The sequence below is a fragment of the Metopolophium dirhodum genome, chromosome 5 (assembly GCF_019925205.1).
Source record: "Metopolophium dirhodum isolate CAU chromosome 5, ASM1992520v1, whole genome shotgun sequence".
NCBI lineage: Eukaryota > Metazoa > Arthropoda > Insecta > Hemiptera > Aphididae > Metopolophium > Metopolophium dirhodum.
Window position 1 is genome coordinate 31,055,966 of NC_083564.1, and position 57,409 is coordinate 31,113,374.

The window sequence follows — 57,409 nt, forward strand, 5'->3', positions numbered from 1 at the left end:
CTAATTTTTAGAAAAATGTCAATTGTTAAAACGTTTAAATAAGTAAAGTGGTTAATTTTTTGCATTTTCTTAAAATATCAATTTTTTTTCGGAGTAAATTAGTTCTAAACGTAAAAACATTTTTTAAAATATTCTTTTCGGGAATTTTCAGACATAAGAAAATCTTAAATTATAATGTATAATCCATATCATTTTCATATTTTTTTTCATACGTTTGACTATTATACATTTTTTATTTTTCATTTGTCGGGTCTTTCTGTTACACCCTGTATATAATATGTATATGTGATTTCGTACGCGATGCCCGACGGTTTTTAATTAGACACATGTACCATGGTGCAGTCTTCAGAGTGCAAGGGGTGAGGGTAGGCGTGAGGATCCTCTCATCTGGTTTATGGGTTTTTTAACAATATTATTGAGGCCTAGGTATTAATTGAATATCAGGTGCGTGTTTTCTCTCACACCGAAAATTCACCCGACAGTAATATAATATTATTATGTTCTGAATAGGTACACGAATAATGATGTATTATATAATATATAGCTATATTATATTATTTGTACGAATCCGTTTGTATTCATATTTTTTATACCAGTATTGCTGCCACATCTCCCCCACATATAATCGCGTTCACCCGAGATGGTTATCATATCGACCATGTTACAGCTACATATTATATTATGTATAAGTACCTATATATACCAAGTCACGTGTCTTTTATCCATCACACGTCTGCATTCTGCACCGACATTTTCGGTAGCCAGCTATTTTTATGAATGCGCGACAGAAAGTCGTCCTAGGATGAAGTCGAAATAATATGTGCTTAGAGGTTACTAAAAATGTACAACTATATACCTAATATACCAACAGGTTTGTTTTCTAAATACATTCGTTTGACTCATCATACTGTTTTCCTTAATTTGCTCCATAATAATATTATATTAAATAATCACTGTTATATTAATTAGAATTGAAATAGATTTTCCATAAACTAGACATTTTCTTCGACATAATCTACAAATTTACTAGTTTTAATTTTTATATTTTTCTCATTGGACGATACAGCTATACATATACCAAAAATAAATTTTTTTTTGATGAAATGTGATCAAAGGTCATCAATATATCATAGAAATACAAAGCGTTATATAAATTGTGACAACATTTTATTGGTCTCCCTGGTCCAGCTATTACCATAACCTGGAACTGTATCCACCTGGTTGCACACGGCTTGACTTCTTTTGTTCTGGAGTTGGTTCTGATTGAGCAGAAACATGCTGAGCTGGTGTAGCTGTTACCTTAGGAGCTTCATAGCCTTCTCCAGTCACAGGATTACCATCAGGTTTATCAGAGTTTCCGTTGGCTGTAACTGTACCATTACTATGTTTTGGTGTTTGACCACCCAAAATAATAGAGCTTTGGAGATTCTTCTGATTTGTACCACGTTTATGTGGATTACCTTCATCACATGATGTCATTCCAAAAATGTCACTACTTCCACCACCTGGTGGTTTCAAGACTTTTTTTTTTCCACATCCTATATGGTCCAATTCAATGTGTCTGTAGGATGCATAAGTAGCCATAGTTCAGTTAATGAGAGAGTTGAAAAGAACACAAGAAACACGTCAAACCAGGAATACTGACAATGCACGACAATGTACGACCTAGTTATACTAAAAACGAAATTGTATTTTAACGTTTTATTTAAAAATTATATGACTGCTTCCAACGTTATCATTATTATTTATTATTTGAGTAGGTATCGAGGGTCTAGATTCCAAACAGTCAAAGACGATATAATATTGTTTTTTTTTATTAAATTTAACTTAATACGAAGATAGCAAGTAATCGATTCATAATATTTCATATATTAAGTAATATAACATTGAATGAAATTTTATTTTCTATTTTTTCGATTAATTGTGGCATTTATTCAATTTTTTTAGACTACAATAGCCTTTAAAAATTAAAACTATCTCTTTTTACATTAGTACTCAGGTTATTTATTTTTATTTTAGTCAAGATTTGTTTCTAATACTTTTAAAACTATTGTTATGTCATGAACTCGTCAATATATTGGTGAATTAAATTTATCAATATTGAAGTTTTATGCTAAAACAGAAAAATCTTATTGTTGATCTATTTTTATGATTTTAATTTTTTTATATAATATAATATTAATAATTGTAAAGCTATAAAATTCGTATTTTCCTACATATAAATATAATATAATCGTCTAATAGTAATATATATTAATACGTATTCAATATCAAGAAGTTGCTGAAAGACTTATAAGTTATAACGAATAACTTATATAAATAAACATTAAATATAATATACTTTTCGAATTTAGGCGTATACCTTTTAGTTTTTATTATACACTCTCGTGTATTTACTACCCTTTTTAACCCGAGATGTTATATTATAATGTGCAATTAATTATTACGTGTATTCTATTTTTATTGTACGGTTAATGTATTTTTGTAAATTATAATCATTATATATACATAAAAAAAACATTAAGGACATAAATCTTTACTGATGGGTATAATAACATAGCGTACAACGAAACAGTGGTTTAGTTAACAAGACATGGAATCCTGACCACACCGTGTTTTTCGATCGAACCAAGGGTAGAATTTTAACTGGAAAGTAGTAAGTACTACCCATGTTACTTTAAATTCCTTTGCGTTCCGTAGCGATCGGCCAACAACACTAAGCAAAATGGTCTTATATATGATTTGTTTTTAGGGTTTATCAACATTCCAAAACCTGTTTTGGAAGATACGATCCCTTACGATTATTACGAAACGGTATGGAATTATATATAATATTACTTTCGTAACTCTACAACTGCTGCAGTCGATTTTATATTAGTTTATATTTTATAAAAGATTAAAAAACATGATAATATTATATTGCAATTTGCCAGTGTGGTTACCTCTATAAGCGCTTAAATAATCGAATTGTTAAAATATTAATGGCCAGATAAATAAATTTGAAAATATAATGTGTTATATAGGATTACCTACATATATGTGCTCAGTTATAATCTTAATTTTAGGTTTCTTACACGGACTGAGATTAATCTTAGTCCGTAGTTTCTGAAAACCTTAGGTACCTATATCTCCGTTGTGTCCATTCGTTTTGTGTTTCCTGCAATACCTACCTACATAGTTACGATTGTTGATATTAAGATACCTCATTAGTGGTAATTAGTATTTATTGTCCGTAGTTACTCAATATAAACAATTGTAGGTATATGAAATTATTACGTTGTTCGTCGAATTAATACGTTTAAAAAACTGGAATTTAGCATACTTACAGAGTAAAAGGTTTCCTAACTTGTTGATTTTATTTCACACGTATAGCAATCAAAAAACGTAAGACAATATGTTATAATTTTAATGCCGTCCATATATCTATATATTATTATCTATATAAATTCTAGTCATATATTATGTAGTAAAATACTAGTATAATTATATATTTTGGTAAACGTTTATTGACCTATTTAGAAAATCGTATTCGTAAAAGATTGTTTCGTTTAAGTCGTCTAAAATAAAATATATTTCTATTATTATGTTTTTTTTTATGCGTGTGTTGTGTGTATGCCCGTCTTTTTCTGTGTATGTATGTCGTATTATACTCGTATGTGCGTCTGTCAAAGAAACTAAACGGAAGAGTCTCGTTAGATCAAGGAAACTGTGCAAATCGACTGGATCGTGTCGCCCACGATTTCTTTAACATTTTTTTCGGTCATATCCGTTTCATTTGTACACGCGTGTACACAAATTGAAAACTAAAAAGCAATGGGACAGAACAGACACGTTTTGAAAGAAAAAATTGAATTATTGCATTCTCGTTTTTAGTTTTTCTATTCTGTAATAATAGTTTTAAAAAAAAAAACTAAACATAATTACATAACGATATTTATAGTTTAGGCACCTAATGGAAATTACATAAAGGAACCTTTTATTGTTTACCGTACTAGGGGTGTTCCAAGTATCGCGTTATTATAATAATGGTAATATTATACTCTAAATACGAAAACATAATACATAATATGCTGTTGACATAGTAATTTTTGTAAAGTCCTTAAAAATATATATAATTACAAACTCGAATAATTGTTTTTTTATGTATTGCGCCTCGATCATTGCAAAAGGCGTCGTTATTATAATAGTATACTGCTCAAAAATATTATTTTTATTAATTGTTTCGTGACAAAACATTTTTCGAAATCCAATAATGCGATTGATCAAATATATTACATTAAATGGCTTATTAATCCAGTTCCCTCAACAATCGTTTATTTATCTTTGTTTTTGGTTTTCTATAATTATTTAATAGTCATCCTTGCAACGATTACACTATACGCGTGGCGTATGGCGAAGAAAAACACCTTTTCTCTGGGCTTGGGCTGTCAGTCAAAAACAAAGAGCCCCCGCGTTTATTTTAATACTCCCTGCGGTCTTTTGACAATTCGCCAAAGGTCTTTTACCGTGCGTGCATGCGTTCGTTTATTATTGACATTTTGTCACCGCGAGGTCTATAAAAGAAAACGTCTCGTGATTGACAAGCTCAAGTCGAGTTCGGGCCGCGCATGTATATACCAGACGTTTTAATGACCAACAACTAAGCCACTCGTCAATGTGATTAATGGAAGTCTTATATTATGTAGATATGATTATAAAAAAGGTTTTACGTGTGTTAAACTTCAGTTGGTGTCCGGAAAAACGGCACATGACATGTTTATCAGCTGAAGTTATTAACCAATACATAAAAATACTATAAACGATCGCGGTGTGTATTATAATATTATATAGACGCACATTATTATTGTGAACTCACGACGCAACTATTGAGCACTAAATCATAAACGAAAATAAACCACTATAAAATTAAATAATTTAAGCTCTAGTTTACTGCTCGGCGCTATTATATTATAACACCGTATACAAACTATTTACCCGTCACTGCAGACTTCGTTTCTCGGAGGAGCTACAAAAGCGTAGGGTAGGTATATATAATATTATAAAATATGCTATTTTCGTTTTATTACGTTTTATTATAAAGTATTATTATTATTATTATTATTTTAAAAGTTATGAAACAAACGATACGGTCGTAAACCGTATAAGAAATACGATTAAAAAAAATTTAATAAAAAAAAATACAGTGCTCACGTGCGCAGTCCCGCTTTTGGTCTTATCGTACACTATATAAAATGTGAGTTTATAATTTAGGGTTCCACATTTTGTATAAGACATATAGGGCCCCAAAAGACTAATTGGTCGCGCCACAGTAGTATACGCCAGCTATATATCATTTTATAATATTATAGTACGCGGTTGTTTTGTACGTCCATCTGTATACGTACAGGATAAGTAATAACAATAAAAAAAAAATTTAAAACAACATCCGACGTGAGGAAGCGTATTTTTTCCTCCGCTACGACTCCGGGTAAACGACCCTCTCTCGGTGGCGGCGTCGTCCGGAAAGATGTAGCGGCGGTGGCGGTAAGTCGTTTCCGTTTTGTCCGTCGGGTTTTCGCATCACGAAACTATATACACACAACAATAATATTGTATTCTACAAACAATGAGCGAATAGCGTTGGCCGAAACCGCGCTATACCGTAGGTCACACACACACACACACACACAAACACACGTTATACCTGGTGTATACATGATGCGTATATTCAAATCCACCGGGTGAGGAAGAAAGAGAACGAATAATAACAAATAAATATGGAGAAAAAAAAATCGTATATCATCTATCTGTAAGTACGTTTGCCGCCGCCGACGACGACCACCGCGTTTTGAATTTTGATAACCGGGTGCACTTCCTGCCATTGTGCCCGTGCCACCGCCACCGCAACCGACTTACTGTGAACGTATATACACACTCACACACACACACACACACACACACACACACACACACTCATATGCGTTCAAGATTCACGGCCATGTGCCGCCGTTGTACAGTCGACCGTTGAATCTGGACGACTGCAGCACAGGGCCCCGAGTTTGAATACACAACTAACGCGCAAGTCGGAAAGGTGTATAAAAACACGTACGCGCGTCGTAATATTATATAGGCATAGACGATATTATTATATATAATAAGACTCACACATAAGCGTGCGCTGACTGCAGTGCTGCAGCTGCCGGTTTCAGGTTGAGCACGAGATCAACCCCCTCCCCCCCCCCCACTCCGTCAACACGTTTTATAAACAAACTTTTTTTTTTTATTCTAGTCAACCCGAAACCACCAGCAGCTCTATTTGTACAAATACATTCTTATTTGTATATGTACGTCTCACTATATATATTATGTATGAAATCAAATATTATTCTTACGATATAATACATAACGATATACCTACCACGGATAAAGATCAAGGTATTACAAAAGAGCAGGCTGGTGGTAGACTAAAGCTACAAAATGTTCGCCTCTATCATAAGTCACAAAAATATAAATAAAATAACCGGTGAAAAATATGATAAACGGTTATAAAATTACTATGGGCGTATTGTATCTTTTTATTTGAAAATTGGCCAACGTAAACAAGGGATACAACTTATATATAACAGAACAATATCCACTCCGCCTTTAATCCACTCGTGAATGTACCTATTTATTAAATAACACCAATAATTGGGAAATTTTTACAGAAATTAAATAAGTAATTTTAAATAATACATCAATGAAAACAGTTTTGAATTAAAATGGATAATACGCACGTCGCACACTTTGAAAATAACAGTCGTATTGTATTGGCGGCTACAAACTGAATTACGTATTTATGGTAGACTTGTTTGCCTAACGCCCATGCGCTCTTGCATTTAGCCGATCGATGGGGGGTGATTGTAACCCTAGTTGGAGACATGTTAAAATGGAGCAACAAAGTGGTTGGGAGTATCGGGAAACTCAGAAACGTTCACAGGATCTAGCAGATATATTATAATATTATATCTACGTTAGGCGATCGTTCGAAAAATATCCAAAGCACTCTCAATATTACATTGGTAACTATAATCGCTCCAAAATGATAAAAGAATTATTTTAGTCCGATTACCTAAATTAAAGTGAATAATATTTTCGATTTTTATTATTCCAAATAGGTATAACGCTCATTTTTTCAATTATTAAGATATCTAATTGGATTTTTTCATACTAAATTAAATATCATATCATTATATAATGTATAGGTACCTACTTATTACTAGCTCATTAGAGTAATAACTTGAATACCCATATTATATTGTATGATGATAATTTAGGTATAAATGTATACTGCACATATAAGTAACTAAAATATCAATATTAGGTAGGTATATCGACCTCCTCAATAATTATTGGTATCCGTCGGGGGCACATGTGTGCTGGTCAATGAGGACTGTTTTTTTTTTGTGTGTTTGTTCAAACTGCACTCTCTCGGTCACCCCTCCTCCCTCGTTCCCACCAAAGCAAACTACTTTACATAACTAAATAACTTATATTGAACAAATCGTTTTTAAAAATAACAGTTAATATGCACATACAGTGTTCAAATCCTGGTCAAACACTTAAACGAATTTTATCTTGGGTGTGCTTTACTTCCTTTGCTTTATATATTCATATAGTAACTAAAGTGGTATAGAACCCCTCATGAACGGTCTTGGTATATTTATAAGTTCTCCCCGATGTTTCGACAACTGATTTGTCGGCACATTTGGGCATCTGAAAAAATATCGAAAGCAATACCTTGGCCGAATCACATGTACGAAAAGTTCTAAGAGTAGAGATAATAATATATTATTTAAATAATAAACAGTGAACCAGTGAAGCACGCAGACATTATTATTTTAAACTTTAAACGGACAGTCTTTTCTATGTGATAAATAGAATAATTAATTTTCATAAAAACTATTATAAATAATATGCTCAATTGTTATATAGGTACCGGGAATTTCGGTATAATATTTAAACCCTAACAGTATTAGTACGAGGCTTTAAACGAAATTCTTTTGAGTGGGTCAATAAGAATGCGAGACCTACAGAAGTCGAGTTAAAAAACCAATAAGTATTGTGCTTGTGCTGACTGCTGACTGGTACCATACTACACAATATCATAACGTATATTATTATTATTAAAGTTATTGCTATCCGTAGAGTGATTGAAATTGCAAACATACGTCCAAATCTGGCATAAGTCCAATTGGCAAATCTATACGTGACATACATACATCAAAATAATATGAATGAATTTATGCAGCTGAAACAAAGCGATAACAAGCATTGGCAATATTAGAAGATATAATTGGTAATAAGTAATAAAAATGTATACTCCTTATTTTTCTAACTATATTGGTCGATTAATATAATAGTACCTAGGTATTTAATTTGAAACAAGTACATAATATATTAAATATAGATACAATAATATATGTATAATGTATAGTATTCATATGGGTATATGTACAATTATCTGTTTTATTATTGGTACACTGTACACGTGATGCATTAGAGCTTGAAGTATTATATTATTACCCATACATAATATTGAAAATATATAAAATAAAATATAATTAGTCATAAATGGCTAGTGAATACTGATTATTAAATAAATTACACGAATTAAATAACTTAAATTAAATAATTCAAGTCAAAACGAAAAACTAAACTTTTGGTTATACAGCACGGAGAACTAGAGTTGGACATATGATTTGCTCAGATAATCATCTGTTAAGTTAAAGTAATTAGTAAACATTTATTTTAAGATTTATAAATAAACAAAATTATTATCAGCATATAAGTTAATATATAACTGTAATTGAATACATTGTATAAAATAGTGAGTAGGTAGGTACCTCCCAACTGTTTTTCTTACCATAATTGCATATTTAAATAACTGCATTCGACTTGGCAGTGAATAATAATAATACTAACCAACAACAAAACAATATTTAAAAAAGGAAGATGAATCAATCAGCCATTATAACCTTAATCCTTACTCAACAACAATTGTATTATTTTAAACCGTGTAGTATTGTTTACCCCACACACACGCGCACCGACCAAAATGAATATTACACACCATTTCCGCTAGTGTTTTTTTTATTCTAACGTGTTGTAATATTATATATTATACAATAAAGACACATATTTGTATAATTTCATTTTGTAAATAAGTCATAAAATACAAAATATTTACAATCGTCTGTTTATTTGTCAAACCCAGTCAGCAGGCGCCGTATACGACAACGTAAAACGAGTGTTCGGTATTATTATTGTGTTGTATAAATAAAGTGTGTATGCCTATTGCCTATTGCCTGCTGCCTAGTATTTTGTTTCTATATAATTATTTTACTTTGAAATATTAACAATGAAACAATAAGAAAAAATTGTTCATAGCACGTGCAATCGTAAAAATATGTACATGATGGGCTAGTACCTTATGCTGACAAAATACGTCGGATCACCCGAAGTGGAATAATTATGCATATAGATGGATAATATTATTATTATAACATAAATTATATCATATTATATTTTCGATGTTAGTGTATAAGCCATTATAAAGTATACTTAATGAAAATACATTTTAATTTTAAGGAGTTTAGGGACCACTTACACAATTAATACCTGCCAATTGGAAGGCAATTAGTACCAGATCATTTTCGTTTACGATAAAATTAAGAGTACGTCGGGAGACAATTCGTATTTAGTTGAGAGGCATTTAGCTTACAAATTATGGATTAATAGTATAGAATCCTATACATATATAATAATTTAATAGTATCATACATTTTATAACATTTATAGGTACCGGCTCCAGGGGCTCCAGGGGGATTCTAGGGGCCGCCCCTTCCCCCAAGTTGTATTTCTAAACAATTTTATACTGTTAACATTTTCCGAAAATTATGACTTGGCCCCCTATAACCATGTCGCTCAAACCGCCACTACCGGCTACCTACCTGTAATCTGTAGTGCACGATTAACTTTAATAGAAGTTTATTATTTCAAAACGTTCCAAGTATCTTTGTTTAAGCCATACCCTTACTATCTTTATATTTTCAAAAACAAAAAAAATAAAATAAAAATATGTCATCTAAAAAATTATGTAAATAACTAATAAGCAACAAAACAACAAATTAAATATATTGTTAACTGGATATTATTTAGAGACAGATCGTAATTTTATACTTTTGTGATAAATTAGGATAAATATTTTTAATGAATGTTTAATATTAAATATAAGTAATATGTATTATTTATTGATTACTCATAATAATTCAAATTTTTTATTATATTTACAATTTTAGTATTCTATACCTAATATTGCACTATATTATAATACACAATACACTTTTTTTTTAACATTATGAAACTCTGCAGCCTACAGGTACAAAGAGTTATTCCTATAACCCGCTTAAAAATAGTTCAAATAATAGGAGGCGAGCTGAGCTGATTAAAATTAACTTGACATTAAACAAATTCGTAAAATAAACAAATAAAAAAACTGTTATTTTGGCAATGTTGATTGAAACGGAAATGATTTTTTTCTAACTTTATTTTTGTCTAGCTATTAGTTTCTTTTTTTTATAGAATCGTATACGAAACACGCACTTGTACGTGCACAAACACACATGTACTATTGTACCTATATACATTACCTACGTATAAATATATAATATTACTTAATATAAATCTAAAAATATGTGTATATACTATATACACACTGTGTGTAGAGTATAAATAAAAATACAGTTATGGCGTTGTAATAATAAAATATGAATAAGATAACGAATCAAAAATTGTTTATCAACAATCACATAAATCGTATTATATTATTGTCCACTTACTTCCAGAAAGTACATGAAAACACTACAATTTTAGAAGTATCAGTTCGATTAACACACTATTTGGGATTATAGAACTTAGGTCAAAGGAGGGCCATCCTGGTCTATCCCCCAAAAGGAGTTCCACCCATATCAACAACGTATGAGAACGGTCATGCGCCCAGTGACGTGGCAAACTTCATTAACGTATGAGGCTCAATAATTTATATTAGTAATTATAAATACTTACATAAATAATTACGTATTTACTTAAATAGTAACTGAGAATGATTGTCTTAGTCTTAGTGTGTACTTAATAAATTATTTACTATACTATGTGAAATGCCCCTAGTCTCCAGGACACCCACCACCCTTTAAGCTGAGGCACGTGCCTCAAATAAAGTCCTTCGTCAAATTCTGAGTCCTCAAAGAGGCGCCGTCGCTAGAGGTTATAACAAAAAAAATTTTTTATTTTTTTATTTTATTGGATTTGTTGAGAAATTATATTAGTGATAACTGATAAGTGATAACCTGTATCTTTCTTATAATATCTCTTACATTTCTAAACGTATTTCTATATATATATATATATATATGTATAATGTGTTTTATTATATTGTCATAAAAAAGGCTAAACTCTAAAATTGTAATTTGTTTTATTTGATTATAAATGTTGACTTTTTTTATAAGAATAAATGTAGTGGTAATGGTAAAATAAAAGTGTTCTCTAAATTAGTGGAAGTATAAATTCAATAGGTAAGGGGAAAATATACATTTTGGGTTATCACTTTTACAGGGCTTGAAACCGATTGAAGAAATTTCGGTTTCGGTTTCGATTTTGAAAATCAGTTTTCAATTTTTTTTCGGTTTCGGTTTTGGATTCAATATCGGTTTCCAATTTTTTCCGATATTGTTAATGATTTTGTTTTTGGTTTCAGTTTTTAAACGGTTTATACCGGTTTCTAAAATCGGTTTCAAGGCCTGGACTATTTACGTTCAATCTTAGTTTATTAATTTTTTTTTGAATTACCGGATCGAGCATTTGAATCACCTGTTGTGTAAAGTAAGCTTTCCAAAATGTCAAAATACGAAGATTTTCAATAAAAATACCGTTTTTTAAATTATATTTTCGGTTTCGGTTTTATAATGATTTATACCCGTTTCAGGCCCTGCACTTTTAACGGAGAGAAAAAGGAAATTGTAAATAAGAGGGGGCTTAAAAGTTTTTGTGACAGTGAGTAAAAGGAAACTGAGAAAAAAGAGGCGCCAAAATGTGTGAACCTAGGGCGCTAAAATCGTAAATACGCCTCTGCATGCACCATGCAATCGACTTCCTCTAATCCTTATAAATATCGATGAGCTTATTACCTATTACCTATGGGCTATAACTTATAAGTACTGCATTATATTGCCGTTTTCGCACATAAACTCCGAACAATGGACATCAATCGCATCTATGGTATAGACTAATAATCTTACCTTTAAATTGTATAAGAGATTGTTCTCTCATGTTGATATTGCTTTAAGAATATTATTATACACTCCAGTATTAGTAACTTTTCAACTGAGATATCGTTTTCAGCCCAAGAGTCATAAAATCATACTTAAGGTCAAACATAGGCGAATAAAGACTGCTTGCAATAGCAACTATGAACATAAAGGCTAATGTCACTACAACAATAAACTATAATGGTGTCATTCAAAAATTAGCTCAAGACCGTGTACGACGAAAAATATAAAAGTATTTTTTTTAAATATTTTTTGTTGAAGTATAGGTTATTGAAGTATAGGTATTAATGATTATTTTCAATATATTTATATTTATTATCTATAAAATATAATCAATATTAAATGTATATTTCTCTAGGGGAGGAGGGCGCTAGTAAAATGTTGCCTCAGGACGCTTAATTTATAAATGCACCACTGGAGTTGAGTATTTCCGTACTTATATAAATAATTGGTGTAAAAAGGATGCATATAAAAAAATCTAATTTTGCATTTTTTTGAGAAAACAATTTTAAAATAAATTCTAATATTAACAATTACTGCAAATATTATGTAGAAAAATAAAGTAACCATAGTTTGTTTTAGGGGGCTAAAATCCCGCTATTTATAGATTTCGAGAGGACTCATAGGTCACCCTCAATAATACCCCCAGCCGATTTCCGCCTAGGTATATACTGTACACTAAAGGCGGCATGGGGGGTCATGAGGGGGTTGTTGCCTCCCCCCCAACAATTAGAGCCAATTGCCGCCTATTTTATACACACTCGCATAAATAGGTTTAATATATAATGGTACCTATATACTAACATGTTACCTACGGTCGTACAATAGATTTATGTGCGAGTGTGTGTGTCGTATATTATAATATAATACGCTCGTATATCCGGCACTGTTGACAAGTATTATTCTTTTGTGAGCGCGTGTAACGAATTTATCGTGTTATTTTTGGCGATCAAAGTATAATATAATATATCGTCACGTCAACCCGCGCTGCAGATCCAGAAGAACGCGGAGATGTATATTATGCCACATGCACACATACAGCAGAGAGACACACAACACACACATAGGGATGGTTATAGCTGAGGTACTTATTATATGATATTGTATTTTATATCGGGCGGCGCGATGGCTGCAATGCTACTGACGAAAAGGAAACCATCACGTGTCCCAGGCAGTATAATATAATATGACGTGTATTATCACATATTCTTCGAAACAAACGACACGTGGTGGAATCGTATAATAATCGTAATGATAATAATAACAATAATTAAAATTGTAACAAGACTGTAAAGGATATGGTACCGGAGTGGCGGAGTATATCCGGTATGCGCGTACGACAAATCGTGTTAAGCAATGCGTAATACACATACGCGCTATTTATATTTTATAATATATAGATATACATTATACATGGATAATAATAATATTATAATATATTATGCGTGTATATTGTGATCGTTTTCTGATCGCGTTTGAAGAATAGATATGGGTCATTACGCGCTACACGATCGCTTTAGGATATTTTAAGCCGCAATAAATTAATATAGTGCGATAATATATTTTACTGTCGTCTATATTTATAAAACAGACGAGTTGTAAATTGTAATGGAAACATTTTTTTAAAGGCGTAACGATAAATCTATGATCATCTGCATATATACATATTATTCTTCAAATTTTCCCTTCTAGGTACTAGAACATGACTGATATATACGACACTAAAATAATAATGCGCGATGATTTATTTACTTTATTAATATTTTAATATTATGTTAATAAATTCAATATATTGTGCGTAATATACTTGACTGTAACGATTTTAACAAAATCAAAACTACACGAGCAACGCAATCAAATCAAATATAAAACCAATTATACCTAGCTGCGTAATCTGTATAAAAAAATCTTACCTCCTTTTCATATAGGTAAGATATGTATAAACTCTGTAAAGCCTTTAAAGGTTTAAGCTTAACTACGGAACAACCCCGTTTTTGACATGATTATTTTTTTAACAAACGTGGACGCGACGCGTAAAAATGTAACACCCATAAATCTTGTTTACTGGATTCCTTCGTATTTCAGCGATCAATCGATTTCGGTAGGTGCATTTTCCTGTACCTAACCATTTAATAGTTTATTAAAACATTGGATTACAAAATTAAAAATAATTTACCACCCAACTAACATAAATAAGTAGGTAGGACGGGATCGATTTTTGGAGTGCTATACGAGTTCCTAGTTTATAATTTAGTTGGCATTGGCATACCTATACACAAGGGGTTTTTTCGGGTTAATGTCAACAGCTTTTGATTTCAAGGGCATGTTAAGGTTTTGCTTTGGGAAGGGGGATATGATTTTATCCAGTAGCTCCACCTTTAAAGAGGCCTTAAGTTCGGACTACAAAAACGTTTGCATATTATTAATCCCCCCCCCCCCCCAGTAATAATTTTGTGCATTAGTATGTACTATCCCCCGTCTAAGTAAAAATAGTTGGAGTAAGCAAAGAAAAAAGAAAAATAGTAGAGGAGCTCCGCCCGCCCCCCCCCCCCCCCCTATTCGAGCACTGCTGATCGCAATGTAATTTCCAAAATATTTAGATTAATTTTAAGCTATTTACACCACAATCCTCTTAACACCATTTTAAAAGTTCTAATTTAATAAATAAGATTGGCTAACATGCTATCTCAGCTCAGTTTTTCATCATACCTACTGAATTGAATACATCCATTACAGCAACCTATTCAATGAAAATGTACACTTGAATCATACATGCAGGCATATAGCAGAACAACTTCATCAGTTTTATAATATTTAGATATTTATTTTAAGCAATAGGTACATTTAGTACATACTATCTATAGAGTATTGAAAGTGGACAAGGGAATAATTGCCTAAATACTATCCATAGTCCATACTTTAATTAATATTTCAAAAGCATTACAGTTCATATTACAGAATATATAATAGGTAATCATATAGGTAATTGTAGATAACTATTCATGCTCCGTGCAAGTATATAACATAACATTGTACTTGAAATATTTATATACCTCAGAAATTAATTTTGGAAATAATATACTAAGTATTCTTAATAATTATTATGCTACAATTGTTTAGGAGAAGATATTATTATGATTGAAAATACACGGTTAAAACAAAATCCACAGATAAAAAAGTTTATTAATGCAAAATGGTCATGGTTTGATGTAATTTCTGTTATTTGTAATTTTAACAGTAAATATACAAATAAATTAATGTTTTCCAACTAATTAGTTTTTTGATTTATTCATATGACGTATACCTAATAAATTATGAAAAACTTAACTATTAATAACTTTAAGTATTTATAAATAAAAAAAATAAAAAACATCTCATCTGATTGAGCATAACAAAAAACTAAAAATATTCAGTCCATATTTCATCAATGTAATACAAAAGGGGTTTCTAAAAATTATTTTATGAAGAAAACACCATATAAAAATAACTAAGTATTATAAGGTCAAACATTAACATTTAAAGAACTAGTCAATTTTATCTTTTCTTTTTGTAAACCTTAAAATATTTAAATCAATAAAATAATAATATAGAAAATAGATTACTTTTCTATCTTTATGCGACTATTTACAATGAATACTGTATTGTATTATTGTAGCAAAACACCGATCTGGGTAATAAACAAGTCACCTCCAAGTCACTGAAAACCTAAAAATAATTACATAATGAGTGAATTTCTGAAATAAAATATACCATATTATTATAAATTAGGTATATAGATACAACATACGTGAAGGAGGGGTGTTTGTAGCAAGCACTTCAGAACCATCATGCACGCTTATGTTGTTTGATGAACTTGCTTCCATGTAATTTGTGTCATTATAATTGAGAAAATCCCAAATTAGTATAGTGCCATCTCTTGAGCAACTAACAACTTGGAAGTCATCAAATTTTAGATCATACACTGCATCTGTGTGCATCTGCAAGATAAAAATTATTTAATTTCCTCAATGTTTCAATAATAAAAAAAAAATGGGTAAGTGGATGTCTCTCTGCTGTACAGTATGTTACAAGTGGGTCACTGTAATGGATGGTATTAAATTTGAATTCAATGACATAATATCATTGTATAAGAAAAATGATTATGAGCGAAAACGGTCAGTAAGCCTATGATATTACTAAGTATACTTTATATATTATAAACTATTTACATGGAACCTTGTTATAAATTCTCAATCATTAGCTAAAAATTTGAACGTTTTATACATTTTTAACTACAAAATAATAATTAAATTTTAAATTTGATACATTTTGTCAAAATGTGAACTTTAAATCCTTATAAAAAAATATTATGCCTATGTATTTTTTATATTATTCAACTGCTATTGTAACAATATATCAGGAGCCTTACATTCAATTTTAACGCTTTTTACCCAACAAATAAATTATTATTGATGTTTATAGAAAAAAAAACTAAAAAAAATCGAAAACTGACTATGTCCGTAAACAGCTTAAAAACAGTCAAAATATTTTCAAAACTTTTTGGTGTATAGAAAATGAAAAATATAAACATTTAGTAAAATTGTCATATATCTACAGTTATTCGTTTTTAACTAACAATAAAATAACAAAACCACTATATGAGAAATCGAGTGAATATCCAATATTGTAAAAATATTAACTTCAAACGCTCATAAAAATTTAATTTGACTTCCTTGTGAACATTTTTTTTTTAGGTATGAAAACATATGAAAAATCTTGTATAACATTTTCAAATCTTAGATTTAAAAAGATCAATTTTTATGAATTCTTGACTCAAAATAATTTGCTTATTTTCATGATTTTTCCGTATTTTGTCAAGATTTAAACTATAAATGCTTATAAAAATAACTGTGACTAAGGATTTTTAATATTTTTCAAATATCATTGTAACAATATAGTAGGAGCCTTGTGTTAAATTTTGAAGCTTTTTTACCCAACAAATAAAGTTTAATTGACATTAATAAAAAAAAAAGACTAATAAAATTGGAAACTAAAAATGTTCCTTAACAGTTCAAAACAAATCTAAATATTTTGAAAATTTTATCGTGTGTAGAAAATGCAAATATAAACAACCAGTGAACATTTCATGTATATGCGTTCATTTGTTTTAGAGTTACACCAAAAACCAAAATCAATTTTCTCGAAAACAGATTTTGCGTAAAAATTTTCGTTTTCCTTAATTTTTCTTTTTTTTCACAGCGCTTTTGAAAACTATTGAGAAATTTTTACTTTTGACCCCCCAAAGTCCAACTATATTCACTTTCCTATCAGAAAAGATACTGTTGAAGAAAATTCAAGCATTTATATTGTTCTAAAAGGTGATGACAGACCCAAAAATAAAAAAAAAAACACACATTTTAAAATCAACACATTTATTGCTCCGCTCAGAATCTAAAAATTAACACAGTATTATAAAAGTAGTTTCAGTTCTAGGTATACAATAATAAATCATTTAGATTTTTTTTGATATTTTATTGTGATGTGTAGCTAAAATTAATGTTTCATTTTGAAAATAAATATAAAACAATTGTATGTAAGTACATGCAACTTCACAAAGATCAATTAGTTGTCTCCGTCTTACAAACGCTTAACATACCAAATGTACGTTTAGGAATTCATGTTTAATGCCGTTAGCTTAAAAATAAGAGTGAATAGACCTATTATGAAACTTGATGGTAAGAACATTATCTGTGTTTTGTTGGAATTTTTTTTTACAATGATTAAGTTTTTAAGTGACATAGATAATGTAGATAACATAGATAATGTTCTTACCATCAAGTTTCATAAGTCTAGTTTTTAAGCTAACGGCATAAAACTTGAATTTCTGAGCGTAAATTTGATATGTTACGCGTTTGTAAGACGGAGACAACACATGCAGGTGTGGCGTCCTCTAGCAAAGAGGTATTTGCAAAGCAACTAATCTAACAAGTTTTATTAACTTACTCTCTTTCTAACTTTTTACTTCAAAACAAGCACACAACAATTACCTTAAGTGAACGTAGACATAAGCTAGATACTGGAACTCTGGGATCTAATGCTGCTTCTAAATTCCATACTTTAATTTTCCTTGAAATCATAAATTGTATAATATATTAAAATTACATAACTGACTTTGACTAACAAAATATGTTAAAGTCTTAAAATTATTGACTTAATTTTATAAAGCTGAATATGACATGATTATTATGATAAAAACTATTAATTATAAATAACTGTAATATGTAATAATAAACAAGAACAATTGATATATATATATATACTAAGAAGTAAGAAATAATTTATGGGATATACAAATTAAATATCTATTTATTTATCAAAATATAATATCTTACCCATCATATGCTCCACTGACAATTATTTTACTATTGAATCTAATGCATAGCACCAATTCATCGTAGTCATCCAGTATTCTTAAACAAATACCATATTCAATATCCCATAATCTAGTTATACAATAAAAAACAAAATTAATTTAATAATTATTTTTGTCATAAATTAGATCATACTTTAAAAAAGTGATATAAGTTATAAGTAGTACCTTATGGTTCTATCAGAACTTCCACTAACAATTAATCGTTCTTTATATTGAAGGCAGATAACACCGGATGTGTGACCAATAAGAGTGCGCACATAATCACAGCTTGATGTATTCCATACTTTAATACTACAATCTTCAGAAGCTGATACAATGTAAATGTCATCAAAATTTACTACATTTACTTCTGCTTGGTGACCATACAGAACACAACGCAAAGTAATTTCAAAGGGTGACCACATATTCCATACAGCTATTAAACAGTCCTATGTTAAAGAATAATAATAAATATGATGAATAAATTATTATATTTAAAATTGTTGAAATAAAAATGAAAGCATTAAAAAAAAATCAATAAAACTAACTTTTGAACAAGTGATTATCATATTATTCCTAAAATTTAAATGCAAGACCGCTTCAGTATGGTGAATCATAGTGTTCATCATTTCGCCAGTATGGATGTCCCATACACGAATTGTACTATCACTGGAACTGCTCACTATCACTTTGTCGTCATATTGCAAACATAGAACAGACCCTGTATGGCCATATAATACCTAAACAAAAGATTATTTGTGAAATATTTTGTTAAATTAAAAAGGCTAAAACTTTTATGCATCACCTTTATACATTTTAATGTTTGTTTATCCCATATTTTTATAGTATTATCACATAAGCCTGCAACAATTTTACTGTCATCATACTGTAAACAGTTTATACCTTTGTAATTTTCAGAATAACAATTTATCCTTTGTAAAAAAAAATGGCCAGTTGACCAATTCAATTTGATATCCTAAAATTAAAAATAATACACATTATTAATTAATTTTTCTTTAGTTTAATGTTTAAATGTATAATATTGTAGAGGTGGGTCATACTCGAAAATATGGTCTCAAACCGAACAATTTAGTGTTGATGACAAATTCAATTTTAATATTTCGTTTAACATCAAATCAAGCCCATACCACCTTGATTTTGTGAAGAACAAAAAGCCAAAATAATTATAAGCTAGTTAAATTATTACTTATAGTCTATAAGGTACAAATAATTTGATAACACAACAAATAATCACTGTACCAACAATAATATAATTTTAATTTTATTAAAATTAAAATTAAAGATAACAATATTGCAACTAGAATGAACATTTAACTCTGCACTTTGAAAATAATAAACAGGCATAGAATACAAGCGTATATTTTGTCGATAAAATAGACAAAAGAACAGAGAAAACATTTCTTGTTCATGTTAGATATAGTCAAATTTTTTTTAAAAGTTCTTTTAATTTGAACCAAATACCTAGTTCGGTTCAATTTTTTGAACTTTGAGCAGTTTGACTTTGACCCCCTTCTAGTATACCTTTTGTATTATAAATAGAAAATAAATATAATCACTTCATGCAATATCTACTTTCCTATCTACTACCTTAATTTAAAACTTACATAATTCCCTATTTGAATACTTGTTAGTTGTTGGGTGTTAATAATAATAGTTTAACTTACATAACAAATACCTCTACAAATTGACTATTACACATTTTCAAAAACTAAAACAATAATTTTTACTTTAAGTTTACAACTGAATTTTGGATTTAGGCAAACCGAAAAAATTACTTAAAATAATAATTATCAAAGCTTTATATTAACACAGTAATATTTTCAAATAATTAAATAAGTTATTCATGACAAACACTTTAATGTCCGTAAGTATTAGTCAAATTATGTGTCACAAGTTATGTTAAACTATGTAAATATAAGAAAAAAACTACATACTTCTATATCTTGTACAGTTTTAGGAATCAGAACACTGTAATCAAAATAATCAAGTTTTGAATGTTTTCTACGGCGTTTAACAGACTTTGTCTTAAAGCTTTGATTAAATAAGTACTGGATCCTGAAAAAGACAAAATACTATAATGTAAATGAAAAGATATTATGAACACCATTATGCAATTATGTGCAAGGGTAAATACAAATTAGTGTGACTTCCTCAACTATTATTCTTTACATACTATTGTACCCAGTCAATTTCAAGACTTCACTTTTGAAGTTTTGCCTTTATCTCACACTATAAATATTTAAATACTCAATAATGATGCTTACTAAATAATATGTGTTTAGGCCTTAAGGCAGAGGCGGTTCTAGGACTCAAATTTCGTACTGGCATAAATATAATTCATTTATAAGTAAGCTATAGGCCAACCTAGATTCCCTAACCACAATTTTTTTTTTTTGCACTACAGTTCAAATATAAATACCAAAAAAAATATAGATTTTCTTTATTCTATTATGCAAAATAGAATGTACTTTATGTTGAATATATTAAATAATTTTACAATATCTTTTAATACATTATTACATAATTCTTTTATCATTAAAGTACTAAAAAAAAAAAAATGATGTAGGTACTTATGTAAATAGTGACAATGATACGTATAACTGAAATTTAAAAAACAAAATAATTTTAACAAGTTGTAAATATTAATGAGTTTTTTTTATTCTTTCGACTAATAATTCTTTGACATGATATTATTGAACTTTTATAGGTGAACATCAAACAATTTGGTATGGGCAGTTAATCATCTTGCCTGTATGCTAGAACCGCCACTGGTTTAAGGCATACAACCGATGTAAACTTATGTACCTACAACTTACCATCCTCTTTTTTCAGCAAGTTCTTGAGGTAATGAATTGTAATGTATTGTATGATTGATTCGTTTACTGCTTTTTAACTCTAAGACTGGGATATTGAGTTGTGTATTCAGTATAATGGCACATGTGGGTGTGAAAGCTAGAGTTAAGCAATGGGCTAGACATATACAGTACTGATATTGTGTGAACAACATTAGACCCACAATTGTTAAAATATTAGTGTGTCCAATTTTTGATTCCAGTGAAATTGAAACATTACGACCACCACCGTCGATAATACCCTGTGCTAAAATAGCTCCAAATTTAACCACATCATCTCCATGCTCATCACTGATCACTTTAGCATATAGAGAACGGAAATATTTGCCTTCGAAACAAGAGCTCTCTGTGTGGTGAATGCAAATCATAGATGAAGCAATTAGTGCTCCTTGACGCACAAAATTTACCAAATCATTAATCAATGGTACTAATAAGCTAATGGCCTCTACATGTCCAGTACCAGCACAAGCAATACCAAGTGCCATAGCCGCACCATATCTAATGTAAGGGTTATAACTCTTTGTGAGTTTGCTGATGATTTGAAGACACAGCTCAGGTATCCTGAACAATAAAAATCCTAAACTTGTGACAGCTGCGGAACGTACATCATCACTAACATCAGAATTTGAAATATGCAACAATTTTTTAATTGCAGTCTCGCTTCCAGTTCCACAGTATGCCATGGATATTGTGTACATAGCAGAACAACGCAATATAGGATTTTTATCTTGTAGCAAAGAAGTAATTAATTGGTCAGCTTCTTGCAGTCGGTCATACATGAAAAATGATATTCCAACAGCTAAACCTCTCAACATTTGTTCATTCTGCGTTACCTGAGCAAATGCTACCATGTCTTGAAGAGCTTCGTCATTTTTTGTTCCCAACATAACCAAGCCCATAGCTAATCCGACAGCTTCACCAAACACATAGTTGTTTTGATACATATTGATTTTCAGTTGATCAAAAATATCTTTACGACATGTACCCATGGCGGACAGACCAATTCCTAAGCAGCATCCGTGTTTTACAATCTAAAATAAGAAATGGAATAATAAAATCATATGTTTTAAAGTTTAATTGGTTTTAATTTACTTTATTTTGTGCATCTTTGAGTTGTTTAAGAAGATAGTCATTAATAGCTGTACCGTGATTGGCAAAGATCAAACCTAAAGCATATAGACCACCGCCTTTACTATAACATAAACTTTCTGATGAATTATTTTTCTTGAGACACAAGTAGCTGTGTATTAGTTCAAGAGCATCTGTTTCGTTGCCTCTATGAATAACACCAAGTGAAACCATAGCAGAAAATATTTCCCAAGTTGTCCAGTTGGCTAATTTCAGATTGTACCTAAAACATGTAATAGTAAATTGTTTAAATATTAAAAATATTATGTTATACTAAAAAATTAAACAATTTACCTTAAAAAATGATCACTTGTCGTACCACTATTTATAAAACCATTAGAGATCATGGTAGCCGTATAACAGATATTTGTGTAAGCTGAATCTCTTGTGTGATTTAAAATATACATGTTTGTGTGATTATTTCTAGTTAAAAACTGTAAATTTTTCTCTATACTCAATTTTCCACTTAACACTTTGGTAAGCTTTTGTATCATTTCTTGGTGGTATTTATCATTAGACCCAACAGATTCAATAGAGTGTACCTTAGTATTATGTTCAATTGCAGTAACTTTGCTTGACACAACAGTTATAGTTTTAGTAGTACGAGTACTAGAAGGAACTTTTTGCCATAAAGATTTAAGAACACTAAACAAAAACCGTTGAGATGCCAATTCAAATAAATCTATTGCTATCTGATATGCCATTAAGCAACATTTTTTATCACTTTTTTTAATAAGATTTTTGAGAAGTTGAGCTACTGATTTTGGGTCATTTAAAGATATGAAACATTGGCTTAAACTTATAAAGTCATTTTGTTTTCGGTAAAGATTGGCAAGACTTAGAAGCACTGTAGTACGAAAACTACGATTTTCAAAAGTACTCATTGTCACCTGCTTAGCGTAAGACAACATTTCATTAATGTTGTCTCCTGATTTGATACATTTGTTGAACATATCCATACGCTTTGTTCTCAAGGCCAATTTCAATCCAAGTTTGTAATTTTTGTCGTCTAAACACTTTCGAAAAATACAACTGAAAACGTCTTCCAAACGCACATCCATGAACAGCAATGGAGCTGTGTCTTCAGCACCTTTCATAGAGACTTTTGCGTAGTGGTCCAGACACTTGGCGATTATTTTCTGTGTGTATTCATCACAAGCATCCATATTGATCATATCGCTGGCAGCTAAGGCGTATCGCAGGGAATTAGGCAATGAGTCGACATGCAAGTATACTTTACTTGTAAACAAGGCAGCCAGACTCCGTTTTGCCAAAATCTTGTCCTTGTGGATAAATATGTCAGGTTGGATCTGAATGGCACACGAGAAGTCGTGCCAAAACTCATTCAGGACACTGTCCAACGTGTGGTTCCCAAAAAATATCAACTTCGACGTCAACTCCTCCAGCAAAACCACCACGTCCTCCAACGACGTTACACTCATGTCGCTGGTCGGTAGTGACAGTGATCGATCTACGGAAACAGTTCAAGTGCCGCAAGTAAACACTGAAATTAAATTGGTGCGAACGTAAAAAGATCATGTTTCCGGTCGACGAGTGATTGCCGCGAACTTACTACGATGTATTTTTATAATATAGATTGATAATATCGATTACAATCAAAAGGTCTACAAACTGAATACCTACCTACTTAGACACCACTACCGCGGTCTCAGAAGATAAACTCCATAATTTATCATTTGGTTCCGTTCATACTCCATTAATTATAGTTATTTTATTGATTTCGGTGTCGGTTTTGCTTAGATCATATATTATGATCCAAGCGGTTTTGAAACAGCATGATATTATGTTTGTATTTTTAATTTTAGTGATCGCCGAAACTCGATAGGTATAATTTACATTCTACAACTGGTGGTTAAGGATTTAGGATATTCTCGCTGGACTCAGTCGATAATAATATCCGGTAGTCGATAATTTAGAGTTTGGAAATTTGCGAGTTGCATCATACGACATACAGCAAGGGTGACACCTATTTGCTAAAATAAATATTTTTAATTTGAAACGAGACCGTTTTTTAACAGTGATGTCTTATCATTTTGTGTTATCAGCGAACAAGTAGCACACAAGCAACACCCACGGACCAAGATAATATTATCTCATTAGTTCATGATATTATCTTCTTATTGTGCTCATTGAAAATTTAGAAATATTTTTATTTTTTTGAAGCCATTTTCCACTTAACCAGTAAACCGCACTGAAACATTTTGTTTTCTTACGTTTTAGTACCTACTCATAATATATAAAAATAAACTAAAATTTATGTAATTTAATAATTGTAAATGTGGTTTGGCAAATAAGTAGAACCAAAGAAATCTGTCAAGATGTTTGGATGTAAGTACTCATATAATATTATTACTTATATTGTACATTTTTATTAATATGAACCTACATTTAAGTATTTATCTATAACAGTCTTAACATAATATATTTTCTGAATGTGTACTCCAATATAATGATTTCTTTTTAGTTTCTTATAGGTACATGTAATGTAATTGAGAAAACATAGATTTACAATCTTTGTTCGCCTTATATATAATATTTCCATAGTCTCATGGGCTCGTTGTAGTTCCTATTCAGCTATTCCTAACCAATAATATTCTTAACTGGTCAACAGCAACAAAGTTTCAAAGAGCAAAAAAATATGAGATATAAAAGATTCATTTGAGTATTTATTATTGTATAATACCCCACAAAAAATGTCAAATATTATATTTTATTACTAAAAATTAGTGGGTTAATGTTTTTAAAATAATGATATATTATCTAATTTTATCTATCATAGACAATACACGTCATATTTATTAACAGTAACTGCCAAATGGGATTTGTATTTCCATTTTCCATGTTTTTTTGTGACGGTTGTAGAATAGATTAAATAGTTGATAGAATATCTTTAGGGTTTGTATGATTTGTGAAATTAAAAGCAATGTTTACCGCACACTTTTGCATATATTATATCTTACGAAAAAGCACTTTGACAAATTGAAGCATTCAATTATATTGATATTGTATTAATTATTAGGTGCCATACACGGGTTCTATACACATACTGATTTTCCCATAATTTTAGCAATAAGTCCTGGCTTTAATAATTAATAGGGCAAAAGACTTACACACTAGCTTTTACATATTTATTTTGTGCAATCGAAAATACAAACCAACTAGAAACAAATTTGTTTCATATTACGACAAAGCCAAATTTGTAATTTTAAATTGTATATTTAGGTTGAGGCATTATTTCTTTTTTTTTAGCTATTTTTGCAAATTTCCTTTTAAAATATGTTTATCAAAACAACTAACAGTTCATATCATTTAATAATTAAAAAACCACCATGCACTGTCACAGTGGCTGTAGATACTAATATTCATTAACTGAAGTGCTAAGAAAAATAATATTTAGTACATAATATTTTAGGGTACTTACATAAATACTCGCATATTATGCTGTGCTTTTTTATGGATATAATATGTCCTCTGCCCTATCAATAATTAATAAATATTTCAATTGTATTTAATCATACATTTTTGTTCATAATTATTAACAAAAAATAATTCAGCCACATAACTTGATATATTTTTCGGTAATTTTAATTGCATACTTCAAACATGTTATACTCTATTCAGGATAAGATTGAACCGCGTCGCGCATGCAGACTGAGCCTCCAAACAGTGCCTTACCCCCCTCCTCCCATACAATGACTATGTGTTCTGTAATTAGCCGACAGTCATCGCCGGCCATCAGCGCCAGTGCTGGCCGCTGTGCATACACTCCCACCGGTGTCCGGAATGCGCGAAAAAGACATGTTTTGGTCAAGCGAGCGGTTCAAACTTATCCTGAATAGAGTATAGTTGAATAAGCTCTGAACCCTATTTATTAATATATTAATAAGTTTACATTATAATGTACAGTTTTAAATACTGTTTTTTTTTTTTATAGTAAATTATCATCTGTTTCTATGTTAATAAATAAAGAAGATTGTTTAAGATTAACTTATTTAGTATACTGTGATTGGTACTTAAGTATCTTTATTCTTTATTACTTATCGTTGAGTTTCCTTTTATATTACATACGTGCTGATAAAAAGAAATGAAAACTATATTATCGAAGCAATAGCGTCTTTAGGGGTTAAAACTATATAGTACCAAGTACAAATACATCTAATACTGAGTACATTACATTTCATTTAGGTACATACTTTTCTAAGGCATTTGGTAATACATTTTTCTTAACAATACTTAACTAATCATGTATCCTACTACCAAAGATTGCCACTGAAATTCTCATATTGATGACAGCAAATTAATTTTAACAACAATAAATAATTAAATAACATTATTGAAAATTTGACAAATGTATTCTCTATAAATAATTTATTTTGTAACAATATAATATTACAATATTATCACACATGAATGTGTATACATAATAATTTTTGTCCATGAAAATTAGAATTATTTTTATATAATTAAAGATAAAATAGAACTTGTAATTTAATAATAAATTTATAAAAACATATATTCAATAAAAATCATACTTAAATATGTATTATTATATTCACAAATAATTAATACTTATCATAGATTACAATAATTTTTTGAAATTATCATTTTTGAATAAATATTTATCAAACAATTGAATAGAAAGGATATTAAGAACTAAGAATTATAATATAAATTATTATAGTTTGATTTCAACTACTTAATGTATAGTTACAGTGTACATGTCATAAATATTAAAAGCCCACTCAAATAATACTGAGTTACCTACAGGCTAGTCTTCGTAATAAAAAGTTAATATTATTCTTATTGAAAAAATTTGATTATTATTTATACATTTTAGTAAGAAAAATTTAGATTTAATAAATTGTTTTAATAATTTACTTGTGCATTTCCCTTAAATATAGTTAATTAACAGACTAATAAATATTACATTAGTTTTTTGTTGTTATTGTTTTGTTGCTCAATTATATATTTTGACTTTTATTTATATAATGTAGTATGGAATCTAATTCTTATTTTATTTAATGGACCTTTGACAGTTATTTTAAAATATTAAAATAATATTATCTAAGTATCTATTAATATGTTATGTTTAACTTTTACAGATAGATTCCATTTTGTGCGCAGATTCTTCAGAAGATTTATGAAACCAATGAGTGTTGAAGAAGCTGAGGCTAAAAAAGCTTTACTCTCAAAGGCATACTTCGCTATAAGTTTGCTAACGTTTGGTTCTGTTCTATACCAAGTGAAGCAAGGTCGCCTTAATTGGGTAGAATCCGAAGGATTAATTCCAGAAGATGAAGCGAAACTCTCACCTGGTATGTTAACTATATTATTATTACTATCTGAATTATAATAGAAAATTTTTTTTTAGCTTTTCAATATGCTAGGATGCTAGGAGTTGAAAAGGCTACTGTTATAAGAATTAAAGGTACAAATATTTTGGGTACAAAAGAATACGATAAGGAATCATTTGATCCAACTCAACACGTACTTGAAGAAGAAAATTCTCCCAAAGATCCTGAAAGAAAATTTTTAAAATTATAATTTGTATTGCATACTAGTCTAGTCTACAAATTATTATATTATTATTATTATTGACATTTATATAATAATTAACACAGTTTATTTACATAGATTACCTATACTTGACTTCTTTTAAAGTTTTTGTATCCATTTTGTGGCACGGCTGCTGCAGGTTGTTCTTCCCACCTGGATGCAGTGTGCAGCACGTAGCCAGGATCATTTGGCGATTTAGGCTCTTCCGTGTTCGCCCCAAAGTAAAATCGACTTTTAACCGATTTTTGTAATGAATCATTCACCCTCTCCACAGGTGATTTCAAGGGTAGATCAGTAGGTCTAGTTGGTCTCTTTTTTTCTGAAAAAACATACGGTACTCTGGCATTTTTCACTTCATGCTCATTTTCCTCCTTCGGACTTTCCTGTTGATTGTGCACAGTGCTAGTAATGCTGGGTGATTGTAGTTTAACACCGCTCTTAACGTTTACAAATCTGAAACCAAAAATGACATTTTAAATAAAAATTTAGCATAAATAAATTATGATAACAAATTAATTTATGAAATTTGTTAATTTTTAATTTTTTGTTCGATTGGATTAAGTTCCAAATTAAAATTAAAATTAATCTTAATTTATCAATAACAGAAAAAAAATTCAATAATCAGAGATTAAGTTGTATAAATCTGAGTATCTGACCAAAAATGTATTTTTTATTTATAATGACATGGAGGACTTCAGCTTGTAAGAACTGTTATATTATTGTTATTTATTTATTAAAATGTCCTAAAATTGCCTATTTAAAACCCCTAAAAAAGTAATTTATGCGGTGTTTACGTCCTTCTGAGTTCTGGAGTACAGAAATAATCATCAAGACTATTGACTCAATAATATCGACTTGAATTTCTGACGGTACGATTTGACTCGCGACAGCAAAATAATAATAACAATAAGACGTTGTAAAAAACAGTCACAATTTAAACCCTAAATTTCATTATCAGTTTCACTTCACAGTTCGCCCTGAATATGTAAGTATAGGTTATCATTTATACCTGCGACGGTAATCCGGAGACTCCTCGGCTGGCACGTTGATTTCTAGTTTCTTCATTTTTGGCAGGTCCATGTCCGTGTCGTACCACTCGGTGTGCCTATGTCCGTGACCCACGTCGAACCCGCGGTCGTCCAAATACCTACGACCGTACTGATGTGCGGCCGCCCCGTCGACGTCGTCGCCATTTTCGTCCAGTCGTCCACGATCCCTGCTTGTGGTCGTCTGAACGCTCTCGTTCTTTGTCTCCACCGTCCGACCGTTGGCGGCTGTCCGTAGCAAGCCGTTTTTCTGCTTGTTCTCTACTGCCGTCTCCCGCTTCAGCATGCCGTTTGTCCCATTGACGTGCACGCCGTTCGTGCCGTTTGCGTGCAATCCGTTCGTCCCCTTTGCGTGCACTCCGTTCGTCCCGTTTGCGTGCACTCCGTTTGTCCCGTTGGCATGCACCGCACCATCGACGGCGGCCCTAGTGCGCGCAATGTCGCCATACCGAGTGTTCTTCGGCAACAGGTGCGACTCCTTATCGTTCCGCCTGTTCGACAGACACGTGTCCAGCACGAACACCATACCTGTCACTATGGACAGGGTGCCCAGCACGAGCGCGTTGACAATCAGGTTCCCGGGCACGCTGTCCACGGCTGTCAACACCAGACAGCCAACAGCGATGAACAGCGCCGCACCGATGACCAACAGAAACGATTCCTGCAGAACATCATCATATTATTATTTTTACAATATTGCGACGGAAACGTTTGTTAATTCGTTGGGTGGGGGGGGGTAAAGATTCAGGTGGTCGACATTTTTTAGACTGACAAGTTAGTAGTTAATTTTTGTTCTATGTTAAAACTATGATCGTCAAGATGAGTGTAGGGTGGTAAACTGACAAGGTAAATATAAATTAGAATAACTTATAGTGATTAGTAGTGGTTTTTAATCTAACCTCATCTATACCTTTATGGCTATATAGTACATACATAGAATATATTATACGTTTTAGACATTTGACTATTGGATAATGGAGATTATACTTTTACGTATATAGGGCTGCGCATAGTATGTAGGAAAATTCATAGGTAATTTTTAAATTATTTCCTAAAATATAGCTATCTTAGCATAAAGTTTGAATTAAGGACTAACGAATTTCATTATAAATCTTTTATTTAGCATTTTATGAGGATTTTGAATTTGTAGGTCTTGTTTAGCCTTTAACTTTTCATTTTTTATTAGTTTCGATAGTTTTTAACAGTTACCGTTGGTTAAACTTTTAACACGCATTTTATGAATTATTTTTTAATTTTTGTCTTATACGTCTTATTGTAAACAAATAAAAATAATTAAAATATAGCTTTTTTCTTAACACGACATGAAAGATTTTTATTGTTTTTAAATTTTTATTTTTTTATTGTATTTTTCGGGGTTTTATAGTGCATTGTATGTACTGCAGTTTTTGAAATTTCAAATGCATTTTTAAAGTTTTTACTGGATTAAATTCACCGTTTATTATACATGTTTATAAAAACAGTCAGGTGGTGGACTCACAGTTTTCTTGCTGTTTTTGAGCTCGCCCATCAAGTAGGCTATGTACAGCGCCACGCATATTATTATGTAACCGCCGAAAGTCACGTCCGCGAACAGAGATCCGGCCCCGTTCCTGGTGATGTTGTTCAGCAACGGCCACTCCCTGGACGACTTCTCGAAGAAATAAAACAGCCTGGTGGCTTCTGCGTCCGACCATCTCTTATAGAGTAGACAGCTCAAACACAAAATCTGCAACAACAACAAAATCATCACGATGTGATCAATGTACAAAAAAGGTAAACCTAATATTATTAGTAATTTATGACAACAAAATGAATGCAAAACGCTTCTTGTCGAAAAACTCTACAGATGCCTAATCACGGCTAATCGGCTAAATTGAGTTTTTTTCTCATAAAGCTTTATTTCATTTATGGACTTATAATTATGTGCTGTGAATGTTTCACTCGTTAAACATAATCCGTATAGGTATTGGAATAATATGTTGGGTTGCTTTAAATTAGAGTATACTTATAATAGTCAGATTTGTCTCATGAGTCATGAACTTACCTACACAAGTATACTTGTGTTATACATAGATGTATCGTGAATGACCCGGTGGCTGGTATAATTATAACTAATAAGTCGTATATAATTTACTATTGTACTATTATATTTGTATATAGTACTATATAAAGAATAATATGCGCATAGGTATACAATAGACAGGCAGACAAGTAGACAACTACATAATATGTAGTCTATGTACAGTGTAACTGTGTTAGACTGTACATGCCATGAAATATAAATACCAGAAAATATTAACACATAAACTACAAAATGGTCAATAATTATAGGGCATAGGCCAAACAATTCTCAGTCGTATTAATGTATCATACGAGTAGTCAGGTACCTATATTGACCATTAAAGATATTCATTCTCAACTGCGCATTATTTCTTTCTATTTTAATGTTTTTATTACGAATAAACATGTTTTGATTTAATAGACATCGCCTTGCTCGCACAATAATAATTACAATTGCTTATTAGTATTATACACACAAAATAGGTACGGAACACCTTTTCAAAAGGTGAGGTCTCGTTAACTAATTTGTTTTAATAGGTAATCGTTATACTCGTGGAGATATACAGCTGTGAAAAATTCATTCTTCGCAGTAGATATAATATATAAATCTCTTAAACAGTTAAACATAGGTACCTGCCTATAATACCTATAGGTAATTTATAAATGAAAAAAACAAATTATACTTATCCACAGTTGTGTTCAAATTACGAGTATAAATGACATAATATATCTATAATCTATATATTATATATAGGTACATAAACTTAAGTTTATTGATAAATATCATCTTTGGTAAGTTTATTATACAAACCAGGTTGAGTACTGTAATGGGCAGTTTCAGTTGTCGCCGAAAGACTTTCGGGTGTAACTAAATTTCAGTATCAGTATTTTAGACTTTCAGGGGTTGGTGGGTTGAATATTTTTTTCTATCCCAAAAAATTGCTGCGGTATGCTTTCTTTTATACCCCGTTACAATTTATTATGTTTTAACTTTTACGTCGATGCATAATGAAAAACAAATATTAAACAATAGAATTTAAGTAATTATTTATTATATATCTCCCACCGCCACGATATCGACCAAACAATCTAATACCTATTTTCAATACCTCAACAAGTACTTTTATCATTTTTCCCGGAGTGTAAGCGATTTATTCTGCACAAAACCAAATGCTGTTGGTAGTGTGAATTTTCGACCATTCAACTCAACTCAACTATCAAGTAACACTAGGTACCTATACAACTATGATGTAAAAAATATATATATACCTGCGGGCATACGCGCATACACGATCGTTAAGCGCACAAGATTCGTTTTCAAGTCGTTAGTAAATCTATTGATAGATGAGTACCCACAACATGCGTCGTTAATTCTTATGTTGGCCGATATAATACATGGTGAAGTAGTGGTGTAGTCAACCATTTTATCCTTCAGTTTTAATAATTGTTACCGAGTTCAATTATCATTTTGAACTAGTATATACACTAGGTTAAGTATAATATTATGATACCTATACAAAAGAACATAATAGGTATTTACGTAGGTATTTTATTTAGGTACCTAAATACATAGATCTCTTTATTCACACGTGAGAGTACCGCAATATTATCCTTTTTATACCAATTTTGTAGACGACATTGAGTAAAGCACATTTAGGTACAATATTGTATACATACACGGTATATAACCTTTATATTATTTCCCAGGGGCCAAGACCTTGAGTAGTTGAGTATGAAGAGATCTTCTTTTACTGAAATAAAATATAATTACTTCTACATAAACCTATATGGGTACCTACTACTGTACAAAATAATTAGTACCTACTCTGACGACACAACGAAACTCGATTTATGGTTTTGCTTCAATAATTACTAATAACAGTGAATAATCAACATAATATTATGATCGTTTAGTTGTACCATTTGTAGTTTATACGACCTATACCAGTGTATATGTGTATGGTGTATTCATATACCGGTACATATACTACAGCCATACAGCTGGGAAATTATACACAATATATTGCAGTTTTTGAGTAATTTAATTATTCGGGCCGGCAATAAATAATATCGACCCCAATTTTAGAAAAAATTAAAATTATACCTAGATAAGTAAACATAAATCATAGAACGTAATATTATGTAAAGCTGGGTAAAAATTATTTTTATTTTTGTCAAACATCATTCAGAGCCAAGAAGAATCATGACGATTTTATATAATATAGGTAAAATAATAATGACGTTAATAACCATAAAGTATTATTTAATTATATGGTTTGAGCCATGTTTATTATTTTACATAATATTAATTAGCTGGTATATTCATTAACTTACATTTTGCTATATTCATAGCGTTATTATTTCAATTCTGTCGAAATTTTTCACGATAAGATTTATTTTTTGGTTGCTTGTGCCTAGATCAAATGTGATTATTCTAAGTATATTATACTATATTACTATAATTTTATTGATATAATATTTTATCGATAGATTTATGTTTTTGTTGCTCAATGGCTATAGTGGCCACTAATAATTGCTACTGCCGGGCCAAATCGTGAACAATATATAATAGCCATATATATGCATAAATGCACAAAAAAATTCTCGTAATTTCCGGCAATCCATATTATCCGTTACATGTTTCCAATATATTAAAAATAACCTACTTTTTAGTTTTTACCATATAGGTATCAGTATAATGTATATATAATTTAACGATACATAAGTTATATAGATACCCATGAAATTTAATTTTGATTCCGCAAAAAATATAGAATAATATGTAAATTGACCACCCAAAAAACCCAATCGTTCGTCAATAAAAGTACATTTCTGCTGTATTGCGTTAGTGACATAACTCGCATATCATATATAGAGGTATACAGTTAAAAAATGATTACGATATGTGTATGCGCAGTGATACACCGTGTAATATATGTATACCCACTTCAATATTGCCCATTGGATTTTTAATTAAATTTTCAACTGGTTTTCCGTTTCATTTGCAGACGACCGCAAGACACAATTGCATAAACAATAATGGTCTCTATATAATATTATATTACGGTAAAGAATAGCTTATCGCGGACATAATATACCGGTCATGCACTCGTATAATATATTGTAATATGTGTGCCGAGCGCTTTAAACTTTAATATGCGATTCGAAAACGGTATATATATATATATATATGATATACGACTGCCGCCCAGCGATATTATGTAGAAAACCAGAAGAGCAAATATTTGAAATTCTCTAATCCCTATATAATAATAATAATAATAATTTTGTATTTGAAACCAACATTCTGATGTTGCAATATATAAGTAGGTTCTACGCATTCGAAAAAAGTATATTATGATGTTTTATATTATATTGTGTGAATATTTATATAGGTATACCAAGTATCTACGCAGTATAAAAAAAATATTTTTTATTTACCACAAACAAAAAGAAATTCGATACACATATGTTTATTACAAATTGTGCTCAGTAAATAAGTAACTTGAAACGTAAAAAAATTAAGTAGGTATCAGTTTACGCTTTACGCAATTTGTGGCGCTTATATTATAGGTATGTATGCTAGTTATATATTTATTTATTATAACGTATGACATCTCAACCAATAATAATTTATAAATCAAATCAATAGATGAACGAGTTATATAAAGGCTCCTACGTAGATTTCTGTTAATTATCAATGTAATGTAGTTAGGTAGTTGACAACCGACAATTTAATTTAGAAATTTTTTTTATATAATAAAGGTATCAATGGGGTAATTGCGGGAGAGGGGCACTTTTCCTTTTAACATTTTTGCGCCAGGCAAACGTATCATTACCCCCCTTCCCCTAAGATTTTCCGACATTTGTATTAATAAACTCTTGAGTATACCTACAACCTGCTACTACCTACGATTTGTTTGTAAACCATGAAACGAGTCTTATAAGACTTGTGTAAAAACAAACAATTAGGTAAATATACAATAAAAATATATTTAAACTGGGGAGGGTTGGCTTAGGGTCTCGATTTCGGTTAGTAAATTATTTCAAGCTGTTATAGTTCGGTGATAGTTCATATAGGATTATAACAAATTTAGAGAAAAAATCAACTGCGGGTTAAAAAATATAAATGCCAACGGATGGGTTAAAATGCGAATAAATGAAATAAAAATAACTAGCCAACTTAAAATGTTTGATACAAGTAACTGAGTAAGTATACCATATTATGTCCAATATCAATACATTATATAGGTACCAATGAGTAACAATCAGTCTGATATAGTAGATATCAGCTGTACTGTTTACTCTGTAACTATAGTGTACGTTTCAGTACCAGTGGAAGTACTAAGTAGAAACCACTTTCAAGAATAACTTACTAAAATGCATGTGTAATTTAGTTGATTATTTAACTTAAATTCATTAGTTCCTATTTCCTTGTTAATATTTATATCATATTATTTTCTCGTGCACCGCTTATAAATTATTCAAATTTAATAAAAAAAAAAATTACAACCAATCTGATAGTAAATAAAGATAAGAAAAGTGGAATATTATTAATAATATTATAATTTCTACTTCGCAAGTCGCAATAAATAAAAACAAAATTAATAATGATTGTATAATAACTAATAAGTTAGCCTTAGCTTAATGCGTCATATATAAAGAAATATATTCGTCTTGGCAATTTACACGTTTTGTCAAATATATATCTTGAAGAGACTTTTCGTACGCAATGCGAAGAAAAAATCATAACCTTGGACATTTTCCCACAGCCCGTATTTTCATGAAGGTTGTTTGCCAATATATTGTATAATTAAATAATTATTTCACATGTTACATATGTACGTATAATACCTATATTATAAGGACTTTGTCACTATTATAATATAATATTGTTTTTAATTTTTATACTTTTATTGTTCGTTTTACTTACAATTTGAGAAAACTTGAAACTGGCCCAGCAATCGCAAACGGACATGTTCTGACCTTGAATTTACCACCAAACTCATTTCATCACAACCTGTAATTTTATAAACGCAACATAAATAGAGAAAAAAAGTATTGTAATTGATTCAATTTTGTTAGTAAATACACTCACAGTAGATATTGTAAAATAAAATCTATTTTGTCGTCGGCTATTATGTACGTTTAAAATGCACTGTAACGAAACTATTCAAAATAAATTTTAATGTCACTCAATTAGGTGGTACCTACTGGCTTCTATACCTTTATATTATAGTACACCTACCTACATAACATAAATTGCATATTGCATACACGTACACCTAACTCTATTATAATATATATTGTTCAATTAAAACAAATTTAACTTCCTATAACCTTAGTTATTGTTTCTAGTTTTCTATCTAATACTGCAACTTCAAATTATTTAGTTTTGATTGAATCTACGAAAACTTTTAATAGTGAATTATTTAAAATTTTATGTTTAGAGAATACGTACGAAATTGTGCACATAATAATTTTACTATACCTATATGTGTATATTTAAGGTATAACTTTTTCTGCACTAAATTATTTAAAATTCAAAAAAGTACCTATACAAGTTTAACTTCAAAATATTATCAAAAGAAAAATATGAATTTTAAAAATGTCATTAAAAGTATACGTAGAATATCTATTTACCTATAAATAAAAATTAATAGATGTATATCATATATATATTATATAATGCGACACATTATATATATATATAACATTAATCATAGTCGATCTACCTATCTATGTAATTGTGATTTACTGACCACAATTCATAGTATTATATTATCTACAAGTCAATTAAAACTTATATAATTAAAACAGTATGTGTTGTGGCTTACAATCAGTAGGTATATAATAATATTTCTTATACATTTATATATTACGGATTTTTTCACATAAATACATAATTTACGTATTAGGTAATCTATGTAATATCTAAATGTCACATATACAAATACTATATAGCTGGTATACCATAGCTATCTACCCATTATTAGTTACATCTATGGAGTGTATTCGTGTGATTGCACTCCAATCATTATCAATCTTAATAAATTATGTTTTGAAACTTATAAACATAGTCAATGTTCTAGTAACAGTACCGACGAGTTGACGTCAATTAAATATCCGTCTAATATAATATTGTGCTATCTGTCTATTGTTATTCATAATTCAATTCTGCGTTCACCAAGAATGATTCGTTATCGCCGTTCTCGGCTTAAATTTAGGAAGACTGGACATTTAATAGATGGTAATATATGGGTTTAGTGATATTATAGTGCTGGAGTTGTTTAAACCGTTTGAGCGGAGTAAATGTTTCGACGTATTTTCGAATGCGTAACTTAGTAAGCGAAAGTTATACTCCGCGCGGTAATAAAATTTAAGTAGATACCTATCGTTTACTTGTGCGTATAACATAGTTTAATATACATTTTATCCTGCTCATTAAACTGGAATAGATGATAATATTATGCACGAGTACTGAAACTGAAGTAGATATACCTATATGGCTATATCATTGCTACTGTTAACGATTAACGAAACGTCGAAACGTATATAATATTCGATAGGTAGGTACAAAAGAGAAAAAAAATCATATATTTTCTTATTTTTATTCTTTTATAGATAAACTATAGTAGTATAGTATAACATATTATATTATTATTATTATTATTGTGAAAAAACCCTAAGGCGTATTTTATCTAACCAATATAAATTATATAGTATTTAGACTGCTTGTGGATATTGGTAAATAACATATAGTACTTTGTAATTACTTATATTGTGAAAAAATTGTACTTCAAAAATGCATGAAACTTATATAACCTACATTATATGTTGTCATGATGATATTTATTAGTGGTTTACATTTTGTGGACTTCTTGCTACCCTACATTCGATTATTCTAAATACGTCACTGTTAAATCTACATTCGGTACTTATCGTGCGTTTATGATTCTCATTAAATTGACACCCCAATTACAAATTACCAACACGAATAATAAGAATTTGATAGTATAATATTATACTACTATAGTTTTAATATAAAAGTTAGCACGTTATACAGGGTGATTATTTTACCATAAGCCAGTCAATAAAAGGAATGTTTTGGGGGACGGAGTGGCTGAGAGGACTAAGGCGTCGGCTGCGACGCAGCCGACCCGAGTTCGATACCTTGGCCGCGGGTGGCATTTTTCTTCGGGTTTCCGGAGAACAAGTGCCGCCATCCTCCCACCCGGAGCATGGCAGAAACCTACGGGTGCCCCATTAGAAATTCTGCCAAAACACAACACATACGTGTACCAACCTACCCGATTTAAAAACCTACAGTGCCCTCCCCCACACCCAATGGCCTATGTTGCCGCGGGTTACCCAATAAAAAAAAAAAGGAATGTTTAAATTATACACCTAGCTGGTAACTACATTTTAAGCGTTTAAAAACATACTATTTCACATTCTTTATTTTCAGTGACTAATCATTTATTTTTCTCAAAATAATTAAAAATTTCATATTTCCTAAGATACGCGGTGAAATAATTGCTAAGTTAAATTGCCGTTTGATGTTTTCATGTTATTTTTTATAGGCCCCTACCTACATCATTATTCCCGAAGTCTATTTTGTATTGTTTCTTTATGAAAATTAGCTGATAAGGATATCAAAAATGTTCAAAAGATAAAGAGTGACCTTGTAACACATATAAAGGTGCTTAAAATAATCAGGCAGTACACTTGTTTCTTAACGAATTTAAACGATTCGTTTTTAAATTTAAATGTCACTGCTATTTAAAATAGTATCTAAAAGTGTATATTATATTAGGCAAATGAAACAGATCGTAAAGATCAAATCGTTTAAACTTTAAAACATAATATAATATAGGTACCTACGTCCTACATTCGTTGCACTGTTGCAGTGTATGTAGATTCATAAAATAATTAAGAGATCCGAGAGACTCGATATAATAAAATTAATATATACCTTTATAAATACATAATACTAATATACTAATACATAATAATATAATATTACTATGTAGGTATACCTAAACCGGCTATACCTCTATGGCTCCATTCTATAGACGATTGAATCTGTGATATTAGCTATTATACAATATTTAGGTATACCTACAATATTTGTACATTATGCGTTTATTGGGACAGATCATATTATTATTATATAGGTAAAACTATTAGGTTCAACGTTTATATTATAGTGAAACACATAATAATACAGAACTTATATGCAGCCTCACCTAACCTCACCTACAACAAAACACGTATGGTTCACACGGTACCTATATATACCGACAAAATGAAAATAGATAAATCGGACACTTAGCCTCTATTAAAATCGGACGCCTGTACAATATTAAATAATTTATTTATCAACAAATGCGATATGGCTGTGATTAGGGCTGGGAATGTAATGCCCTACCTAAAAATCCTTTTATGCCCTAAAAATTCAAAATAATGTACCTATAAAATGCACTAAATATTTTTTTACTTTCAAAGTTTTGAACTAAAAATTATTTGCCATTAAAGTTTTACGGGACTGCACAATTGCAAATCCTTGTTACGCGGACTTTTAATCTGAAAAAATAATTACCCATTCCCATTTAATTTTCTGTTGTCACTCAAAATCTCGATTTTTACATCATGTGGATTCGTTCGAAAAATCACGTGATTAATAATATTTGATTAGGTAAAAACCTATAATTGTTAACACGTTACAAAATTACATTATATAAAACCCCGGTTTTTGGTGTACGCGTGCCTTAAAAAATTAAAATAATGATCTTAAAATGGAAAATGTTAAAAAAAATGCAAAATAAAATCGCACGTTTTAATATTATGATTTAAAAATACATCAGTTATACGTTATAAAACGAGCATTGCGTGGCCAGCTTTGGAAAGCAATAACGCATAGCGCATCGAAATCCCAGCCATATATAGTATAATATTATAATATCGCACAGAGAAGGTGATAATATTATAATATGACGTTTCAATAAGTAGGTATACTTAGAACATGGGTACTTACGCTGCGCAGAACTCTGCAGTTGCAGGTGGACATATTATAGTATATAATATATAGGTTCCTTCCTCTATAATAGATATTATTATTTATTAATACACTATAAGTACTAACCGGACGATCGAGACTATAATTGCAGGTAAACGATAATCACTGACTTCAGGGATCGCTTTCCCTGGATCGTACTTGCAGCGCAGTCCGGAATGCGAATAAAATATATAATTTCAAATATTATTGTAGTTTGTGTGTGCGGATGTTTCTTCGGCGTGCGGAGACAGAGGGTAGGCCGAGTCGGCAGAGTGATGTGGTGGCCGGGCGACGGTCGGACAATCACACTGTTATGTACTACCTGTTAGAATACAATAAAAAAATACAACATCGATCGCTATCATAAAATATGATAAGACACGCGTCTGTCGGGCGTACACGACGGATATAATATGGCACGCGACTTGCGGTCTCGGCTCCGCGGCGAGGATGACACACGCGCGCCGTGCGGTGTTGCGCGAGGCCCGTCCTTGCCCCACCCACCGCGAGCGATACTGATCCATCGTGAAAGTTTCGGACGTTTTTGTTACGGCTATTAAAATATTATATTAAAAATCGTTGCATTCCTTATATATTAAACATTCAGTGGCGCGTACGCAGGATTTATCAATCCTGCAGGGGGATAACTTGAAAATTAATAATTACTCGGTTGTCATAACTTTAGGTTCCATCATATGCACAGGTATTAATATTATCTCTTTCTAACAATGTTGGCTCTTGACGACCTATATATTGCTGGGTACTGGTATAGGGGACGCGCAGTCCATATTATATTAATTATTCGTCTATAATGGTAACGCCACCACTCAACAGGTGGGATCGGATCGGGTCCCCCCTTTTTTGTTAGTGTTTTCGACGCGATAAACGATCATCTGCATAACATTATAGTACATAATATACGCACAAGCCACGAAATAATTATTTTATTCAAACGATATTGCAAAGTAACTATTATACGCACCGCTGCACATATGCATCACTGCAGCTAGCAGTATCTATGCAATGGCAACAAAAAAAATATGAAAATTAGTGTAAAAACGCAAATATTATATAGACTCTTCTCGGACAGTGAGTCACACCCCAGACCGTATAAATTGCCGATAAATATATAATAATATACATTACTATATAGAATGAAAATGAATACGTCTTCATGTGTTTTATATTATTATATATAATATGCGTATATGCGACCGCACCCCACAAAAATACAAAATACAATCAATTAATTGAACGTCGCACTCAGTGGTTATTAAAAATCAAACTCGCCCTCCGGCCCTCGTCGTACCTGCTGTAGGTACACGTATAACAGAGATCACACATTCACACGATAGATATAATATTATATATTGCACACATCATGATAGAAAGTGTCAACAACTTTGTTAAAATTTCAGACATTGTACATTTTTATACATGCATATAAAATACACTATAGGTATATAGTTTAGGTAAAGTAAGCAGTAAGCAAAGTAAACAGGTAAAGTTTTGGAAATGATGTGCGATGAAAATAATATAATTTATAAACCATAAAACGTCGTGACAATTTATTATTATTGTTATTATTATTATTTTGCAGATTTAAAAATATATTACGGTCGAACGTCGCGTGTGTTCGCATATTGTAGATGCAGTGATGAGGTGCGTTTAAGTCTTTTTAATTTTAAAACCCAACAGGTGGTTTTTTCTGAAATTTCTGCTGTGCGTCTAAAATATTATACATATATATATATGACTTGCACTGAAGACTTAAATTGGTTTAACATTGAACTATAATACGTGTACTGTCTATATATATATATTATACATAACCAGCTGTGTACAATATATATAGGCCCTACATAATAGCTGGTATATTATTATATGACTTGTGAAATGAATTAAACTTCCGCGAAATACGCGACGTGCTATAATATAAGGTGTGTTGAAGGTGCACTATGCATACGATTATTCTATATTTTATCATACACAAAAACAAAACATAACAATTAAAAATGATTAAGACAAAACGCAATAATAGTAATACACGGTGATTAGATTTTTCAATTGAACTGCAGTTCTAAATCTAAATTGAAAACAATATCAGCACGAAAATACATATAGATTACGCCGTTTTTGGTTAGGAAAGAATAGTAGGTATAAAATATTATAAATTAAGACCAAATATTATGCGTCATAAATATTAGGGAACAGAATTTATAGAAATAAAAAATCAAAATATGTACATAAATATTCAATTATTTTTATCGAAATATATAAAAAGAACAATTTTAAATATGTAAAACAATTATGACTCATAGTTCAAGCTATTTTATGCAACAAACGAAAAAATATGCAATTAAAATTTTAGTATCATATGGCAACCAATCTGACTGCAATCATCATACACTATTGTGAACATATCGAATTCGTTATATTATACATTTATTATTTATGTATATATTTTCCCAACGCGCACTCGTCTATATCTCATGCACTCTGCAGAACATGGTACTTTTTTCGGACTTGTAATCACTGTTCGAATGTCTCACGTTAGTAGATTATAAGTGTAGCATAATCTATCTGCTTAAAAGAAAGACGATGATATGCAGGGTAACTTCCAGTTATTCATCTCAAATTATCTGAAGCCTATAACTTATATCAATAATCTAACTTACCTATTTTACCACTTTTTGTCACAAGCGTAAATGAATAAATACTAATATATATTTGAGTAATTAAAAGTCTATTTACTCAAAGCAACAAATAATATAAAAAATATATATCATCGTCGTAAAGTCTGCAAACATTACTGTCGTTGAAACATCATGCAATGACTATGATAATCCGCTCTTCGATAATAGCTGGTATTCACTCATAATCTAAAAACACAAGAAACGTGTTGGAGTCGACATTTTGGTAATTTAAATTGCTAATTTATGTCTCTGCGTGTATAATAGCCATGTCCCAAAAATGTACGCACTTTCGGTTTTGATTTTTTTCGTTTGACACATAGGTCCATATAGCCTGATCGAAATTCGAATTGTTTATCTGTTGTAGCAAACGATCAACGCTGATCGTATTCAATAATACATAATATTCGAGTACCTAGGTATTCATAACAATAGTGTCTGTAATGACTTTATGCAACTTTTTTACGACCGATTATTAGGTATATATTAGCAGACAGTCGTAGTACACATAGACAATATTATATTGTAATAGCTTCAGTATATATATAGATACGGATATATTATGACATGTACATATTATTATAATACTATGTTAAGTATAACGGTTTGTTGTTTGTACTTCGAGTACCTACCTACAAATAAAATACCCTCGGAATAGCGGTTCATTTTCGTGCTAATCTAGTCGATCGTTTTTATTTAATCACAATTATAAAACCACATATTATTATATATTATATACATACATATTATAGTACGTACATTAATTCGTATAGTATTGTATTTAGTATATTATGTCTGTATAGTGTATATCCTATTACCAGTGGCTGATGATATTGTTATACGGTAATACTTACAGGTAAGTAATGAATTATAAACAATTTTTTGATTCTAATAACGTATTTAATTTTAATTGTTTTGAAACCAAATATTGCAATTATGTAATAAAATCATTATCTAAATAAATGTGTTAATTTTAAAATGTAATATTAAATGATATGTATGATTAATATAATTAGTTTTAATTCAAATTTAATAAAATATTCGTTACCTTTGTTAAAGGTAGGTAAAATTATGAGGAACCTTGCATTAATTTTTCAAATCTTAGGTATAAATTGAAATTTTTAACTAAAATGTATTTAAGTTCTAACTTCAGATGCTCATACAAAATGATTGTGGATTTACACAATTTATTTACTAAACGAAATAAAGATTCAGAAAAATCACAAATATTTACTAGATATTTATTCTTAATTTACAAAAAAGTTTTCCGATTGTACATTAATAATTGTAGGTACCTATAAATATATTAAAAATACTTGACTGTTTTTTTTTTTTTTTAAATAATCTTCAAAGAAAGTGATCACATCTGCAAGTATAACAAGTATGACAAATGACAATCGTCAGATCGAAACATAATAATAAGTACCGTATTATATTATATTATCATGTATTTTAAACATTTAATAAATACATTTTACCTTTTTTATATTATGTAAAGAGTTTTCACCCCGGAGTGTAATAACAAAAGACTAACAGCGATGTATGGTGTATGATGTATCCGTAATCCGAATCGATGACACATAATAATATGATTAGAAGGTATACACCTCCTTTACAATAATTTGGGATAGTCAGGTGAAAAAGCTTAAATAACATATCAATATAATAACATTATTAATTTTTTTTATTAGGTTTAAGGCTTGACGAATGAGGTCATCAGCCTGTAGGTTGGTAGGGTTGGAACGGTTAGTACGGTCGGTTAGGAACACGTGTGGTCACCCATCTGAGAACTAGTGGCATCGGCCGTTGCTTACTCTCAATCACGTAGCATTTCAGCCACTGGGACGGGCCGAGCCATATTAATTATTATTAAATAATAAATATTAACGTTCACCATTAAACTCAATAAGAATAGCTTGTGTGATGTGTTCATAATAATCCGCAGCCACGGTTCTATCTACTGCCGCATTCGCAGCTAGGAGAATACCTACAGCGTAACTGAAGCTATATACCTACTTATAGTCTACAGAATACCTTTAATATTAATATTTAATATTATAATGTCTACCCTTTACAGTACTTGCTACGACATCATCACTAACCGAATGCTTAAAATAATTGAAAACCAATAATGAAGATAATATTATAATAAAATACATAACGATAGTCATATACATTGTTAATATCCGTAATCCGTACATAGTAGGGGGGGGCTATAGATTTACGAATGTATATTTCTCGTTGTGAGTTGGTGACTCATGACTTATATCGTCGAGAACCTATACGACAAAACCAACGTTGTCTATACTCTATATATATCTGAATACACGACAGACGGAGAACATTACAATTTACATTTTACAATAATAATATTAATTTATAATTATTTATGCAGCTTAACGACTGAATTTATAAATAGTAAGCACTATTATATATTATAAGTCGTAAGACGCAGTGATTACTGATGACACTGAATAGTGATTAAGTATATAACACGTATATATTATGTACCTATGTAAACAGGCTGAACATTATTTCAGATTCAAAAGAATTCGTGATTACTGCGATTATAATAAAATTATCAATGATCGTGTATTGTAATAATCGTTTAAAAGAAATATTGTCTTCCCTCGTATATCTATTATCTACCACGGAATAGATTTTCAAGGGAACGACAGTTTCAGTCGTTATATCGTGAGTTTACTGTATTTATTATTGGTACGATTGTTTATCAGTAATAACATAAGTATTTGTGGTCAGGAATATGATTCACGTAATAATTATAAACTAAAAAATAATCTAAATAGGCTAATTTAATTCACGCCAGAGTGTTTTCGCTGGTTGGTTCTCCCCTCAAATCACTCAAGTCGTCGCATTATAATTTTAAATAAAATATCCATTATGCTTATGATACTATTTTTTTCGTGTATAGATTGTATCATTTCTAATTTTTTTTAAAAATGGGCTAATATCAAATTTGTGTTGTTGAAGTCCATATATTACAACAATAGTTCTGTAATCTGTATATTTACAACTTAGGTAATGTATCACACGCATTCATAAATTATATTTTTAAAACATTCTATAAAGCGTAATGTAGCCAAGATGAATTACTCCTATGTATAATAGATACCCGTTATGAAGAAAATATGAATTTTCATGTACCAACATTTAATAAACCACTTTGACTTAATTGCTCCATAACTACTGCTACTCAAATTTATTTGTGATTTCTAAAAAAAAATAGAATTTTCAAAAATATACTTTATAGAAAAATCAAATTATGATAAAAAGAAATGAACCATTATACCTTTTTAGTTTTAATGACGTTTTTGTAAATATCACTTCGCACTTCGTATAAAACTTTAGTATTGTACTTCATATCGTACTTATAACGTCTTAACTCAAACTTATAATATACGCTATACTTGTAATATATATTATATTCTCCAACAGAAGCATAATTATGCTAAAGACAGTTGCAAACATGTTATTACTATTATTATTTATATATATATATATCATTGTGTGTATTTATTTGTTTTGCCCAATAAATTATATATTATTATTATTATATTCATAATTAATATTGTCTGTTGTTAATTGGTATAATGCTTTGAGTGTTCGTAACAATACTTTAACGACTAATTATATTGTTTGTCGCCACAACGCGTATACCTATACTACTACTTACTACCTGACCTATACTTCTAGAAAAATCATGGCCACCCATAACGGATATATAGTTTCGATTATTAAGGAACTCGTTGACGAATTGATTACTTGTTGCATGTTATGGACGAAGAAGATACGACACAGATGGACAGAGCGAAGAAGAATTATCCATCGACCACGTGGTATCCACCCTTGTGGGTGAAATCGTTGACACAGTGATCGTTGAATTTATAAAGTGGTGCTATAGCCTATTATTTTGCTGGTACACAACATATATTAGATAGGTATATACTAAAAATGTGACTGTAAAAATGTACATGATGGGGGCTAAACAAAATTCCCGGGGGGATATATTTCCCCATTCTACGTTTATCATGGTGATGTAACATATCTGAGATGGCCAGCAGTATTCAGTATGCTGATATTCTTCCGAGACGACGACCGGGATATCACATGAGCAGATGGGCAGGATGCAGTATAGGCACTAACCGGTTACCATGGTGACTGCAGTGGTAGAGAAGAAGAAGGCCGACCGAGGGCCAAACAAAAGATAGGGATGACGGTGAACCGGCCTGGTTGAATGATCCGGAAGCACCACCAGTAATATTTACAAAGCTCCACGTGGACGACCGAGGTGGAAGGGCGTCAAACTCCCAACCCGCGGCCTATATTATGCTATGTAGTAGCTGCCGAGGGGAATGAAGTCCGCAATTTCACCCACCCTTCCACCCCTCGGCCAAGGGACATCACACAAGACGGCGGCGATATAGGAGGATTGCTACGTTAAAGAGCACTTTACGGTATCCGGCTATAAATCACCCTAGTACGTACTCCTGCACCCGCGGTGAGATGGAATCGTGCTTCCTCATCACGTGCTCGTGAGACCATCTTATCAAACGCAATGACATTATAAAAATTAAAAATATTAATAATTTTTTACTCTTGAACCATTGAAAAACCAATTAGTTCCTACTTAGGAAAAAAAAAATTTATGTGAAAAATCGAAGGATTTTTACTGCCCCAAAAATATGACCTTAATTTCAATTTTCAATTTTTTGAGTAGTGCGGTACAGGGGTACCCTGCAAAATGTTGTCCACTACCCCGTGGCTCATCTAAAATTTAAATGCTTATGACTGTAAAAAACAATTTGTACGAAATTTGATCTTTGTAGATTGAAATATTTCGGATAATATTATAGGTACCTACTTAATAGTATGAAATAAAAAATGTATGGTGTCATTCAAAAAAGTTAAATAAAATTAAAACAATTATAACGATGAAAAATAGTAAGCAATATAATTTTTTCAGAAAATACGTAGCTTTGAAATGACTTGATGAGATGACAAGTATATGTAAAAATATATTTTCAAAAAAAATTAAAACTTTTCGAAATAATGAGTGTAGACACTTAAATAGATTACCCTGTATGTTATATGAAAGCTTCAAAGTGATAACGTAATTATGTAAGTCCGGCGATTATCGGATGTTGTGTCATCTTATGATAACGTGGACTCAAAGAAATAACAACAAATTGTTCAGTTGGAGATACATCGCGATCGCATTTATTTCCAGTTACAATAGATACCTACTGACATTTATTTATCGTGGGTGTTTAAAATTGGTATTTAATTTTTGTATTAATATTAGTTAAGTTAAGATAAATGCCAAACGTTAAACTATCATTTTCCTATCGGTCGCATGATTGCGTTGAAAATGCGGTTATTAGTGCAATTTTGGTTATTTTTAGAGCATTTTTCGATGGTTTTTATGGCATTTAAATCCGGCACAACAGTATTATAACGTAGAAACTATAACGAATTGTATGATACATACTATTATATTGATAATGAATTATTTGATTTCATTTGTTATGAAAACTAACTGTGCAAAATAATAATGTATGATATGAACATCGGGGCGGTTTTTAGATATAACAATAAAATTAACATGGAACATTATTGTTGTTGTAAAATATCGTAACTGGTGAATATTCATCGTGTGTCCGTCCTCCCACTCGATCTGCAGCAGAACAACTTATAACTATATTACACTGATTAGTGATTACAATAATACATAATAATAGAGTACATTAGTACATAAGTGTAACCATGAAACATATTCTACTGGTCGCTGTCACTGGTCGGGGGTCATAGGTGCGTAATTCAACGTGGTTCGTGCGCCATAAAAGGATTACCAAATACCTATACGTACCGACTTCTCCGCGGACGAAATGTCTAAAATATATTCACAATAATATAAGAAAGATGTATGTATAAGAACGCTCAGAATTTATTACATACGTCTATATAGACACATTAAATATTGTACAATAGTGTCAGTACCTGCGCTATTGTCCTACACATTATTATTGATTCACGAATTTATGTATATAAATATATACAGGGTGTACAGAAAGACCTGATAAAAGAAATAACTTTTGTTCTAAAAAATATTTTTTATATAATATATACAAAAGCGTACTCGTGGGCCACACGTCGTATAGTTTTTTTTCTTTTTAAAGAAAATACAATTTTTAAATTTAATATGAACGTTTATCGAAATATCCAAATGTTATTACGGTTTTTAGAAAAATGTTGATGGTAAAAATATTTATTTAAGTCATTTAGTTTTTTTTACAATTTTTTCTGAAATCTCATTATTTTTTTAAGTACCTAAAGTTGATCCAATCGTAAAAAAACATTTTAAATTAAAAAGTATAAACTTTTGAAATAGGTCTAGGTACTTAATAAAATCTAAATATGTTTTAAAACGTTATTAGTTTTCAAATTAATGAGGCTTAATTAAAAAAAATCTTAATAAATAAACCACTTGACTTCGACAAATGTTTTTACAATCAAAAGTTTTCTAAAACCCAGATTTATAAAAAGGCTATTTTCAAATTTTCAAAAAATATTTATATCAGTTTTAAAATTTTTATTTCCCGTATAAAAAAATAAAAATATTATACTATACGTGTAGCGAAAGCATCTGTAAATGATATGAAATTAAAAAAGTATTGGTTGGAACAAAAGTTATTTGTCAGCTCTTCCCGTTACACGCTGTAAATTTACATATTATTATAATATCGTGTTTGAGCTTTAAAATGTAATACATTACCTAAGTATTATAACATGTGCGTATATGACACGCATTGCAACAAATGTATACATATTACATTTTATACATAATAAGTGCTAATAATAACGAATTAATTGTCTGCATTCTGCTCAGACCTTGGCTGAGATTCGACGACGTATTTTTACTACGGTAATTTTCATGATTATTATACCATACCTATGTCTTATAAGTACATTGTACATCGTATATATTTTAAGCCCAGCACCCGTACCGTAAAATATTGTATTTAATTTGGTATATTAAATCATTATATACTTGATATAATAGTAGTATGTATACAAACCACAAATTTGCATATGAATTAATAAGGATGTATTATTGAGAAACGTAATATTGCGTGAGGTATATATATATTTTAACATATTTTACTAATATACATAGTAGGTAACTAGTAAATATAGAAACATTCTAAAGCAGCGGTTCTCAATCGTTTTATATAGGTATTATATCCTAATACCTCCTCCTATAAACATTTTGAAAATTCCTACATACCACTTGATCTAAATCCTTTTTTTGCTTATCAATACGCCTTGAGAGCTTAGATAATAAATTATAATAGATTATGTATAAAGACTCTCTACGTTTACCTATACGGCTATATGCGTACCTATGCATTATTTTATAAGTGTGGATCCTTAAATTAGGAATTTCCATACGGCATAGTTATGAAATATTAGCATTTTATGCACTTAAGTAAAATTAAATTTGTACAATTATTATTATTATTTTTATTGTTATTATAATGAAAAATAGATTAAATACTTTAATGAGACAGTTGGTGTTGTTTTGAACGAACAAGGACGTCAATGTCGGGGTCTATGTTGGTGACTTTAAGTCTTAAATCATTTAGTTTTTTTTTTGTATAATATAAGTAAAAAAATGTATTTTAAACTTTTCCACTGATATGTTAACACATAATAAGAGATTGAAAACTATAGAGCTTGTGTGGAAAATTAGTTGGAGTGTTGGACAACGCTGATATATTTTAATGTTAACAATAATTTAAATTTGTTTTAAGTAAAGTGAGATTTTCTTCACATAGGTATACTAAACCATGAGCTCCGGTACGTTTACCGCCGTATACAGGTCGAGAAACGATGTTCTAAAGTACCTATAGATGGGCTAGGTATATTGATTTAGAATTAATTATTTTAAAAATAACACGAATGCTTTTAGCATATTATATTATAGAGTATAGTTATCATACCAGTTATAAAATTATTTAAAGTTATAAAGTTATTTCAAACATGGTTTTTACAAATATACAGACTTGCATAATAATAATTAGCAGTTCACCGAGCAATGACTATCTTTCTGGCTATACTTGTGGTTGGAAGTATACACGCCAGGCCCTATAATAATTGTGTGCATACACTATGCGTTAGTAACACACTAACACATATGAAACGTGCAGTAGCAAATTAAAAAGTGTGCAGTACTTTGAATTCATACACACACTACCAGATCTATTATTTTAAAATATTTTGGTGATTTGTATTAACATAACCAACAAATAATAATGAAGTGTAAAATGTATGCTAGGTATATTGGTATAATATATAAAATTAACGCAAAACCTGAAAATTGGTTCTGTTGATTTATAAAGTAAAAAGCATATTTTATAAAAATTTGAAAGTATCTATATATTATAAATACTTTTTTAAAGTATTTGTATTTTGTATACTCAAATACTTTTTTTTATTCAAATACGTATTTTAAATGCTTTTCAAAATAAGCATTTAGTATCTGTACCTATCTGTATTTGAATACTTTTACAAGTCTTTTAGTAGACTGAGCATTGTATACTGTTTAATTTGGTGTACTTAACTATAAATTATTATCATCTGTTCTCTTTGTCAAAGACCAAAATATTTAAATTTTTGATATAAAAAAATATATTATTATATCTATGATCAATCTATTTATCGACGATCTATATATACTGGCACTATATAAATACTTTGTCCCACCAATTCAAATGGCAATACTTAGTACTACGCATATAAAATGTTTAGAAAATATTATAGAAGGGGAGGGGGGAGGGCTTTAGTCCCTCCAAAAAAATTGGGTTGTATGCGGCTATGTTTATTATTAGGTTAGGTTATATATTATATTATATATATATATTATGTGTATATTATGCATATAAAAATCTCGTGGCACGGTGTTCGTTCACGCTAATCTCCGAAACCACTTAACTGACTTTAATGAAATTTATACCTAGTAAAAATACGGCATAAAAAAAACTAATATTTGGCACGGGCAACACCGGAGAGAAAGTAATTAAAATACTTTGTCCGAATTCTTTTTTGAAAAATATTGAAAATACATATTTGGGAAGGTACTTCAAAAGTATATATAAATAATTTTACTTAACAAAACTGGTATAGTGGTACGGGTACCTATATTATATACCCGAAATCCGAAAATACTCCCTTACACACCTATAATTTAAAAATCAATCTTATAGTTTAAATTGATTATGACCTATTTAAATATTTTGATTAATAGTTGAACTTAAAAATTATTTATGTATTGATATATTATAAGATTTATCATCTTCCTAGTGATCAATTCACCACGATTCTGCAACAATATAGCTGATTCAAAGGAGTGGGTGCAATGATGACCTATATCCAATGTTCGCGTTATTGTCGCGTTCGACCTCTGATCGAATAGTGTAGTTTTTTTTCAACAAGAAGTCCTCGTTGAGCAACTCCGCTGTTTTATAAATAGTATATACTATATACCTGCAGTAATATAAACACACACACATAGGTATACGAACACGACGATAGGGACTTGTGGGAAGGTCAACACATGGCCGCAGATGACGGAGTAGGTACATTTTTTTTATTGTTTTGAAACTTTTTTTCTTACAATACATACGAATATACGATATTATATATTATATATACATACATACCTATAAGTTACCTACCTATATAACATATTATATAGGTAAGTATATGTGCGCGTGTTATTGTCGCGTGATAGACAATGGTTACTGGTTAGGACTTGGTCGGTGCGCTTCACATACATAATATTATACTTTTGACGAACCACCACACGGGTATCACATTTGTATAGATTCATTTCTTCTTTTTCTTCTTCTTCTTCCTGACCAGCACTACCAAATATACCATCACAATGATCTCTCTTAGCCTCTCAGTCTATAGGCATCTCTTTATTGATGTTCGCTATTTGGTCTACCACTGTAAAATGTTTGGACATATGAATTTATTCGATACTAATAAACCGCATCTTACCTATATACAGAGTGATTCAGCAAGCATGCTCTACGCCTGTATGTATAAAAAAAAAACACAGGAGACAGAATTGTGCGTATGATGTACTTGTACGTGTTGTGAAATATTTTGTCAGAAATGTTCACACGGCCCATTGTTAGTTGTAGGTATACCCACTTTATAGTTTAATACAACTATACCTATACCGTACAATCATATGCAAAATAATACCATTCTACGACAGTACTACGTATACTGTATTTATGTATACACATTACACATGGCGCCCATGGGTAGTGATGCGTAGGTATAATGCCAATGTCAATGTTAAAATAATAATTACTATATACCCTATACAATAAACATATACGTACTTATGTAATTTTAATTTCAACCAAAAATTATTTGAACATCGATGTACAAGTGTCGTAGTTTTATGGGGGGAGGGAGTGATGGGAATAGATCCCCAGAGCATTTTTTTCATGTTATAATATAATGTAGGTAATGTACCTACCGTACCTAAAGATATATATGATATGGATAGTGTTGATCACAATAATTAAAAAAAGGCTAAAGTGCCTCTTATCTTATCTTTTTTTTTAATATTCAAACCAAAACATTAAGTATAATAGATTTCACCAAAAGGCTTAGCTACAATATATAAAGGACTTAATTTACCTTGCATCATTAATTTACAAAAGTCTCAACAATTAACTAAGAAACCTTGATTTTTGGTCAGAAAATCTGATGTTGATGAACTGCGTGATGACTATTATTACCTAATTAATTAAAATTTGTATCAAAAAGTATAAAAATTATAGAAATATGCCCCAAAACCAAAAATTACAAAACTAGCTTTTTCTTAGCATAAAACGTACCTATTTGTTTCTTACTCTGATATTTTTGTGATTGTGTAAAACAAATATGCAAATGCTATAAGTCTACTGCCCTGTTTATAACTATGCCACCATTATAAATTGCATTATTAATATTTTTTGAGAGGGCTAATGACCTCCCTATCATACAAATACACACCGTACTATTAAGCACGTAGAACTTCGAAGTGGGCACCTACTGCAGGCCATACAATAATAATAATAATACTTCAGGCGTCGTCACGTGCAGTGACCTTTAGACTCCCAACATGATAGTGCAAATAGCAATGCCGTTTAATATTGACCTACTGTCTCCCCAATTAAAATTTTCAAAAATAAAATTGTTATTAACAACAAAAATCAAATTCATCAAGATCTAAATAAACCACGCTTTTTGTCTCCATTTCCGCCGTCTCCTCGAACAATATACAATTTTTCGATATACGATAAAAGTCGAGACTATTTTTAACACCAAACCACTACGCTGCTTTTATCTCGAATGAACCAGACCCAATTAATCATGGCAACTTTGATAAACATAAAACATAACCCACCAGAATCTTCTATATAGCTAGGGGCAACCACATACCTCCAACAATGCACCAAAGCCTATGCTATCTCCGTATTAAAACTATTCAAGGAGTTATTGACTATATAGATTATAGGGTTACGAATTGAATTAAAAAATTTCATCGACCCAAACAATGGCTCTTGTAAATCCACCTCATCCCATCTCGAAATCCAAACGGGCAACAAGACAACTATAGAGAATTAATCCACTTTCTAAAGAACAGCAATGCCCAATAGCATATACTCGGTGGTAGCTCGTAGGTAAAATATTTGGTAGTGCACACAGTGGTGACTTGAGATGTTTAAAATAGATGGTAACTATTGCAAGTTCTTAAAAAAAAACAACAATAAACTCCAAATTCAAAATGTTTGAATGAAAAAAAATATAAATATAAAATACGGGTGGAATGCAAATACAGCGATATCATAACAGATAAGCAACTAGGTGTTCAGCATTTGCCGAACAAGTCACCGCTTCGGCGTTGCGCGCGTGAACGGTAAACAATATTTTATGCTCATTTGTATGTATTTTGTTCCATTCTACCAATCGACCTAATAATACGATCATTTTTCAAAAAACTGATTTAAATTCCGAAATTTCAAAATATTCAAACTAAATTTTATAGTTGTTGGGAATAAAATTGAGATAATTGGACTGACCGATCTCAAGTAGACATAATAACGAATTCAAATCATTATTAATAAGTATTATCGCATTACTAAGTCGGTTAGTATGATGGAATAAATAATGGTACGTTTTGCCAAAAATAACTGTCCGCCACCGATTCCGGAGAATATTTTATTTATTTATGAACCCAAGTGGGTGTTAGTTAGGTACCAATTGCATTACACAGAAATCAACTAGGTCTTATATTTTAACATAAAATTAATGAATCGCGATATGTAAAATTATATTTCATAATAAACTTTTTTTGTTGTTATTTGCCCTTGAAATTAACTGACAAATGTCAGCAGATAATTAATTATTCTTTCCCTTCAATGATAATACAATAAAAAATAATCCACTAGACCAAAATAAATATTTAATATTTTCATTTATATTTATCTTATAACACCTACGAGAAGGTTGAATGCATGTGATTACTGATTATAATTAAGAATTATTTACTCATTCAAAATAAAAGCTTTAGATAAGTGTATATACTTTTTATTTTTATCACTATGGGTTAAACATTCATAGACTCGGGTCGAAATAATAAACATATTTCATTATATTAACATTATAATGAGAGTCAGTTGTATAGGTACTAATATGTTGTACTATGTACATATCAGTGTTTCAGTAGTAACCATACTCAAACAAAACTAAACGTCCTTGACTAGATTTAGTAACATTTATTTTTGTTTGAAAACACAGCAGTCAGTAAAATATTATTATAATTATTATTCTTTCTAGTTTGAACTAACAGCATGTATATGACAAGTGTGTTATGGTTGTGTACTCTACTGTGGTCAGTTGGACTAGCAGTCATACCGATACCATCACGGTCACCAGACAAAAATAATAATGTTGACTGTACAGGACCCATAGCATTTACATCAACAGGGAGTACATCAGTCCATTCTACAGGTCTGGTAGCGTATAAACAGAATATTGTTAACTTAGCTGTTACGTGGGATCGTGAGGTTGGTGTCTATACATGCGCTTGTTCTGGCCTCTATCAATTTTCTTTCTCTGGTTCCACTGAAGAAAACACAAGGTAATATGCATTGGTTACAAAGGAATAGGATTTTTGACAACCATTCTAATAAAATCATAACATAGGATGGTGTTGAAGAAAAGATTAAACAACGGTAAGCAGTGGATACCAATTATAGCAACAAAACCAGGTGGTGGATCAGCTACAATACTTTTGGAAGTAGAAAGTGGAGATCAGGTAGCTGTATATTTGGATGGGAATTCAAAAAAATTCAATGCTAGAGACACGGACAAGACATAGATGTTACATCGTTCAGTGGTTACAGATTAGCAAAATAAAATAAAGAGTTGTTTTACATACTTATAACAAAATATAAAATTTGTAATAGCATTAAATAAAACCTACAATTTTAAAAAAAGAAAGATTTTAAACTTGAAAATTGCTGTGTAAACAGCAATTGATACTGAAAATCTTAATTTGATTTTTCAAAAATATTATTTATAGATACCTAAAGAAACATTAACAACATTTTAATATGCTGTATGTGTTACTGGTAAATAATAGTTAGTAATACATTAAAAATTAATTTAATATATCAAATCTTAAATATTAAGTATTAACACATTCACACAAGTAATAAAGATTAAAAATAATATAGGAGACATTATCTTATTATCAACAAATCAATTACCACAGATTTGAAAACAAAACATTATTTTAAATATTTAAACGAGTAAGTCAAAGTTAACCATTTTTAATAGATAGATAGATAGATGGATAGATATTTTATTTATTATTATTATTATTATTTCAAATAATAATTAATTTATACGTTTATTTGCAATAACTATCTATAGTAAGTATATAATATATTCACAAATAAGTATTGAAATAAACCATTGGCAATTAATTATAAATTATGTTGATATTTGGTGGTAATTAATAATCAGTAATATTTTTTTTTTTTTTTTTATTGATCTTAAGCTTTGGCAACTATGGCCATTAGCTGTAGTGGTTTGTTTGTGGGTTGTTAGTGTCGGTAGGGGAAGGAACACGTGCGTGTTGGGTTT

The 57,409-nt window shown here is 30.4% G+C and overlaps 5 protein-coding genes across 7 annotated transcripts; 2 read left to right on the top strand and 3 right to left on the bottom strand.

Annotated features, from left to right (window-relative positions):
* Positions 1–1,184: 1,184 nt before the first annotated feature.
* On the bottom strand, positions 1,185–1,613 carry LOC132945740 (microtubule-associated protein Jupiter-like). Its single transcript, XM_061015492.1, has one exon. It carries the CDS (start codon positions 1,582–1,584, stop codon positions 1,192–1,194), a length of 393 nt encoding a protein of 130 aa, XP_060871475.1. The 5' UTR covers positions 1,585–1,613; the 3' UTR covers positions 1,185–1,191.
* Positions 1,614–15,507: 13,894 nt separating this feature from the next.
* LOC132944363 (26S proteasome non-ATPase regulatory subunit 1-like) lies at positions 15,508–24,824 on the bottom strand. Its single transcript, XM_061013668.1, has 11 exons — positions 23,031–24,824; positions 22,701–22,959; positions 21,573–22,639; positions 20,691–20,811; positions 19,541–19,711; positions 19,284–19,475; positions 18,922–19,184; positions 18,716–18,826; positions 18,371–18,449; positions 16,132–16,321; positions 15,508–16,049 (listed from the first exon to the last, which is right to left on the bottom strand). The coding sequence occupies exons 1-11, from the start codon at positions 24,176–24,178 to the stop codon at positions 16,039–16,041; spliced, it is 3,612 nt and encodes a 1,203-aa protein (XP_060869651.1). The 5' UTR covers positions 24,179–24,824; the 3' UTR covers positions 15,508–16,038.
* Positions 24,825–24,860: 36 nt separating this feature from the next.
* Positions 24,861–28,392, top strand: LOC132944366 (uncharacterized). Of its 2 annotated transcripts, XM_061013673.1 has the most exons (3): positions 24,861–25,085; positions 27,860–28,072; positions 28,129–28,392. In XM_061013673.1, exons 1-3 carry the CDS (start codon positions 25,076–25,078, stop codon positions 28,299–28,301), a joined length of 396 nt encoding a protein of 131 aa, XP_060869656.1. In that variant the 5' UTR covers positions 24,861–25,075; the 3' UTR covers positions 28,302–28,392. The 2 variants fall into 2 exon arrangements, with proteins under 2 accessions (XP_060869656.1, XP_060869655.1); XM_061013672.1 differs by lacking the exon at positions 24,861–25,085 and having other exon boundaries at positions 27,838–28,072.
* Positions 28,137–40,947, bottom strand: LOC132944364 (uncharacterized). The gene is made up of 6 exons (XM_061013669.1): positions 40,566–40,947; positions 36,354–36,440; positions 30,858–31,085; positions 29,323–30,020; positions 28,397–28,766; positions 28,137–28,275 (listed from the first exon to the last, which is right to left on the bottom strand). Exons 2-5 carry the CDS (start codon positions 36,396–36,398, stop codon positions 28,397–28,399), a joined length of 1,341 nt encoding a protein of 446 aa, XP_060869652.1. The 5' UTR covers positions 36,399–36,440; positions 40,566–40,947; the 3' UTR covers positions 28,137–28,275.
* Positions 40,948–55,891: 14,944 nt separating this feature from the next.
* LOC132944365 (uncharacterized) lies at positions 55,892–56,761 on the top strand. Of its 2 annotated transcripts, XM_061013671.1 has the most exons (3): positions 55,892–56,027; positions 56,096–56,399; positions 56,465–56,761. In XM_061013671.1, exons 2-3 carry the CDS (start codon positions 56,110–56,112, stop codon positions 56,637–56,639), a joined length of 465 nt encoding a protein of 154 aa, XP_060869654.1. In that variant the 5' UTR covers positions 55,892–56,027; positions 56,096–56,109; the 3' UTR covers positions 56,640–56,761. The 2 variants fall into 2 exon arrangements, with proteins under 2 accessions (XP_060869654.1, XP_060869653.1); XM_061013670.1 differs by having other exon boundaries at positions 55,950–56,399.
* The last annotated feature ends 648 nt before the right edge of the window (positions 56,762–57,409 follow it).

Excerpts from the sequence above, each read along its gene's own strand:
- LOC132944365 (XM_061013671.1), top strand. The coding sequence starts at position 56,110 with ATGTATATGACAAGTGTGTTATGGTTGTGTACTCTACTGTGGTCAGTT. Across the intron at positions 56,400-56,464 it reads TCCACTGAAGAAAACACAAG|GATGGTGTTGAAGAAAAGAT; the intron begins GTAATATGCATT and ends ATCATAACATAG.
- LOC132944363 (XM_061013668.1), bottom strand. The coding sequence starts at position 24,178 with ATGAGTGTAACGTCGTTGGAGGACGTGGTGGTTTTGCTGGAGGAGTTG. Across the intron at positions 19,712-20,690 it reads AAACTGTACAAGATATAGAA|GATATCAAATTGAATTGGTC; the intron begins GTATGTAGTTTT and ends TTTTAATTTTAG. Across the intron at positions 19,185-19,283 it reads TGATAATCACTTGTTCAAAA|GACTGTTTAATAGCTGTATG; the intron begins GTTAGTTTTATT and ends TCTTTAACATAG.
- LOC132944366 (XM_061013672.1), top strand. The coding sequence starts at position 27,838 with ATGTTATGTTTAACTTTTACAGATAGATTCCATTTTGTGCGCAGATTC. Across the intron at positions 28,073-28,128 it reads TGAAGCGAAACTCTCACCTG|CTTTTCAATATGCTAGGATG; the intron begins GTATGTTAACTA and ends ATTTTTTTTTAG.
- LOC132945740 (XM_061015492.1), bottom strand. The coding sequence starts at position 1,584 with ATGGCTACTTATGCATCCTACAGACACATTGAATTGGACCATATAGGA.
- LOC132944364 (XM_061013669.1), bottom strand. The coding sequence starts at position 36,398 with ATGTCCGTTTGCGATTGCTGGGCCAGTTTCAAGTTTTCTCAAATT. Across the intron at positions 31,086-36,353 it reads GTTTCAAGTTTTCTCAAATT|ATTTTGTGTTTGAGCTGTCT; the intron begins GTAAGTAAAACG and ends TTGTTGTTGCAG. Across the intron at positions 28,767-29,322 it reads TCTCCGGATTACCGTCGCAG|ATTTGTAAACGTTAAGAGCG; the intron begins GTATAAATGATA and ends TTTTGGTTTCAG.